Here is a 72,089-nt window from a genome sequence, read left to right on the forward strand (position 1 = left end):
CGGCACCACTAATTAAATTTTTTTATCTCTTCACAACTATTTAAAAAAAATTTGATGATGTCTGACACACTAGCATCACCCATTAAAAAATTGTTTTCTTGACATTCTGCCATTGGTGTCGCCTGACACACCGGCGACACCCATTAAAAAAAATTTTCCCTGACAACCACTAGTGCCGCCTTACATAGCGATGACATCAAATAAAGATTATTTTTTTTCTTTTTTTCACTGATAGATTCTTTTAAAATAAATTAGACCGGTGTCACCTAACAAACCGACATCACCCATTAAAAATATTTTTTTCCTTTTTTTTCTCCACCATAAATACCCGTATTTTTCATAGGTAATTCAAAAAATATATATGAGTGTTGCCTGACACAATAGTGACACCAAAAAAATTCTTTTAAAAAAATAATGATTGGGTAATGATTAGGAAGAAAAGGAGGTGGCACTTTCGGTTGATCAGACAACACTAACTCCCACTGTAATAAATTATTTTCATAATTAATTAATATTTTAAAGTTGGATCAAAATCTTTAAAATTGATCCAAAGTGTTATTATTTATGAAAATAGTACATAGCATTATGATAAGGAAATGAATTAAATATAAAAAAAATCAGTCAATATAATAAATAATTTAAAATGTTTGTAAAATAAATAGTTAAAACATTTATAAAAAAATATTATCATGCATAGATTTTGTTAAATATTAATAATTTAAAACTCTGTTATAAATCACTTTTAATCTAATATTTTTAATAATCATTTTTTATTCTCATCTATCATTATAACTACATTTAATTAATTCAAGCACTCATCTCATCACTACAATATATAATGTAATGTTATTTTTAACCTTATTATCTGCTAAGGAGAATAGCATAGCATGTGTCTTGTTTAGTCCTTTTAAATCTGACAACTACACTGATATAGAAACAAAATGAATGTTAAATGAGTTAGGTATTAAATGGAAATAGTGAGAGAAGCAACCAAAGAAAAGATGAAATTTTATTTACTGTCTTAATTGCTAGGCTATGTTACCACATGCCTTGGCTTATTAAAAAATTGTTTCAATATTTATCCTTTCATTGCTCAGGATTTGGTCTTCTTTGTAGTTGCGATGTAATGTTAATTATATTAAGAAAACATAAGCCAGCAATGTCACCCAGACAGCTGTTTTGATGAAATTATATATCTACCGTTTTGGAGACTCTATACATCTGAATCTAAAATTATAATTATTAAAAATTTAACTGGTATTTGAATTTTACACCTTCTTTTAATGTGATATTTTAATATTTGAAGATAATCTTAAATTTTAATTAATAATATTAATGATTAATTTTCATCAACTCTTCCGAATTAAATTACATTCATTTGAAAAATAAATTCATAATTAAACAAGTTCACAATTAACACTAAATTTATTCTACATGAAAGTTTCAAACCCAATAATATTAGCAATTAACCTGGATTAAATATTAAAAAGTTAACATCGTTATTTTTTAATATCAAAATATACAGCTTCTATTAAATAGAGGACAAATTAAACAAAAATAACACAAGTATCAAATTAAAAAAATGTGGTACCAAATAATATATTAAAATTAAATTATTTTCTAATTAAGTGCAACTAAAGCACATGCTAAATGTTAATAATAGGGCGTGACTTGTATAGACAATTAATTAATTATTCTTGTTAAGCAATTGTAGATGTTAGTACCTGTTGACACCATTTTTTTGTTTGAAAACGAGGTCGACTTGGGTTTTAAAAAATGAAAACGAATACGGGAGTCGCCACCAATCCTTTTTGATGAGGTGTGATCGGGTCACCTTGAAAAGATGTTGTTTTTAATAAACAATTTAGTTTTATTAAAACAACGAGTTTGGTCCACGAATTTCAGAAAAACGGATTCGGGAGTCGGTTACGTACGAGGAAGGATCAGCACCCTCGTAACGCCCAAAATTGGTACCTAGTTGATTAGTTAATGTCTTAATTTCGAAAATTAAAAAAACTTGGAAGAATTTTAAAAATGCAATCCTTATATTAAAATGTGGAAAATTTTTGAAAAAATGGGCATATTTTCACGTTATACGAGGAAAAGAATCACATCCCATAAGTTAGGACGCGATATCTAAAATTCCCGATAAGAGAAATAATGCCAGAAAATTTTATTTTGGAAGAGTTTGATTATCTCGGGTTTTAATAAAAGGATTATGTCCCGTGAGTTAGGACACAAAATTTTTATTAATCCCCGGTGAGATTTAAAACTTGGTTTGAAGTGATTCATGTATTTAAATCTTCGAGAAAATCGGAACCCCGTAAGTTAGGGTACGGTTTTCTTGAGTTTCTAAATGCAAAATGTTATTTTATTTTTGAAAATTTTCCTTTTTGAATTTTGAGTAAAAAAGGGTAGTAAAATATTTAACGAGACATAAATTTAATTTATACAAATATCATGTGAAGGCAAACAATTACTTTATATAATGTAAAGCACGATAATAACATAAGATAACTATATTTATAGAATTTTAAAGAATAAATAATAAATGATGAAATATAATAGTAATAATGACATAACATACATCATCATAAAATATACATACAACATTAAAACCAACAAATATTAGTGTCAATATATGAATAATAATAATGCAAGTAGTAATGTCACAATAGCAGTAATGAAATAACAACACTAATAAATCTAAATGTTAAAAACGCATGAAAACAACAAATAAATAATAGAATAAGGTTGCAATGATAATCGGTTAAAATTAATAAAAGGATCAAATAAAAAGATGAATAAATACCTAAGTAATATTGACCAAAAAGGAAAATAAATAAATAACGAAAGTATGTAAATAACATTAAATGAAGTGTTAAATAAAATTGCTTTGTTTCCTTCTTTTAATAAAATAAAAATGATGAATAAATAGATTAAGGACCGAATTAAAAATGGACCGCAATTTAGGGGTCAGAGTCGCAAATAAACGAAGAAGATGGCTCGGGGCTAAAATGAAATGCGCTTAGGGGATGAGGGACCAACTGGGAAATATTCCCAGCCCCCAAACACAGTGTTCTAATAATCTGGACTAAAAGAAAAGAATCGGAAAATTATATGGCCAAAATTACAAAAACCATGAAGACCTGATTGCACCACAGCTCAAAAGAGGAAGGGCCTTTTGCAAATAACCCCTTCACCGCAGAAACACGCAGATCCTAAGGGCCAACGGGTCGGGTCACGGGCATTAGGCGAAACGGCGTCGTTTTGGCCACAATACTCAGGCTCAAAACGGCGCCGTATGGTGGCCTGCATAAATAGCAAAAAAAACATTCTTATTCTATATATATATATATATATTTTTTTTAAAAACAGAGAATTCTCTCAGTTCTCTCCCTCTTTAAGTCCGACCGTCGGGCCTCCAGGCCAAAGGCCGCCGTGACTCCACCGCAGGCGGTGGTCGGCGCCTTCAAAAATCAGGTTTTTAACCCCACCTTCAAACCCCGCTAGAGATCTGTCCCCTTTAGTTTCGGAAAGAAGAAAAAAGAGGGGTCCTTCGTACCCCTCTCGGTCCGATTCCAACACCGAAAAGGAGTTCCGGCGACAGGCTTTCAAAACCGGTAGGTACCCTCTCCCCCTTTTTCTTTTCACTTTCTTTTAGTTTAAAAGAATAAAGAAAATAAGTAAACAATAATAATAATAACAGTGAAAGGAAATGCGCAAGAACAGAACTAGAAAGAAAAACTTTGGGATCAACCTTTCTATTTCTTTAATCTGCTTTTTTTGTATTGATCTCGTTGAAAAAAAAAGGAAAAATACATATGGGAAATCCGGCCTTTTATAGCCGATCCCATTCTATTTTTATGCTATTTTTATTGTATTATTTGTTGCTTGCGTGTTCTCTGTTTTGCAAGGTTGATGGGCGACGGTTGATGTGATGGTGGTGGCAGACGCGCGGTGGTGGCAGTAGAAGACCAAAGGTCTGAAGCAGGCGGTGCTTAAGGTTTCAAACACTGAAACCCTAAGTTAACTTTGGTTTTCGGGCTTGGGTATTGGTTTGGACTGAAGGGTATTGGGCCATTCGGGTTTGGGTTTTATTTGGGTTTGCTTGTAATGGGCCCCAGGTGTAATTTGGGTTTTGGGTCATGGATTGTTTATTAATTTTTTGTTTATGTAGGCTGTTTGTTTGGTGCAGGCCCGGGAAAATTTGGGCTTCTGCAGTACCCTCCCAAAACAAGAAAAACAAATACCCACCTAACAAGAAATGAATAGTGTTTTAATTCTCAGGGGATGAACCAAGGTGTTGCACTAAGTTCTATTCTATTGATTTCATACTATTTTTTTAAACAAAAATAAAATCTTTTACATTTATATAATTTTTGTTAAATTAATTATGTGTAGTACATGCATTTATTATATGTAATCAATCACCTCCTCTAATATACTTGGTCAAATCAATATTTTGACCATTAAAAAAGATGCTTCGCGACTTCACCTATAACTTTGATACAAACTCTTTGCAGTAGAACCCACATCAAGCTTACTGAATAAATAAGCATTTTTGGGTAACCTACCTTAAAAGATTCTCAACATTTCAAGTGTGAATTGTGTACCATTTCTAGCATATCAACAATTCCATATTTTCTAATTTATAGTATTATAAAATTGAATATGTGAAGGTAATGATAGTCCTTATCATGAAGGAAGCATATCGATGACCATGCCCATATATTGGACCGCTGAGGCTAAGCTATCCTGAAGCACTTGCAGTTATAGGTTAGAGTGGTGGGTGGCCCGTCCCACGTCTCTTTCTTACCTTTGGAATTGCCAATCAAAACTGTGATTTGTTTTTAAGTTTAATATTTATTCTATTATTAGAAAGTGAGGTAGCTTCCACCAACAAGGCTCAACCACCTCAAAGACAAATAGCAACCCCGTCCCCATCAAGTTTGGTCCCGCAAAGATCCAAATCGCCCATTCGCCCCTAAATAAATTGGTAACCCTACACCACACACGATAAAACCAAACTGCCCATTCCCCTGGATCTTTTTCTTTGTTATTTATGGCGGAGGACCATCCACCCTATTTAACCTCCCAACGCTGGGGGTTGTATGGCATCAATGAATTGAATCTCTTTGAGTTTGATTGTTTTCTTTTTTTTCTGAAAACGAAAATCAATATCATAGGATACCACAAATATGGCATGTGGTGAACAGTGGAACCGACCAAAAATATAGAATCTCAAAAATCATTTGTCCACCTCAACCTCCTCCCGGAAACCCTACACTATAAAACTTGTGTGTTCCAATTTAGTATAAGACACAACCACAAATATCTTTTTTCCTCAACTCTAGGACGATTTTTATTGTTACCATTTTTACAAAAGAAGATTTGGACGCGAGATAAGGATGCGTTGATGATTGAATTTAATTTTCTACGCAAATACTAAAGTCATTTTAACTAGAAATTAATTGTGGTTATAACTATGTAAACTGTAATAAAAATATGATGATAGTAAAGGTAGGAGTGTAGAAAGTGTGAAAAGGGATGATGCCTGGTATTTATAGCTAGTTTTAGGGTGCCTAATAGGCTACCTAAAGTTATTCATTGGTGGACCGTTTGTTGGTTCTACAACCTTGGTTTCTCCTTTTCGATAAGGTTGTTAACCCGAAGCAGGTGATTGGCTCTTTGCGTCACAATATTTATGAGCTTGGACTTTCTTTGAGTTTAGAGATACAAATCGAGTGTTTTGCTGGATATAAAAACATAAATATTGTAGTCGTATCGTAATAAGTAATCTCACAAAAAAACTACTACTAGTAAATGCTAATCACCAAATATTACACTAATACCTATTCAAATAAATTGATAATATAAATCAAAGAAACAAAAATAGGCAAGGCAAGTGAAAATGAAATAATCAATCAATAATAAAAATTTAGGATTACAATTTTATTTCATGTATTAGCTAATTATTCTATCTTCACCCAATCTATCTTAATAGAGTTGATTACTAACCAGGGATACTAAATTTCTCTTAAATCTTTTCCAAGCAATTGAAGAACTAAATTAATCTAATTATTGAGCTATGTTCCTATCCCAATAATTTAGACCAAATTGATTAAGAACAAACCCTAATTTTAGCTACCCAAGGTAATCAGATATATTTCTATCTTAATTATGAATCATAGATTGACCCATCTAACTTAAACCAAGAACTATTCATTTTAGACATAAAACAAAAAGTCATCTTCCAATTTCTTTAGATTTGGTCAAACTATTATCAATAAAGAAAAAAATTAATGAATAAATAATCAAATCTCTATTAAAAATAAAAAGAGATGGAAATAGAAAAATATTTAATTAAATAAACATGAAATTCATTGCAATCCTAGAAAAAAAAACTTAGTTCATTGAGAATTTGAAAAACATCTTCAAATAAAAATAAGAACTACTTATAGAAAAATGGAAACAAGAAGAAAATCTATGGAGAAACTCAATTTTCTTGATGAAATGTGTCAATTATTGATGCGTGAAGGCTTTGGCAACATCTCCTCTTTTTCTCCCCTCCTTTGAGTTTTGGACTCCTTTTTTTTTCGCTTTTTTATAACTCCTAAAAATTGCAACTCTTAAAAACTATTCAAATATGTGCGCTGCTCCAGCAAGCAATCTTTCCGTGAGAGCGAAAAGTTGTATGTCTGCTTTTGCTAGGTAGAAAAAAATTTCATTGGAGAGAAAATCTGCTTTCATTGTCTATGTCAAGCTAACCTTTCCCATGCTTTGTCAGACCTACATTAGATAAGAATACTAAAAAATGAGTCTGATTTAACACTAATAATATATAATTAACTAAAACATGAGTAAAATAAAATTCCTAAAATCTACTAAAATTAACTTATAGAATAAACTACTAAAAAATGAGTCTAATTTAACACTAATAATATATAATTAACTAAAACATAAATAAAATAAAATTCCTAAATCTACTAAAATTAACTTATAGAATAAACTAAAATAAAATACAAGTAACTCTAAGATATTAGAGTTAGCAATTAATGTGCAAATTTGTCAATATACATTAGACAAAAATTGAAAGTTGTTACTATATAATTAGTTTTGTTGATATTTAACATTATACTTTTAAACTAAAGGTAACTTTATCACTCTACTTCAACTCTATTATCAAATTTGCTACTTTTATTAAATTTTAAAACTAAAGTTTGATTTTTGATTAAATTTTACTTTCAATTTTAACTTAAATCAACTTTAAGTTAAATTTTATAAAAATATTTTAAATATACTTTAGAGAAATTGAAATCCGTCGCTCTATTTTAATTTTATTGATATTTGTCATTATACTTTTAAATAAAAGGTAAATCCACTTAACTCTATATTGAATTTTTTCACTTTCATTGAATTTTGAAACAAAAGTTTGGTTTTTTTTATTAAATTTCACTATTAAATTTTAATTTAAATTAACTTGATTTAAATTTAATAAAAATATTTTAAATAAATAATTAATTATCATAATATTAAATATTAATAAAAACCTTTATTTAAAAACCAAAATATTTTTAAAGGTATTCAAATTTTCCTTCCAATAAATAAAAAATTGAAATTAATTTAAAATATTTTTTTAATATTAACTTAGTGTTGACTATTAAGATTAAGTATTCGAAATAATATATTTTCATTGAATTTTTTTTTTCAAATCATTAAAATTAACATCTAATGGTAAAATTTTATTTAAAAATTAAAGTTAGTGTCAAAATTAATTAAACTTCAACGTTTAGTGGCTAATGTTAATCACATAAAAGTGGTAAGCTTATTCATATTCTTAAAATATAATGACTAACATTAATTAAAATAAAATATAGTGACTTTTTTTTGAGGGAATACAAATTTCAATATTCACTTATAGTGTATGGTGATAAATTTACACTACAACCCTATAATAATTTAAATGAAATATGAAAAATAAAAATAAAAAGATAAAATTTAAACCATTTTATAGAAAAAAATAATTTTTAAATAACTAAATTAAGAAGCTTTCTTTGAATTGTTAAAATAATTTGATAAAATTAAAGATTACCTATAAAACACATTTTCTGATCTAAAAAAGTGTCAACATAACCTTATTTAATTTGGTCATTTCTAATAGAAAACATGAGCAATTTCTTGTCTTCTCATTCTTTTATAGCACTATTATTTTGACTTTGAATATCAGTCTAGTAAGTGTTATATACCGTTGTGTGCAATGCTTTCTCACGCAAATACGAATAAATTCGAGTATATATATATATATATATATATCAACACCATAACTCGTTATATTATTAATGAATAAAGTATTTAAAAATTGAATAAATACTTGTAATTCTCCTTTTCGTCTAAAAAGGAAAAAAGCTTTAAGGTTTTTTAAAATCTTAAACTATTTATTGAGATTTATATGATTAGAGCTAAAATTAATTAAAATTTAAAAAATTTTGTTGACATTTCATTGTCAGAGGAGGTAATTAGTTTAAACAATTTTTTTCAAAGTTGATTGTTTTTATTTTTCAAAAAAGCTCTTTGATAATATAAATATACTCAAAGGCTCTTTTTTTTTTTAGTTAATGCTCATCAAATTTAACACTTTAAAAGAATATTAATTAACCCTCAAATATTTTAGAATATTATTTGTTCAAGTAACTGATTAAATGTGTTTAAAATAATTTATAATTTTTTCAAAATCCATAATCATATAAATTGAGTTTGACACAGTGTAATAAAATCATATTTTAAAATTTATTCTTCTAATAAAATTGAATTGCACTCATAGTGATGAAGAACAAGAGAAAGAACCATATTCATTCCATATAGATTTCTTTTTCAATATTTTAAAACCCTAAATTAAAAGTTTAGTATTGTGATTAAGAGGAAGATAAGAAATTATAATTATTTTTAAATGCATTTTAAGTATTTATTAAAATGTCCTTTAAATTTTTAAATATTTTGCTCATTAATGAAATGACGAATTGTGATATTGATGGTGCATAAAACTCAAGCATCAACAGTGCAATATTATCCCTCTTATAATGTGTAAAATATGAATGTAAAAAACTTTTTTATAAAAATACACACACATGTATATATCCATTATATTTTAAAATTTTCTATTTTATTTTTTAAAGTATTATAAAAATCATTTATCTAATTTATAGATATGAATTCTACTTGCTGTAACATCCCAAAAAGTTATAGGATTAGAATTATTAAAAACAATATGGAAAAAGCTTTAGTTTAGATGGTAGAGAACTTAGTATATTGTTTAGATAACCAAATCTCAAGTTCTACTCTTTGTATTTTTCCCTTTTAATTTTTCAGCAACTAAGGATCAAAATCAAGCTAGTATAAGTATTAAATATAGTAGAAAATAACCAATAATGAACTTGTTGGTTTAGTGGAAAGAACTTGACACAAATCCCCTTTTTCTCAAGTTCTATCCATGCTAATTCTATTTCTCTCATTTTTCTTTCTTAATTTCGGCAATAGAGGTAACCTACCAAATCAACCCTCTAAAATTTGCTTAACATAGCCATTTGGTCCTTTTCCTAATCATAATACAATTTTTGTTATCTCTTTCAACTCTATTTAGAATTTCTTTTCTCTTTTCTTTAAATACATCTTTTCTTTTATTTTCCGCATTTCCATTTCATAAAATTTTCATATTCTTTTGCTAGAAATTTATTGTTAAACCCTAAACCCGAGGTCCACCCCATTCAATCCGTTCTTCGTGTTGTTTTAACATAACACTGTCAAATTCCGTTTCTAGCGTGCCAAAATCGGTAAGAATTCTTACTTCTAATTACGTAGAACCCTAAAAATCTGGTAAAATAACGTTCTTGTCAATACTTCAATAGATTTCAAATCTTTTATGAGTTTTCTCGAAAATCTTGTTAAATTCGATAAAACTTGAACACCGATAGTAATTCTTGTGTTTTTGTCGATCGAAAGACCCGTTGTAGGTGACCCAAATCAGAATTGGACGTGAGGATTGTCATACAAGACGTCAAAAGTTACTTGTGTGTTATTTCATGAGAAAATCGAGACAAAATCAAAACCAACCCATACCACACGGCCTATGACACGGGCATGTGGCCCACTCGTTTGGACTGCATGACCTCACACCAAGCCCTGTCCCTTAAAACCTTAGGTTTTCACTTCTCAGAGGACCCAGGACCCCCACATGGCCTACCACACGGTCGTGTCTCCCTCGTAGGTTGGAATTTCAAATGTCACAAGGCCACAGTCTCTCACACGGCCTAGCCACATGGTCGTGTAACCTTTTCACATGGCCCAAGGTTTTCCACACGGTTCGGTCACACGATTGTGCGTCCTCTGAAACTAAAAAATTACAGTTTTGACCAAAATTTAATGTTTTGAGTAGATTAGTCCCTAAATAGGTTTCAAACTACTTTTAGTGAATTAAATTATGCAATTAGGTCCCTAATGATTTTAGGCATGCTAGAATCCATGAATGATCGAATTAATATAGTGTTTATTTGTGATTATGAGTGTTTGCATGAATTACGAATAGTATATGTGACCGTATATATATTTGTTGTGATCATATGAACAATGTGCCCTAATTTATTGTCAAATCGAATATATGAAAAGCATGACTTTGTTACTTAATTTCTCTGTGTTAGAACATTAAATGTTTCAATATATGAATGTGTTAAACTGGTTATATTACATTGCATAGGTTGGGTTGATATAATCGGAGGAAATAATGGTAGTATATTTGCATTTAAACGTTAGCTGTGTATTCACAGCTAGAGTAGATTCCATCTGCATCAGTTTACCATGCAATCACAACCCTTTGACAACTTTTATCTGCGAGTATGTTGTGCTTCCACGGACATTGGCAGGTTTCATCTGCAATATTTTGTTGTGTACCTACAACCAAAATAGATTCCGACTATGTCAATTTGCTGTGTGTCCATAGCCTTTGGCAGTAAAAACTGCAAACTAATGGTGGTTATTCCACAATTTGGTGTGATGGTGGTTGAAGTTCTGGGGACCCCTAATGTGGTGTGTAGCGGTGGGGTAGGATAAATCTTGTTTAAAATCGAAATTGTATGGCATCTTTGATATTATGTGTATACATGTCTAAAAGTTATATTATGTGATTTATGTGCATGTGAATGGATACATATATATAAATGTGAGGTATATCCTTTATGGTTATAATGGACAATTCTGAAAAATTGATTATTTTGAAGTCTATGATTATGAGTTCTAATGCTTAAGTAATAGTTGCATTGAAAAATCGTACTTTGACCTGAACTGATATCTATGATAACTATGTGCAATGCTATTTAATGTATCCTAACAATTGTCTGTGTTGGTTTTATTGTAAATGAACTCACACTAAGCGTCATAGCTCACCCCCTTTAATTTCCATCTTTTTATATAACCCTCAAGGTTAGGACGCTAGCACGACATCTAGAGAGACTCGGCTTAGTTTCATTTTTCTTAAATATTTTAAGTTTCATTATTATCCTTTATTTCCTTAAAAAGATTATATTAGTTATTTATGAACCCTGGCATGGGACTTAGGATTTAGTTCTAAATTTTTATTTTGCATGACATTTATTTATAAATTTAAATTAGGTTATTAGGTAATTATTATCTGATAAACCAACTTTACTAAGAACATAAGTAATTATCATATTTTTTGCTGCTAGGTAATAAATAAAACTTAAGGTATAATAAATCAAGTTCTTAACTAAGTTTTCTAAACAAAATAAACAAATGTTTTAAAAATGACAGTTTTCAAAAACTCTTATAGCTTACTGGGCCGCTTTGGTGGCTAATGTAATTTTCCGAACTCGGGTCTAACGTTTAGATTGGGTTGGGGGAGGTTACACTTGCACTAAAAGATTTTTGTTAAGTAAATTTATTGAGTTAATAAATAAAAGTGAGCTTAATTTTGCATTAATTTTGTTAATTACATCAATTGGCTTTTAATTTTTCTAAAAAAAATTATGCTAATGTGATATACTATGCATATCAAGTAGCATTCATTAATTTCAATTATTCATACAAATTAAAATTATATATTGGATACATAATTATTATCTGAAGTTTTTTCCCCTAAAGTTTTAATTTACACATTAAAATTTAGTCTCATTCATACAATATTGAAGGAGTTAGAAATGATAGAGAGTTGAAATCAAGAAATTTGGAAAAAAAAGGTTCACATAAGACTTGCATAAAGAGAGCTTAAAGGGTTTTTTAAGTTTTCCTGTCTTGTACATATGTGTTGAGGTAGACACAGCCTTCATCTTTGTGTCCAACATCATTGTGAAATTAATAGAGATATGATGTTTGTGGATGGATTTTATGGAAGGTTGTTGCTCTACAATTCCTTGTCTATCAAATTGATTCAATATATAAGCTCTAAAAGCATTCAAACATGTGCAAGAATCAATTTTGTTATAAGGGACCTTATCTACCTACTTAATCCCTTGAGGTGTGTTTGTGCGGTTATTTTTCTTTCATGAATTGGGAGGCTTAAAGGAAACAATGCTCCCCCAAGTGAACACATAAATTAGGGCCTCACTTTGCATGATCCCTATTAGAAGGTTTACCATGTCTTGGGTGGTAAAATATGTCTTAGGTTGAATCATGAAGTGGGTGGGGCATGCTTGTGTTAGAAAATTTTGGTTTGAAAACAGTCTTCAGTAACAGTTGAAAATTAAAATTTTAAAAATCGAGTCGATTTGTGATATTTATAGTAATATTTTTTCCCCGAAAAGTACTTGTGCTTTGAGCAAGACGAATCCTAGACATTCTCGACTTTAATCCGAATGACCTTCTCCGTTATTTTCATACCACGAATTACTTTGAGTGTGGGTTTGAAAAATCACAAATCAAACATAGAACTAGAAACGGTTTATTACTTTCATTAGGAAAGTAATTCTCTCAATAAAAATCGGCATAATTGCTATTCGCCAAAAATATAATTTATACTTAGAAAATAAATCTTTTTTTACTTTCTAGCAGAATAACTATATTTCAAAGTTGTGTAAAACTTATGAAAAACTTATATTAATAACTTTACCAGTGTCATTTATTTATAAGGAGAGATAGGAAAATCCTGGTTGAATTAGTAAAATAAAAATAATATTTTTTAATAGAAAAAACTAGTCTTTTAGTTGAACTAGAAGAGGGGGTGGCACGCCCTAGTTAAATGCAGTAGGGTTGTCACCCCTCATGTGTAATATGAGGGAAATTTGGGCCTCTCCTATATTGAGTCTAATTATATGTGCTTCTTAGACTTTTAACCCAACACTTTATGATTTAATCCAACCTAATATATGTTTTTCTATTTCCCAAAATAAACCAATATATGTTTTTCTATTTCTCAAAATAAACATTATTTATTAATTAATTCAATTAGATAAATTAATTTTTCTAATTAAATAATTTTCTTAACCCAATTCTAATTTTATTAAGTCATGACAACTTTACCATAAAAGGATCTATGATAAAATATATTTAATTTACATATTCAACAGATTTACAATGAGTAATTAATTTAGTTTCATTTTCGAACTTCAATTATTTAATTAAATAATAATTTGAAAAACTTAAATTAATCAAGTCATTTCTATACTCAGTAAGGAAACACATTCATTTGCGAATGTGATCCATTTCTCTAACTTTATCATTTTTGTTCATTTGATTCTACATGCAATTTATTTATGGTTTCAACAAGCTAGTGGAGGGACCGATTGGACATATGTAATTAAGGCTTAAATAACTTATAATTAAGTTTCAGCTTTTTGCCAATTAATTATAAACTTATTTAGTCACAAAGTCATTCCATTATAATATTATGATTAAGCTCTCCTTAATTACATATCATTACGAAAGCTACTCAATCAATGCTCGTCCAATAACCTTTTCATAAGTTTGTTACCTTCATAGGATATCCTTAATCTCTTTAGGATAAATCCATTCTCCCAATATGGTCCTATTTTATCTCGTGGTAACCATTACACATTCCTTCATGAAAAGTCAATTACTATCAAATAGCAATTAAGCCATTTAGCACAAAGACAAATGACTCGTGGTCACATTTACTTTTCATCTATCATGTAATGCTAATGAGAGGATATCATTTACCCATTAATTGGGCTATGAATTTCACTATTGTGAATGATGCTACATACTATAGAAGTTGCATACCCAACACACCAACTTTTGATTCTTTATCTATTTGAACTTAGGCTTTTACTTACATCAAAGTATATGAGTCACACATACATAGTCTAAATGTAATACCTCTTACCCGACCCGATCGTTAGGTCCGAGCAGCAGGATGTCACATTCATTACTAGAGCAACTACAATCAATTATATAGTAAAATGATCATTCAAACATACAAACATGTCATAAACACATTTACAAAATGATACATAATTAGATTCCAGCTTTAATCAAGTTTACGAAAGCTCATTTGTTGACCCGAGCATGAAATAGGGCCAAATTGTAAAGATTATAAAATTGAGTTAACGTCACGATGTGAGGGAGTTCTTCGTAGTGACATGACATGCTAACTTGGTCTCGTTGTGACGATGAGTTTTCTCATCACGCTGTGACCTAAAGTCTAAAGCTTGACGCGATGACCATCATCCGATGTCACGGCGTGGATTCTATTTTGGTACAAATTAGGCCATTTAGTACCTATTTCATGTTCACCTATCAAACCTTAAGTTTGGTGCAATATTGCACAATTAAACCTGCATAAAATCTAAACAACTACATGCCAAAACTTTGTTTTTAATCATTTCCAATCATTCATTCTGATATAACTTCTAATTGACACCAAAAACATACCAATCCAATTTGTTCAGTTTCAATCTATTCAACCATTCTTTTTGCCATTTAATACCATCATTTTACCTATACCATTTCATTCTCAAACATATCATTTCAAAGCCATTCACAAAGTCACAACAAGTCACCAAAACATAAATATACATGTTGGCATTAACCTTTCTAAATATCAATCATTAGATAAGGTTCAACCATATCAATTTCTAAGTAAACAAAAGCATAATGTAACACACCTTACCCGACTTGATGATTGTATCCGAGTATGATGTGCCACAACTTAAACTTAAACATTTTTAACAAAGGTATTTGAAACTCCTTTAACTTCATGATATTGGCATATTACTTGATATAAAAATGAAAAAATATTCAAAATCTTCATACACCAATAATGTAACACTTTAAGATAAAACATTTAATGAAAGTCTTATGAAACACAATAAAGTATTTCCCTTTACAAAAGTTTCAATGTACATCGTTGGCAATTAAAAAATATGTTTAAACAATTTGGTGTACACGCTTAAAATATAATATCATAATCATCTCTTGAATCAAATCACTTATATATAATACTGAAGAAAGATTTCAAATATCAGAGTATAGTAAAATTGTAAGTCGTTACATAAGATTGTTACAAAAAAATTTTCTATACGCCACTTTGCCCACAATATGCATGATATAGAACTTAGAAGAAACCTCACAATCAACAATGATCTGGCGTAGTCCCTTAACAGATTCCTTCCTTCAATCAGCACTCCTAAGATGAGAGGAGTTGATTCTTCAACAGTTTAGAGCGCTTGTTGCTGAGAAAGACCTTGGGTGGTTTGTAATTCTTGCATAAGTTTGGCATTTTACTGAGACAATTGTCTATTTTTCTTTTGCTATTGTTGCAGTTGTTTTTGCATCATCTTCATCTGCTCTTGGAGCTCAAAAGGTTGTTGGGAGTTAGAATTGAAATTAGGTGTAGTTTGGTCATCAGGTGTTGGGTAAGGTCAGATTCCTGTTGGTGGTGGGAAAACCTTTGAGCCAAAGTTATATTTTCTCTAACATAATGTTTCGTAGGTCATACAGGTCTAACAAATTGTAGGTCTAATTATCAACTTGATTCAGAGGTTGATGGTTGGCGATAGTTTTGTTAAGATTGACCATTTGATTTGAAAATTGGAAGGTCACGTAGTCTACGCTTAACGCACTAATTGTTCATGCAAAGTAGAAGGAGAGAGTTGAAACAAAAAAAAAAGTTGGAAAAAGGTTTACACAATGCTTACGTGCAGAAAGCCTAAAGGGTTATTTTAGTGCCCACCTCTCCCGATAAGGAGGAGTGTGTGTATGTGTGTGTTCCTTGGATAAGTGTAACACTTAGGAGACAAGTCAAGTGATCTTACATGCACATATGTGGGGATTTGATTTCTAAGCCACAAATCACTTCACAAAGCTCTCCCAAATTATGTGACGGTGAGACGACTTACCCAGAAATTTTAAAAAAAATTCGGTGAACTCTTTGTCATTGGTGAGTTGAAGTTTTAGTGGGATGGACATGCAGCACAGTTCCATTGAAGAGGGGTAAAGGCATGTAACATGTTTATTTAATATTCTTTTAACTAACATAAACTTTACATGTTAATTCAGTTAATCGCTTCCTAACATATTAATTTTAATTATTTATATATTTTTAATATGAGTATTATGTTAAAATAAAGAATAAATAGTTGTACATGACCAAAAACTATATTTTGTTAAATCAGTAAAATACGAACCCCAGTTTTCTATATAAATAATAGTTTTGAATTAAGAAAAAGGAAAAATCTTACTAAAGTGGGATCCCCCAAGAAGGAAAATTAAAACGACAAAGAAATTGCATAGAAGAATCACAAACTCCCATTAATTGGATTGACCAAACAGTTTAAAGTAGAAATCTTTCAGGAAAAAAAAGAGAAATACAATAATGGTTTCATGTTTTTCTTTGTATTACTTTTCTATATATATTTATCGAATTCTTTCGTCGTTCATATTTTTATTATGTTAACCAACAATGATTTTATCAGCTTAAAAATATACTTTAAAAATATAAAAAGTAAAACCAAATCATTCTCCTATATTAGATTTGACTTCATTTTTTCTTTTTACCAGAAAAAGAATTATGTGTCTGATATCACGAAATAAACGGAGGCTTAAAATAAAGAAATAAATGATAATGAGATGATTAGTGAGTGGTGGAACCCTCTCACCCTTTTCTGCCTTCCTATTTCTATGCTTATAAATTCATTCCCTTACTCATGGCTGCTTTGCCTCAAAACACTCTCATCCCCTTTTACGCCTTTCTTTTCAACGCCAACCCTTTTTCATTCTCCTCTTTTCCAGGATCTTCAAAGGTAAATCCCCCTTTCCTCACACCTCTATATACATTGCCTCCTTTCTCCTTTCTTTTTCAATTTATGTTCTTTTAGGTTTTTTTCTTTAAAAATTTAAAAAAAAAGTTCTTACCAGGTTAGAGAACCTGTTGAGACACGAACTTGGGGATTTTTTTAGTTTTTATCTTCAGATCTAACGTGTTTCAATAGTATTATTGCTAGACTGTTAGGATTTTGGATAAGAACATTCGGCTGTCTTCCCCCCCCCAACTTTACTTTCCAGGAATCTGGGTTTTCTCGTTGATAGATGATTTGTTGGTCTGCTGCCTTTTGCTTTAATTCTTTTGATTCTATGATATCATACATTTCATCTTAAGAACTCATCTGATAATTTTAGTTGTAGTTATTTTAATTTAAGTTAGGGCGGTTGGGTAGGTGAAGTCAAGATCTGGGTTTTACAAGTTAAGAGATATATAATAAGCCCCGTGAGTTGTTCGCCCCATTTGTGTATCTACCACCGCAAATAAAGTAATACCTTCTTTTTGCAACATGTTGGAGTTTTAAGTTTAGAATAATAGAAAGGAACACTTACTTCACCGCCACCACCACCACCAGCAGCAGCAGCACCACCATTATTATTATTATTATTTTATATTTCTGTTTGGCTTTGGGTGCTTCCCAGCAGTACATAAGTCACTGCTGCCGGCCTGGAAAATCACGATCAAAACAAGTTGTCTATTTGAAGACGAATCGCTGTTATATGAACTGGATATGTATTGGTTGAATTGACCTTTCTTCATTTTAATTTATATATTCAGGTGATTACTGGTTTCATCATAATGGAAGTTATTGGGGGCTAAAACTTCTGAATTTTATGGCCTTAAGAGGTATTGATTTGACAATGACCTTACAGATAAGCTATTGTTTCTTTGGTTTCCTGTCTTCATACTAATTGGTTATGGTTTTACAATCTTGCGTTTAGTTATTTGGGAAATGTGTGGGCATCGGAACGGATACAGAGGTGTGGGAAAAGCTTTGCAGAGTTCAACAGGAAAGAGGGCTTTTGGCATGGAATATGAATCAGATTGGACTAAGAATAGAGTTTCATCGGCATTTACAGCTCAAGTCATCCGTTCTGCTACATCACTTATGCCTTGGAGTTGTAAAATCCCTATAGGTGATGGATTTCATGAGTTTCTTTAATTAGTTGACTAGCATTTATATTGACGCATTCTTTTGGGAAAATATATTTGTACCGCATACGAGAACCATCTAGAAAAAAATGCCTGGTTTTGTGAGAGAAAAGAAGAGAATCACAGAACCCAATATGTGTCTCAGCTCCCCGCTTATGCAAGATCATTCAAAAGGCAATCACCGTTCACCCTCTCAGGCTACTGATGAAATAGAAAGCCTGTTGCTTCCAGGGCTACCGGATGATGTGGCCAAGTATTGCCTTGCTCTTGTTCCGCGCTCTAGCTTCCCTTCCATGGGTGGTGTATGTAAGAGGTGGAGATCATTCATTCAAAGCAAAGAATTCTTAATGGAACGAAAGATAGCTGGAATGCTTGAAGAGTGGCTTTATGTTCTAACTATGGATTCCGAAGGAAAGGAAAGCCACTGGGAGGTTTTGGATTGTTTGGGCCAGAAACATAGGCTTCTTCCACCAATGCCTGGTCCAGAAAAAGTTGGATTTGGGACAACTGTCCTCAATGGAAAGCTTCTTGTACTTGCTGGCTATTCAGTCATCAACGGAACTGCTTCTGCCTCTGCAGATGTTTATCAATATGATTCTTGCCTCAACTGGTTTGTTTTCCATTTTCACTGTTTATATGATGCTTAATATTTTGTCTTGGGACTTCTTATTGGTTTTAACACATCATCATAATTGCAGCTGGAGCAAACTAGCAAACTTAAATGTTGCTCGCTATGATTTTGCTTGTGCGGAGGTAAATGGCGTGGTTTACGTCGTTGGAGGCTATGGGGTTGAAGGCGAGAGCCTCTCCACTGCAGAGGTGTATGACCCTGACACAGATAAGTGGACACTCATTGAAAGTCTACGTCGACCTCGCTGGGGTTGTTTTGCCTGTGGATTGAATGGAAAGCTTTATGTCTTAGGTGGTAGGTCAAGCTTCACTATTGGAAACTCAAGGTTTGTTGATGTGTACAACCCTGAGAAGCAGACTTGGTGTGAGATGAAAAATGGGTGTGTGATGGTCACTGCCCATGCTGTGCTGGAGAAGAAGCTTTTCTGCATGGAGTGGAAGAACCAGCGGAAGCTGGCAATATTCAACCCAGACGACAATAGCTGGAAGATGGTTTCGGTGCCATTGACAGGGAGCACAAGTATAGGGTTCCGTTTCGGGATATTGGATGGAAAACTGCTACTATTCTCAGTGGAAGGGGACCCTGGTTACCACACACTTTTGTATGATCCAAATGCAGCCCCGGGTTCAGAATGGCGAACTTCTGAAATAAAGCCTTCTGGTCTGTGCCTATACAGTGTGACTATTAAAGCTTGAAAGAAGCATGCCCTGATAATTTAAGGATCTTCGGTGACCAATGGCCTATGTATTCTCATTTAAGTTAAATTTGATTGTGTTAAGCTGATTTGGACTGGGAACATGTCAGAACCCAAAACCTATGTTGTTGAGGTTGAACTTGTTAATTGGATTTCTGTTTTATCATTTCTTTTTTCAAAATATCCTGGGTGATAATGCTTTATATCTTTCGTCGTGTTCTTTTGGTGGTTGGGAAGTGGCGCAAAACTAAAGCTGGCTGGCTGGCTTGTTTACTTAGATTAGCGATATAAGCAGGATTGAATATGCAAATATAGCGCAGAGAGGAAGGGTGGGAAATGAGTTTAATATCAGGGATGTGGAGTGGCTGACGCATGCAATTGAAGGCAGCATCAATCAGCAGGATCAAGTTTTAGCCAACAAATTCCATATTGTCCTTGATCAAGGCTTCTTCAGAGCTCCTTACTTTGTTCATTCATTAATCATTGGTCTTCGAGGCCAATGGTATTGCCCTTCTCAGGTCCTTGCTTAATAAGTTACCATATTTCTCAATTCTCAGTTCCGCCTATAAGCTGGGTTACCCCCAACCTACAAAGCCTCAGTCTAAAAAAGGATTGGCCCACCCCTCACCATCTATTTTCTTTAAGAAACATGCTTCATGTCCCAAGTTCAAATCATGTCTAACTTAATCTTACCTGCGAATTATCTCCAAAGCTATTTTGATTTAACTTTTCAATTTATTTATCTAATTATACCTTCTAATGCTTCATCTGTTTATAATTTATACAAATACTGCTTGTAACTAAAACTAAGAGTTGTTTTGCCATAACCCCGCGCTTATTTTGCAAGAAGAAGTTTGGTAAACAATAATTGACTAATGAAAATCTATTTTTATTTTAAAAACACAAGCATTTTGAAAATTATTGAAATAAAACAAAAGGGGTAGATCTTAATTTAAGGATCAAGAATAGAGACATCCCTTTCTTGACTTGAGTACAAGTTAAAGCTAAAAAGGATCAATACATTTAAATGTAATATAATTTTTTTTATATCAATTCACAAGATAACAAAAAGATTTTGCACAACCATTCAAACAATAAAGAAATTACTTTTTTTTGTAAAGTAATTTAGTTTTTAGAAAATCATTTTTGTATAAGACTCGGACCTTAATTTCATCTTAAAACTTTGAAAAAATTTCAAAAAAATTCATCTTAAAACAGGAATACTAAAATATGTTAAATTGTACATGAAAAAGGAAAAATAAAATAAAATATGATCTAAATCCATGTAAATTTAGTACTTAATTTATCACTTTTTATTTAAAAAAATTTAATCTCTAATTTTCAATTTTAAAATATAAGTTTAATTATTGACACCGTCAAAAATTTTCTATTAAATTAAATTCATTACAATGTGGTTTTTTTTTTAAATTTCTACCAAATAAATATTATTTTAATTTTAAAATGTATTAATAGAAGATTTTTAAGATAAGGCTAACAATTAGGCTTAAAATATAGAGATTAAATTCTTGAAATAAAAACACATTTTAGAAATTAAATCTTTCAAGATTATTTAGTAATTCTAATAACATGGCAAGTTAGCAATATTCGAAGGAAATTTGAAAAACAGAAATAACCTATAAACCTTTTAATATTTTCTGTGGCAATTTAATAATTCCAATGAACATTATTACCTTTTTCATCATGCGCATAGATATTTAAATTATTAAATTCTTGTGCATACGAATACGACTGAGACTGCAAGGACTCAAGCTTCAGTCTCTACAGTAAGGAGTAGGAGCAAAATCAGGGCTAAAAGGAGCCTGGTCGAAAAAAAATTCATTTAATCCTTTAAAACTTTTAAAATTTTAAATTAGTAAAGATAAAATTACACTTTGACCCTTTAAAATAATAAAATTTTAATTTAATCCTTTAAAAATTATAAAGATAAAACTATTAAAATAGTAAAATTGTACTTTTATTATTGTAAAAGTTACAATTTAATTTCGGCCCTATTTTTGACTTCTCCCTAGCATGCATGAGCTGACCAAGCTCGATCCGTTTGACATTTCCATAGAGCTAAAAGAGCAACTGCGTTATACGTATATATTTGAAGAACTCATATAAAAGTTGGATTCAGTAATTTTCTAAGAAACTAAACTGAACTAAAGACAAGAAAACGCATATCTAAAACTAAAATAAAACTAATTTTTTGTGTTTTAGTTGGGCTCCCATAAGCATTCATATTTTTTACCTAAGATAAGAAAACTTACATCAAAATCTGCTACATTTCATTGTATGCTTCTGCCATGATTAATAGCACAAGCGATGTCCAACCAGTAAACACGCGTGCACCTTTTCCCTTACCCTGCTTTTGATCATATTGTTCCCACAAGAACCCTGTCTGGTGATAGTTTTGAACAACGTTTCTGCCACATTCCAAACAAAATTTGAATTGAACTTCAGAAGCGGCCAAGGATAGTAAATAGACCTAACCTATAATGTTTACTGTGTACCTTATCAAATTGTCTCTCAACTCCTCATAAATGGCTCTAGCTTTGTCTCTGTACGGTCCATTTTCTGTACACAATTGCTCAGTAGATCAGCAGGAACAGAGACATTGAAGCTAAAGGAAAACTATCAACTTTCTTCCCCCTTTTTTCCTTATTTTATTTTAATTTTCCTGTTTTTAATTTTGGGGTAGTAATGGGAAGAAAAGGGAAGAAGGGTGAGGCGAAAACTGTTTACCTAACGAGTAATGCCGGAGTGAAGAAAGAATCATGTAGTTCATATTCATCCAAATTGGACCTCTCCAATAAGGTGCGTCATGCTCTGTGTTGCGTTTCATGTACATGGAGCTAGGGCATGCAAGTACATGTTTAATAATATATTCAGATTGATTAAAGAAAACTAAAGGAGCAAACCTAGCATTATACCTAACAGAAAAAAACTAGTATATTGTTCAGGATTACCTAGTTTTGGCAAGCGAACGAAGTCCATAATTAGTCCACAAGATGCTCCGGTTTGAAATGAGATCTAACTGCTTTTCCAGAATCCACGATTCCTGTGCAGAAAAAGTATAAAATCAGAATTCTATGCAGAAAAGAAAGAGAAACATGACAAATCTATATGATGGATGAAAAGTTAAAAAGATAAAAGCTTCCAACTGTTTAAAAGACAACATGGTAAAAGCATCTGTTAACTGATAACATATTAATTTGGAAACTTACAGATGGAATAATTCTCGTCATAAATGGGAAAAGGCTGACATAACCAACATGAGGAACCAATTTCAGCTCTGGCCTTTCCAATACTTCCCGCACAAGCTCTCGGTTCACATAATTATTGCCTATCATATTTTCTTTCCAACTTAAACGGACCTATCATACATATCAGCAGAGAGCTTTAAAAAAAGGTAACTCAAGTCCACAACCTGAGATCTTAAGCAAATGGCACGACAACCTATTTAACAGAAGAAAATCCAGCTTCATATTATAATGTAGTAACATTTTAACATGTTGAATGTAAAAGCCTGACACACTCCATTAAAAAGAATGAACAGCACAAGAATGTCAATGCCCAATAGAGTATTGTTTGCTTAAAGTTTTGAATGTGCATTAAGTGAACCTTGTCCAAAACACCAACTAAAGAGCAGCACAAGGGACAGAAACTCTCTCTCTCTATATATACACATATATATATATCACTGACAACAGTGGAAAAAGCATGTGCAATTAATTTGTGTCTCATTAGCATATAATGCAATATAAAATGGAAAACATGTAGCACATATGATTCATTCATGAATAATATTACCAGATAAGTATACTTTATCTAAAAAATAGCAAGATGCAGGCAGCATACCTTTTCTGTATGATTCCCGAAGTCAAAATAAGCTCCTGAGGCATGGTCAAAGTGCATCTGGTAAAACATCAAGACAAATGAGACATGAAAAGGCTGAATTCTAAGAACAGTTAGTAGGACAATCTCAAGTAAATTGAAAAAACATAGTAACACTTTCAAATTTTGCTCTATGTAGAGAAAGGAGGTTGCAGGTTTGAGTGGACTTAGGCATATAATGTTCTCCTCAAATGAGTATAACTGGTTAGAGGGTTTGGACAGGTTTAAAGGGGTAGCTTAGGAAATGAACATAGTATACTATAATTTTAAAGAATTGTGCACCACTCACAAAAAGCATCAGAAAGTAATAAGAAAGCAATTTGAACAACATCATGATGAAAGACAAACCTGATTCAGAGTATCGAAGTCCGAAAGCAGATTGGATGTAGAAGCATAGTCCTGCACCAATTCATTTTCAAGATCTATTGTTAATAGTTAAATGATACATCTGAGGATCTAGTTTTCTCATTGCTGCATTTCTAACCTTTCCAGGTTTGTTTTCCTTCCAAATCAATTCTGCAACGGAATTCATGCAATCTGCTGCAAGAAGCATCCAACATCTAAGATCCAAGTGACGCTCATCTTCAGTTGGGTGTGATGCACGAGGATAATCATCCAGTCCAGAGGAAAGTGTCTGGAAATAGCCGAAACCACTCCATTTACTACAGATGTCTTCCAAAACAAACTTTATTCCTTTCTTTTTGAAAAATCCAACTTATATGATATTAGATGAAAAGGTAAATTATCTGTTCTAACCAACGATCCACAAAGAAAAGCTTAATTAAGTCGACTTGTTTCAAAAACCAGGATATAAAAAGCCTTTTAGGCCTTAGACAAGGTCAGAATCCAACGGCACCTAAAAGGCTAAAACATGAAAACAGTAGCCCCAAATCCCAATTTTTTTGGTAAACAGTTCAATTTTGCAAGCCAAGTTTCTGACGATTATGGTCAGCAATATATCCTGACAAAATTATATTGCTTGGACCTCAGTACCAAGCTCAATGAGAAAAATAAGTATTTTTCAAGAAGCACAGCTACCGTGGCATCTTCAGTATGAACATATATATCATTTACTATTGAAAAGCTTGAAAAGAAAGCAGAAGTTATGTTTTCATAGGACTATCAATCTCTTAGAAGTGCTGAAACATAGAACCTTTGGGTTTAGTTCACGAATTGTCAAATTGTCTCTCCCATGCCAGTAATAGCTACCAACATCCTTCCCTGATGTCATAACATTAAAGCAGAATTGAAGAAGGAATGTTAGAAACAGCCAAAACCATTATCTCAAGTTCTAAACAATTCAAAATGCCTACTCCAAGTATCCCTGCTGAAGGTTTCAGAAAATTAGAAAAGACTGATAACTATCTAGTAATAATTTCTATAAAATATCAGTTCAGGAAAGGTGCTTCCAAAAAGTTCAGCATATATCTGAAACAAATGTAAGAATTATAGTTGCTTATATCTGTATGATTTTGAGCTACATGCTCAATAGCATTGCTCAAAAGGCCACCATATTGTCATTTACCCTGAACTTGTTGCTTTAGGAAAGTTATGACCAGAAACAGGACACAACATACAAGGGAGCAATCCGCAAGTATGTGTTAGAATCTATGAAAGTTTCATCTGGCTCTACCTGCTTTACATTATGTCATAATGCCATAGCAGAAGAAAATAAGTAAATTGATATGACATCAATTCTTTCTGTGAACACCCTCCTAAAGATAAACTATTAGTAACATACCTAACTGGGTAGTATTGAACCACTGGAACCATGCTTCTAGCCGAACAAAAGCCTGTTGTAGGAAGGAAATGATCTCACTGCTTTCAGAGGCTGTAAACTTGTTCTTCTTTATACCATTAACAAGATCTGGAAGAGACAAGTTCATATTTCACATCATGTGTATAGAATCTTAATCCAGGAAAAACAATGAAATCAGATAAAAGAAAAGAAAACAAGATCTAATATCTGGCAATCATAACTGTATAAAAAAGAAAGACTCCTGAAAAATAAGAAACACAAGCAACATAATAATCTAATTTCATGTCCATCAGTTTACTTGCTTTTTCTAGTTGCCTGCACATTTATTGATCATAAGGGACTATAACATTTCTGCTTGTTTGGCAGGATATCTCCAACTCTTCAGACATACATTCTTCATAATCAAATTGTTTATATTCACGTTCATCTGCAAGCACTTCATCCAAATGATTTCCAGCTGTGGAGCTTAATCTAAATTAATAGCCTCACCCAAGCATGATAGTCAAATTCGCACAGAAAATCATACACTAGTAGACTGGCTTTTTAATCCACAGATCTAATCCAATCTTTTATCATATTCATGTGTGAAGTGTGCAGTCTTTCTACCAGGAATATTTAATGGTCAAAATAGTTCCTCTATCAGAAAATAATCAGTTGAATTTAGATGAAAACGTCTCCCATTTACTTAAGAACAATCATTTATAGTCATTGAACCAGTTCTGGTACATTACCCTCCAGCTATACACTGGGCTGAACAGCATAACATTGCAAGAGAACCTAGGACTAAATACTACTACATTCATGAATTATTCAAATCATTAGCATCATTGCATCGACCCTTTCCATGATACTGAAATAATCTCTTCCCTTTCATACAAGTTGTTTGACTTAAAATCACCCTCCCAACAGCATTAGAAAGCAAATTAAATTTGAAAACAACATACCACGTAAAACCAAAAATAGTGTTGGTGGATTTCCATTACTTGAATGCTGTAGAACAAATTCTGCAGGAACCTTACTGCTTAAATCATAGAAAAATTAGAGTTTTATCACCAGATATAACTTGGAACTTTGAATTTACTGCAAGTTACCTTAGTGCTTCAGCACCCAAAATTTGCTCACGAGGAATCCAGCCATCAATATTTATTAGATCTAACCAGTGTCCTACAATATCCAAGCTTATATGAAGATCCCAACGCCTGCTCAACATTTGTGGACATATGTGCAGGCACATGCCCCAAGTATGATAAGCATGATACATCCTAACCAACTATAGATTGTGTGGCACACTGAAGAAATGAACTTACAACTATCAAGAAATTTATCTCTTAGACAAATGCACAACTAACCAGATTAGTAGCTGATGAAAACCTTCATCCCAGAGAAATCCCCTCGGAAAGAATGGCCGACTTGGAACAGCGGTGTATAGCTCAGCTGGCCAATATAGAAGAAAATCATCATGACTTTTAACCTGCAAGAGATGTTAGCGCACTGTCAGACAAAGAAGTCTGTTTATGATGAGTACACGTTCTAGTAAATTTTTCTTTTTCTTAATAGAGTTAAGCATAAAGGAATAGAAGGCGGGAAACAACATACAAATAGACTTTTACAAGCAAACAACATGGACCATGTTAACAAGCAGCAAGAATCTAGATTCCAATCGCTAAATTTTCATGGTCTAGGTTATTCCCCTATAGTTACTCAAATAAGAACAGGGGATATCCTAAAGGAAGATTAGCCAAATGATATATGTCCGTATAGGACTGAATTTAAATTTATTGTTAAAGGACTTAACAGAGAAAGACATTATATGAGTGCTGCTGCTTCAGGAAGCGTTCAGAAAAAGAAACTGCTGCCAAAAGGTTGTACTTGGAGCCAAGCAAACATACATTTTCTGAGCTCTCAGAATCCCTACTCTCAGATGCTTATTGGAACAGCTGGCTCTTACAAAATTATTAAAGAACTGAAAAGTCAACTGAATAATATCCAATAATCTAAACTATATTCTTAGGGCATGAATTAGAGAGTTAGGGCAAAGCAAAACGTGAACCATGCCAAAATGAAATATAATGGCTGGAGTGATTGGCAAAAAGTAATATGTACCTAGAAAAAACCTTAGATTAATTAAACAAAAGAACAATAAAACAAATTGCAAGTTACTCACATTAGAATTTTTGGGAATCGAGATTTTTGATTGGCCATAAAAGTAGCCAATGCCACCCAACATATTTCCAATAGCAGCCTTGCCCACATGAATGGAATTAGAATCAAGCTGCAGGTGCAATGCTACAGCATCAGAGTTCCTAGTAGAGCAAATTTAACTCCACAATGTAGACAAAACAGAAAAAAGGAGGAAAAGAAAATAAGTCCTAATGGCTACTAGTATCATCTTAAATGCCAAGGAGAGGGTATCTTATCAAGCAGTTTTGAACCCTTAATAGCCATCATGACACCATGCAAAATCAACTTGTCTTCAAAAAGAGAGGATATGATAGTTTGCTTAGTTGAGTTCCAAAATGATTGCCAAAGAAAGCTATCAACTACCTAGACTTTCCTTCCCAAGTAAACCATCAAGCTTACGTACAAGGCAAAACAATGTCATTTCTAGAAAGCATAAATGATTGACACTAGAAAATTGAGTCTCCTTATTCAACAACATACATAAAAAACAATTTAGTACATGATTTAGTAACTTTGATTGAAAGCAGCTTTGATCAAGGCCAAAGATTCTAAACAAATTCATTCATAACCCAATACATGGGGAAAGAACAAAATTATATTTCTTCCCATACATTATCAAAAGTGATTAGAAGGGATACTGAACTGGCAGCAAGAAAAATTAGAAAAGAACATGATGCAGAGCTAAGAATAAGTAATAAAATGTGAAGAACCAAAGCACACGCGGAAGAATAAATTACTTCACAAAAATGTATACCTTGTCAGCAAGCTGAAAGCAACTCTCAAATTTAACATCAAATTCTCTTTGTTTCTTGTTTAGTTGATTGGTCAACGAGACACCTGCAAGATTGCTTATTCGTTCTTCTACTCTTGAATTCTCACCAGCTCCAGATACAAAAACGATATCTGTTTCCAGTGGAATCCTCCCAGAAATCTGCAAAAAAATTGAAAACCAAGGAGGAGGTAGGCAAGAAAGACAAACCAAAGTTAACTTCAAGAATGCAAATATTTCAAGAGTAGTATTATCCATTGGGTGTACATAAAATTACCTGAAAAACTAAAATGTTAGAAGAACTCTGGTAGATATCAGGTAGCTGAAGCCGATTAAATCTTATTAACTGTTAAAAGGCAAAAGAAACAAGAGTAAAGAGAAGTTATAAGGGGGGAAAGAAAAACTCGTCTAAGACTCTAACAACTGAAAAAATATATGATGCATATGAAAATCCAACAAACTTGGGATGCAAGGTTTTCTTGGACAAGATCAGACAAATTGTGGATATGAGGTGTCCTCAAACCAGAATAATGAACTTCCAGATCAGCCTACAAAATAAGAACAAAAAAAGTTAGCTCCAAATTAGTATCAATTACCAAATAAAACCATAGAAAAACAAAAACACATTTAAGTCCCGTTATTTTATTGAACAAAATCCAGATATTGAACCCTTAAAAGCAATTAGTGAGAGGTTTAGGCCGAAATTTGCAAGAAATAGTATGGAAGCATATAAGCTATTTGATGCTAACATTTAGCAAGAGGTTAGCCTAGTTGACTAATATATTTTAGATACTTTCCTGTTTGAATCCAGGATGCTCAAATTGTAACATAACTAAGAAGTGCACATGTGATTCTGTAAATATTAGTGGCCAATTTCAGTCTCCTTCCTAAATGCTAACCAGCAATAAATAGATAAATGAACATTATTTGAGTTACTTTGGTAGTGTGAATGGCAAGTAGGCCAAGAGAGCTTTCTACTATATGAACTAATTTTCCTCATCAGTATCAAATTTTCATTCAAATATAGGTATTGTAATTTCTAATTCCCATTCAATTTTCCTTTACCTTCGACTTTACATGTAGCTGCCACTCTCCAATGTCTGTTCGTGACCCTGATGCCAGGAGAGAATTCTCGTGAATGTCTAAGATATCTCCACCTAAACTTAGAGCATTTCCATCTTCCTCAGCCAAATAGAAAAAAAGGTGCACATTTTTCTGCATCTCCTCATTCCACCTAGAGGTGTAAAATGGAACATGATAAACTTGATCCCATAGGGAAATTGAATGGTGAGCCAAGTACACACTCAGAATTGAACATTTTGCTCCACATGCAAGTAAATGCATTCTATAGATATTTTCAGACACACCTTGTTATTCTAGCTTGAAAATAAACATGCAATTATGAGTGTATGGAGGAATGTAGAGAGGAAGCAATATTTCTAATAGCTATAGTTGATCAGGCTTTCCATTCACACTACTGCATAATGAATTTAAAACTCATTCTCCAAGGGGCAGGCTAGCTATATAGGAAAATATAATACCTCAATACATTAATTGACCCAAAGAATTCTACACCTAAAATTGAAACATGCATGGCACTAAAAATGTTAAGCCACAGACTTTCATAAAATTGAAATATGCATTAATTGTTCATTTACAAATGTATTCTTCAGTTATTCAATCTTTTTTCTCGGACTGTCATAAAATCAACTTCAATATTTTCCTCTGACCTATCTTCAAGAAAGCACCAGGTTAAACATATGCAATCAACAACACAAGTAAAATAACAGATCAAGCAACATACCCTTGATTTTGTACGTTAATTCGAACTGCCCAGTCTCCTCCATAGCCACTGTCATCCTCCTTATATTTCAAGAAACTTGTTGCTAGAGTCATATCCTGATCAACCAGAACTTGATGTCCAAAATCCCGTCCATTATGACTTGTCCAACCATATGTGCTCAGATCATCGGAATCTTGGCAAATGTGTCGAATAAAATACCTCCGATCCTTTACACCGAGCCACATTAATCCAGCAACTAGTGACAGAGGAGTCCTGCCAGATACAGTTTGCTAATTAACAACCTCCAATTACAATCACTTTTTAGCCAAAAAAGAATTACCATGCTATTATTCACATGAACTTTATCTCCTCGGTTCAAAATTATAAAGCTAAAGGGAAAAACATATCAAGTTCTAGGAATGTAAAAATATGATATTACCTTGCACGAATCCCAAAATAAACATGAGGACGATAAGTTCCCCAGTATAAGCTCTCCTTATGCTCGCCTTGAAACTGTCACAAATCGAGTGCTCCATTACCAAATAAGTACATATACGTATAAAAAAAATCTATACTCCAATATACTTACATTTATATTCGCGATTTAAAAACTTCTTTTAAAAAAATTTGAAGGAAAAAAGTGAGAAAGGGATAGAAATTCACATTTGGAGTACCTGAGGTAAGTCCATGATTCTGGGAGCTGGAAATGGAGTGACGACTCTAGGTCTACGAGCTTCTTCAGCTATGCTAATGAGATGATTGACTAAAAAGAATATAATTAAGGCGGCGACTATGCCGAAACCTAGAATGATTTTAAGATCAGCGTTGAGGATTCGAAGTGCGGTGCCGTGATCTTTGGTTTTAACTCTGCGGAGTTTGGAGATTGGTTTAGCTTTATTGAAAGCATCATCGTCTTCGTTGACATCGGAGGAGGGTTTGGTTCTGCTTCGAGCGCTCCTTCGACCATCTCCGGTCATTCTCAGATTGGGGTCGGAGAGTTTTTGAGATTAGGGAAATAGGCGTTTTTCTTGCACTGATCGATGGAGGAATGGAGCAACGCAGTGTGTGCGCCAAAAATGGCGGGCAGCTTAGGATTCGGCCCAGCCCATCACGGCTCCCGTCGCCTGTGACGACGACTAACGAGTAATGATTCCGTATCATAGATCACATGTTGGCACGTCACACGATCCAATAACATACGATTTAATTTTTTGAGTAAATTATCCCGGTTTCCCCTCAACTTTGGTTGAAATTACGTTTTTGTTACTGAATTTTCAAAACTTTTAAAATTGCTACTTACATTTCGGGTTTGAACAAAACGATCACCCAACCGTTATCATCTATTACACCATGTTTGGTTGGGTCTATTGGCATAGCCAATACACACCTAATCGGTGGGCCCCACTTAATCTCCCTTCAATCTGTTGTTTGGTTGGTTGTATTGCCATTACGTCCCAAATTTGTTCCTTACCTAATACACCCGGTCCCGTAATAGGTATTCCTCCCATTCAGCACCGATTAGAGAATCCTTACCCATTTCTTGTTTTCGTTTCCTTTTTCTGCCCTCATAGATTTCTGCTTCTTCTTCCATCGGCATTTTAGTTCATCCCCCCGCTCAGCTAAATTACTTCTTCTTCCCTGTTGCTTCATTCATATCCTAAATAGAAAATATTGGGAAAAGAATCCCATAAAATTTTAGGTTGTGATTGATCGCCATCGTCATGGATTCGTAAGCTTTTTTTTTTCATTTTTATTTATATGTTCAATTAATTTTCTGATGTGCGCTTTCAGTCGGCACTCTTCAATTTCCATTCATTCTTAACGGTAGTGCTATTGGGAATCTGCACCTGCACTTACTTGAAGATGCAATTTCTAGCTATCCTTGAACAGAGAACTGGGTATATCCTCTCGCTCTCTTTCTAATTTTCTTCTATTTGTTTTATTCGTTTATTGTTGAATAGTTCTCATTACTATATTTGTAGTTGATTTAAGCTTGTATTTTCATTTCAATCAGAACTGATTTTGGCAATTGAATGCTAGATTGTGTGCCTTGGCATAATTGTTTAATGTCTGCAAGTCATGCAGTTAGTTTTGTAGTGCTTTTGTAGTTATTTTAGCTTTGTAATTTGGAATAACTGTTTTTGAGCTGAAAACTTTTGAGATGGGGGATGTTGCGGCGATAAAAACTTGTGGTTTTGGAAATCTGGGTTTTCATTTTTTGGATTTACAAGAGGTTCTGTTGCATAAAAAGAGATAAATTACATTGTAGTTGTTTACTCATTGAAGTTAATTTCCTAAATTGTGTGCTGAAATTTGGAATCAGTGAAATATTTATTGGTTTGTACTGATTTTAAGCTCAAAATTTGGTTATAAAGTAAAGCAAAAAAGGAGAAAAACAACGAGTTTGGTTGCTACTTTTCTTTCTTTTTAACTTTATTTTATTAGAGGAGAATTTTGTGATATGTAGTCTCTTTGTAAATACCCCAAGATTAAGTTGTGTTATTTGATTAATTTTAATGGAGAGTTGAGCCTTCTCTTTATTAGTGTTGGAAAATAAAACTTTTTGTGAGCATGCTAAAACAGTTTTTAAATTTAACCTTTCAATTAATAGATTAAAAGACATTATAGTTTCGCATTTCAACCATAATATGTTCACTAGTTTAAGTATCTTTTTTGAAATATTGGCTTCAGGTCTCATCATTTCATTTTTTGAACAAATTACAAAACAATTTTATTCTTTATGTGATCTGCATAACTAATTGATGGTTCTGTTTCTCTTCTCTATGCTTCTAATTGATTATGTATGAAGTGGCCTACTAAGATAAGGTTTTTTATGTGATCACATTTCTTCTTTAAAATTTAATGATATAAGGTCAAAGGCTAACCAAGATTTTTCTTTGATTATCTGTCTCTGAACTGGAATAGAATGATCAAGAAGGTACTTTGCTACTTGCCAAAAGCCATCATTTCAACTTTGGTTTAGCTGGATATATACAGGAAGTTCACAAATGCATTGGCAGTAGTAGTTATTGTCTCTGTCGGTTGGATTTGCTACGAGGTAAATCAAGTCCATTATCTTTGATGCTTTCTTTAGGCTGCTTTATCAATAGACTTCAGCATATAATGTAGAAGAAAGCAAAGAACATGCTAGCAATTTAAGTGCAGTCTGGTATCTTTATGATGGGAAGTATAGGGTAGAGTAATCAAAAACTGCAACATATAGTGTGATGAAAATATAGCATTTTAGAAATGGCATCATTATCAAAAACCTGCTGCACCTTACAACTGCGAAACTCTGCCTTTTCAAATTTACTTCAAGGCAAATGATGTTTACAACGAGCAGTGGCAGAATGCTTGGATCATCCCAGCCTTCTGGAAAATCTTATCTTTCTCTCTGCTATGTGTCATTTGTGTTCTTTGGGCTCCTTCTCAGAATTCTACGCGGTAAATATCTAACTTATTGAGCCCTAAGCTTCTCTTTCTGCCTTTCCTTTTCTGCTACGGTTGTTTATGAACTGTTTTATGGACATTCAAAATGAAAGAAGAAAAAACTTCATACTCACACCCTCAATTGTTTAAGATATTTCTTGATCGTTAATAAAGGTAAAACTCAGCAACTTGAGATGTCTGTGTAGGCTTGATTACTTGTTTAATTTGTAGCTAGTTCCTTTGTGTTACGGAATTTAAAGATGTATGGCTGTTTTATATTGTGGTTGATGTTCCTGCATATTTTAGTTTCAGTGTCGATCTTTGAGAATTTTATTTCAATGTCTTTGCAGTTTCTTATAGTTCACCATTTTGTTATTCCGATCTTAATAGGTATGCTTACTCTGGTGAAGCAAATGAAGATTTTGACAAAGATGATACTAATTTGACACTCATAAAACCCTCTCCAACACCTTCAAAAGATTTTAGAACTGCACCGGAAACTAGAACGGTGCAGGGCAGTAATGGAGCATCTTCTAATGGTGATTTGGAAGAAGACAAGACAGAGTGACATAAAAACCCCACCTGTGAATCTGTAATTCTTAGAACTCGGTTCAATACTCAGATTCACTTAAATCAAGGCCTTGTTATAGTTGTAACAATGATCCCATTTTTTTTGAACTGTAATGATATCAGGGTGGCTACCATTACAACCAAACATCAGATGTTGAGCTTTATCTTTCCCTTCTTTGATTTTATATTTTATATATTTTTTTGGTTTTACCCCAAAAGTTTTCATCAGTTAATTGTTACCAGGGGAACAGAAAATCCTAGTATGCCTTTTTTTAATGTTAATATAGTTTGTGACATGTTATTTAACATGTTTTTTTGTATCGAACATTATCTACTAATGTTGCAGAACAATGGATACCATACTTAACCGGGAAAGCATGTACCATGACAATATAAAGGAGGTTCCAGCAATTGAGAATATTGGAAAGGATTGTAAATGCTGGTATTTAAAGTTTATATATCACCTCTTAAAAGGTAACTATAAATCAACTATATACTAAATTAGACTAAATTTCAGATCCATTCAGTCGTCCATGATTGCTAAATTTCAGATCAACTATTCTTTGAAATTGGGCTGATCTTTGGTTCCTAAACCGTAACATGGTTTTGTGATTGGGGAATTTGAGGAACTTTCCTGGACCAATATTTATCTGGCAGTTGTCTAATAATTATGTTAAATTATCTTTTATAGTATCATATATTATGATTTGAGTAAATTCATATAAGAATATTAATTATTAAGAATTTTATTAAATTATATATTTTAATTATAATATATTTAATAATAATTATGTTAAATTATCTTTTATAGTATCATATATTATGATTTGAGTAAATTCATATAAGAATATTAATTATTAAGAATTTTATTAAATTATATATTTTAATTATAATATATTTAATAATAATTATGTTTAAATATGATTAAATTATTTATTATTGATAATAATAATCTTATTAAAATTTAAATAACAATAACAATAATCATTTACCAAAACAAATTTATGCTAAGGGTATTCTAGTCATTTTAGTTTTTTCCATTATGCTATTACACCTCTATTCCATTCAACCAAACACAAGATTACTATTACGCCTCTATTCCATTACATTCAACCAAACAGTTGATTTGCTATTACACCTCTATTCCATTACACCTCTATTCCATTACACCTCTAATCCAATACACCTCTAATCCAATACAGCGAACCAAACGTGCCCTAGTGGGGTAACTGTTGTCTTATGTGGCACGTTAGTTTTTCATATAGGTTCCATGTGAATTGCCACATAAATTTAGGGAAATAAATTTTAATATTTTCAATAAAAAAGTTAAATATTTATATTGGAAAAAGATAAGGAATAGTTTTCTATATAAACCCTAAGCTAATTTGTGTTATACTCAGCTTTTTTTTTTTACATTCACCAACAAGGAAGATAAGAAGAAGGAAGAATAAAAAAATAGATAAATCTTAAAATTATATATGAATTTTTATTTAATGTGCAATTGTATATATGAACTTTAATTTGGTGCAATTATACACGTGAAACTTTAATTGTGGTTCAAATATATACTTGAAACTTTAATTTTGATTTAATCATACATATTTAAAGAAATAAATACATCAATTTAGTTTTATATTAGATAAATATAATTATTTATTTATGTAATAGATAAATATAAAATGATGTTATATCAATAATTGTGTTAATAATTTACAAGAATTGGATCAAATCAAAATTTAATGTATAAAATTACACAAAATCAAAATTCGTGTATACTATTGCACATTAAATCATAGTTCATGTATAGTTTTAGTATTTATCCCAATAAAAAAAGAAGGAATGGAGTAGCCTAGCTTGAATCCAATGTGCTATTATGGAAACCTAGCAAAATTAACAACTTCCCAATAATATGACAACTCATGTAGGAATTTTTTTGTTGTATGAACTATGGTAATGGAAACTAAATTTGTTGTTCTTTTTTCCTAGTATGATCCACCATTGAGAGTTCATTCAAGAATTGTTTTATTGGGGATGTTGAAAAAAGTGAGAACAATGGAGAAGGAATGAGACAATCATATGGTTAATAGTTGTGATTATTTGTATTATAATATGGACTATGAAATGAAGAAAATAATTATTGTTGAATTATGATTAGGGTTAAATGTAGGGTTTTCCATTGTTCAAGTATGAAAATGGGGTTGAAATTTGGGGAGTTTTTTTTATTGAAGGGAAAATGTTAAAAGCTTTAGTTGAGTGTAACACCCATAAAATTGTTATGTTATAAAAGTAGCATAAAGTAAAAATCGTGCATAATGGATTCCTCGGTAAAATTGAATAAGGAATATAATTAACAAAAGATAAGGTTGATGGATGCCAAAGAAAGTTTAATTAATAAGTATGTAACACTTCACGCCCGACCCATTTGCCAGATCCGAGTATGGTGCATCACAAATAGACCGGGTTCACCTATTCTTAATTATGCTAACTTAATTGCTATAAAATAGCCTAACAATAAAAGTTTCTAATAATGAAATTAAAAACAATAATTCTTACAACTAAGGCCTTGAGCCATTAAGTGTTAGGTCTCTCAAATTCAGTTTCAAATCCATCTATTTGGGTACAAAGAAACTCTTAACAATTAACTACTGTTTGCTATCTAAAATCCAGATTCGGATGATGTTATCTAGCTATTACATAATTGATTCCGAGGTGAAGCCTTCATTGGTACCCTCTTCCTATGTGCATGGCTTTAATTGCCTACGATCCTCGATCTCATCTCTATCTGGCTTGGTCTTTCCTCGAAGTCTTCGATCATCCTTCCAAGTCCTGCAAATATCAGATAAACTCTTGTAAGTTCAATTGAATTTAATGAGTTCCTTCACTAGGTCATACATAAATAAATCCTATTACACGAGGGTAAATAATGTAAGATAAATTTAAACTTAAATTAACTCCCTAGTAGCTCAAGGCGGATGTTCTTTATCAGGGTGGCAGACTCCACCCGTTTCTTTAAGCTACTCAGCTCACTATAAGACTTTCCTCTGGTCAGACTCTCCACTCAACCGTACACCAGATACCTCGCATTTCAACTAAACATATCCATACTTTCCTTCCTTTCATACACCCCACATACAGGGTGTTCGATGGCCTCTATAGTAACTATCTTGAATTCCCGCCTAAAGATCCTTAGGTCATCCCTTTCCTTGGCACACTTGCTTTGGTCGAATTAGACCTTGACGGACTCCCTCTTTGTATACCATAGTCCCAAAAGACTCATTGACATTTTCGTATTGTTCTGACCTTCAACAGACCTTACCACTCTAGTGAACTCATTCTCGTTTCTTCCTATTGGTAACAATGATGGGGTTACTTCCAGTAATCTGCCTTAGGCACAAGGCTAACCTAGGACTTTACCTGTCCCATGTGATAAGCAGTGTAACACCCCAAACCCGGCCTAGACGTTATGGCCGAATCTGGCGATGTCACATGGAAAGGGATTTAAAGACAAGATTGTCGAGTTTAATAACCGTTATAGTAAGTTAGCTTTTATTTAATTCGAAAAAACTAGTTGATTTGCTTTAAAACTTGTCTCTTAGCGGAAGTTTTTGTAACCAATTAATTTAGAGAAAATCATTTCTATTTACGAAAAACCTTAGTTTTTAGAACAAAACCCGTGTTTTGTGGAGTTGCAGTTTTAAAAAAAAATCCATAAAAAATAGTATAAAGTCCCAAATTTAAAACCAACCAGTCTATAGTCCAAAAGATACATCAAAAACCCCAAATAGGTAATAAATTCTAGGCATTAACGAAAAAAAACCTAAAATTTACGTGTGGCCACTGTCAAGTCCTCCGCTGCACCGACTCGTCAAGTCTAAGGATTACCTGTACAGATTAAACAGAGAAAGGGTGAGTTTTTGCAAGCTCAGTGTGTAATCCCCATAGAAAATATGCATACAGATAATCAATAGAATTCAGTTAGATACAGTTTGGGGCCCGTGCCCATCACAGAATCAGTTTGGGCCTTAGCTCATTCAGATACAGTCTCAGAAATACATTAGGGCCCTGACCCATATCAGATACAAAATGCAGATACAGTAAATTAGAATCCTACCCACCAGCCTATACACACCATCTCCGTCCGACCTTACACACCATGTGGGGATTAAATCAACCCACCCATCCCTACACATCATGTTGTACCAAAATGCGGCACATAATCAGAAGGTTGCAGCTGAGCTACCAGATAACAGGCTTAATAGCCTTTCAGACACTTCCTCCGAATATCATCAACCCACCCCGATGCAATGCAACATACAAAATATGTCATGCCATTATGCAATTAATAATACATACATTTAGATATCATAAGTCATGCTCGGTACAGAAATCAGACAAACAGATCAAACATATAGGGGTCTAAGTAAAGCTTACCGACCCTATAGTAGGTCCACAGTCGACTTGGGCGACCCGTGCAACCTTACAAAACTTTTCAGAAAAATGGGCTCACACACCCATGTGGCCCACTCAGCCGCAAATTGGCCTTAGCCATGCGATCTATTTTTAATGTAATCCATGCTAGTTAGTTATTCATATATATTTTCACTATTTAATTAAATGTTCCTTCAAAGCTATTTACTTGAGTCACTGTTACTAAATTATTTATATCTTAAGCTACAGAATTTCAAATTAAGATCTGCTTGATGTCTTTGAAACTAGACTCAAATACCTTTCTACCATAAAATTTTCAAAATTTTTTGGTTTAGCCAATAAGTAAAGTAAAATCTTCAAACTTACCATTGTTCTGCTATCTGATAGCTTCGTCCATTCTTTGCTAAAAAATAATTATCTCTTAGTACAAAATTTTGATGATGTTTCCATTTGTTTCTATTAAAAATAGACTCACTAATAGTTTAAACATGTAAATTTTAACCCCTAATTATTTTTCTCCAATTTTTGATGATTTTCCAAAGTCAGAACAGGGGAACCCAAATTCAATCTGACCTTGTCTTACAAAGTTTATTATATCTCACGATTTACAATTCCATTACTTACACCGTTTCTTCTATGAGAAACTAGACTCAATAAGCTTTAATTTTATATTTTGTTCATCCTCAATTAGATTTCCATAATTTATGGCGATTTTTCAAAATTATCCTACTGCTGCTGTCCAAACAGTAAGCAATTTTAGCTTGTCGCCGAATCCCTTTTTTTTTGCGTTTTGGGTACACACCTGGTTTTTTTTTATGATAAAACAGTCCTCGAGCACTCCAAATCCTATAATCAAGATACTCAACATCAATTTAATGGATTTATAAGCGAATTGACAACCAAGAACGAACAGAAACCCAACTTACCACCAATAATAACCCTCCGTTTAATTATTGTTAAGACGAGAACACCAAATTCACCAGTCCGAGCCTCCCCTTACACCCAAATCATAAAGAAAAAACATTACCACTTCAGTCGTTAAGAGATTCATGGCATAAACGAAGAGAAATACTTACCGAAACTAAGCGAGCACTAACCGTGTGTGAAAACGAAGGAAAATAAATGGATTAGGGAAAAATCAAGAAGAAGAAAAAGAAGAGAAGGATGGAAAAACTCAGAGAATTTCAGCAAGAGGAGAGGGAGAAGAATAGACGGCAGATTTTTTTTTTGGAAAAGAGAGTCACAATGGTAAAAAAATAAAATAAAATCTCGATAACCCCCAAAATCTTTTAATCTTCTCCCCTAATTCCCACTACACATCTACTACTCAAAATCCCCTTATTACACAACTCTATCCCAAATTCTGAGAAAAAAAATAATACCCTTTCCTGCATAGGGATTTGAACACAAGACCTCGACCATAAGAACACACCATTTAACCACCAAACTAGTAGGCCCATTCTGATGTAATTTACCTAACAATCAAATAAAAGCCTACTGAACAAGAGTAAGACCAAATCCATTCAAAATACCAAAATTTGCCCAAGTGAAGGCTTGAACTTGGGACCTCCCGAACACTCCCAGACACTCCCAGAACACATAACCACTAAAGCTGATAGATACTTGTGTCATATTTTCACAATAACGAAATTAGAAATTTTGGGGCATTACAAGCAGACCATCACTTATAAGACTACAAAGTCTGCTTCCCCTCTTACATTTCTATAATTAGGCCAGTTTCTACTCGATCTATCTTTCTCTATTTCTTGTCAGGTCTTCGTCCATGCCTAATCGGCTTTCACATCTACCTTTATTGCTTTTATCATTTTTGGAGGATTCATCAAAATTCGTTTGCCACCACTTGCACTTTCCTTCAACTCTTCTTCCACCTACGTGGTTTCCCATACTTGACGCACTAGCCTATACCCCTCGCTTAAGGTCTTGATAGACTTTTCGTGCTTGTATCCTAGTAGACTCTATGGGTTGTCGTAGCTGAGCTATGGTCTTATACCATTCTTCTTATTCTACTTACCTTTTAGCAGACTCCTAGCCATAACTCTTGTCGCCTTATGCAATATACCTCACCCTTATCGTTTTGACAATTTGCATTATTGGAATGTCCTGGTGGGCTACTCCGCATTTACTACTTTGACAGACTCTCACTGTTGGTTGTTACAACTGAGCTGTGGTCTTACACCCTTTTTACCTCCACGTCCTCTCGGACTTACCCCATGTTTATTGTTCCGATAGACTTACCTCATGTTTACTATCTCAGTGGGATTTATCTCTATTATGTATTTACTGTCCCAGTGGACTATATTTGTTCTGTGCTTATTGTCCTAGCGAACTATCTCTGTTCTATGTATATTGTCCTAGCAGACTATCTCTGCAGATGCTATAAAGTTTTTCATCCATGGTCTTACACCGATTTGTCATCTTGGTTCACTATCATATGATGCCATGGAGTTTTTTTATCCATGGTCTTACTTATTATACCTAGCTGCCATAGCATCTTTCATCTATGGTCTTACACCGTATACCTTCGTCACGGTGTTACCTTAAAGGACCAGTCGATACCACCGTCGTAGTAAATACCTTTCCATGATTTTATTTCTCGAATCCTCCTCCTAACCTTGATGCTCAAACACCACATTGTTCCCTCTGCAAGGCCCAGAGCTTTGTCCGAGGCAATAACTAACAGGGTCACTCCTTATTTCCCTTCCTAACTTCATCTATCCCATGCAGGTTTTTCCCACAGTCATGCAATGCATTCACATATCATCATATCTCATGTTTATGCAGACATGGCATACTCAAATAGCGTAGACCATAATACCAGGTTTGGGGTTTAGAACTCATCTAAAACCTGATCGTTTCCACAGCTTAGCTTCCTCGAACGCCAGAGCTTCCATTCTCCTAGTAGCAACTTGCTGGTTTCCCTATTATTCCAACTTAACCCTCATGAAGTTTTCTCCATGCAAAACTTTCTATGGCCTCCTCTTATTCAAAGCAACTGAAAAAGATAATGATGAAGAGGGAAAAGAAATAGAATCGGGAAGAAAATTATCCCTGGGAGCTATCTTCCAGCTATTTATTGCCTTTCCAGCGCTAATACCCACCTTATGAGAACCGTACATTATAATCATTGTGTCTCCTACTAAGGAAGCGGTTGATTTCGTTCTAATTGAACCAGGATTAGTCCTCAAATATGTTTAATTTTGTTTCTAGTTTTCCCGTTTCTTCCAATAGAGGCTGCCAACTTGTGGTCTCTTACCATTTAGTCCTCCTATTACCTAAAATTTATGGGTTATTAGGAATTTGGGTGTTACAAAGTAAGTCATGATATATATTAATTTAAGGCAGAAAGTAAACCATAAAGATGTGAAAAGTTTTGAGACTCAAGTGGGAATATTTGAGATTTGAGGGGTCGAAATATAAATACGAGAAAGTTAAAAGATCAAAAGTGAAAATAACCTAATATATTGTGACATAAAATTGGTAAGCAGGGATCAAATTGAATAAGTGGAGGAATATGAGGGACTAAATTATAATTTTAACAAATTAAGTGATGATTCATTGAATGAATTATAGAGAATGTTGAAGGGTAAAATAGTCATATCTTAATTAAGATAATTATCATGAAACATCATGATGTTATGAATATTGGTGTTAGATTTTGATTGGTTAAGATTATTTTAATATAAAATATTTTATTATTTAATTAATGGTGAAGGACATAAAAAAGAAAAGATGATGAAAATTTCTCCATCTTTTTTTCAAGCTCATGTCGACCATCTTGAAGAAAAGAAAGTTTTGCTTTCTTTATAATTTGGGGAAAAAAGAATTTTCATAGCTGCCAAAAAGGAAAAAATGATAAGAAGACTATGGTGAACATGAATATCAATTTGGATTCAAGAAAGACAGAACTGAAGGAGAGAGAAAGTCAAACTAAGGTTTGAAACCAAGAGAACAATGTATAAATATCAAGGTTCTATCATGCTTTCAAGTTTAAACTTGTTAGAAAAGTATAGAAATGATGTTAAAGTAAAGATTACTCATGAAAAGTTTTATGTTCTTGACATGTTGAAGAAATAAATTGAGAAAGTGAATCAAGTGATAAGGAGAAGGGAAAAACAAGTGATTTTAGGTTAGTGATAGATAAGTACCCTTGAATTCTCTTGTTATTTAAGGATTAAAAAGTAAACTTTGTGAAAGTTGTGGAAAATAGTAAAATAACTTTATAAAATAGAAAATGTTAAAAGAAAGCTTAATTGAAGTGAAATATGGTAATTAAATAGATATAAAATGATGTTGAAGTGAGATTATAGTAAATATTATATGTTCATGATGTTAAAGACTAAATTGTGCTCTTTGTGAAGTTTATAATTGAAAAAAAAGAAAAAAAGAATAGCATATTAATTAGATATGTGAAATATAGCATTATGAAGAATTTTTTTTATTAAAGTTTTATGTGATAGTGAATTTGAATGAAGTATTATAACAATTATTGAATTTTTATAATGTTAAGGACTAAATTGTAAGATGTTTAGAAATGACTATAAGTTTTAAAAATGTTGAAAAGAATTATTCAAGTAAAGAGTTACATGGAAGAGAACTTATTTAAAGTGTGTAAGTATTGTGTATTGAATTTTGTGGCAAAAAGGACTAAATTGAAAATTATGTGAAAGTTATATGTGTTATTATTTTACAATTGAAAAAGATGTAGAGAGTACAAAATATATGATGTATTATGGACCTAGAATTTAGAGAATAAAATATCATGATTATTGTAATTGTAATTACAATTATTCTTTAAATCGTGAAAATGAGGACTAAATTGAATAAGTAAAAAAATATAGTTAAATTGTGAAAATCATGAAATAAATACTAGTATGAATAAATATAGTGGATAGTTCTATAATGGAAATGAAAAGCTAATGTTTTTTAAAGTCTTAATTTTTAAGATTATATGTTTGTGCGATGTTAAATATTAAACTCAAATGAAAGGAATGAGAAAATGTAATGAAATCGTGAAAATTGTGGAATAAAGTATTCATGATTAATTATTGTGAATTCAGTGATATATGAATGCCCATGTAGACTAAAGTTGAACTTTATGGATATAGTTGGTATGCCATAAGAACTCGAGCGCTCCCGTGTTAATTGTGACATGCACTTTGATGCATCTGTTTTGATAAAGCACTACGATGTTCTTTGTTCTATTTTGATGTAGCACATCGGTGCTCTTGTATTTTGATTTGTTCCGAGTATCCAGCTAGTTCAAACGTGTCTAACATGGGCTAAGAAACTGAGGCAAGTGAATTCTGATAACAATTTTTATTAAATCGTGAAGTGATAATATAATGATCCAAGTATTGGTGAAATGTAGCATGATAAGTGACTTTACAAGTATGAATAAGTGTAAACATAACTGATAACAAGTGAATATCATAATTAATCGTAAGTAGATGAGAAGTGAAAATATTGTGACTAAGTGAACTTGAAAATGAATATGAAGGGATAATTGTTAAGTAAAGCTAGAAGAATGATTATAAAAAATTGATTAGTGAGCTTGAATGAAGTGTTATATAGTAGTGAATAATCTCTTGAAAATAATGACATGTTCATGAAATTATATTAGTAATATTTTCACTATTAAATAAATTAAAGAAATTTTAAGCTTTGAATTCATGGGTACTTACTAAGCATTCAAGAGCTTAACACGTCTTTTAAACGTGTAGGTGAAAGATCGAATTGAAGTTTTTGTACCAAGTGGTGACCTCGACAATATCATCACATCATCAAAGCTTGGGATAAAAGGGGCACAAAATAAATTTCATGGTATAGAGTATGACATGTATATAGGTGAATTAATGAAGTAATAAATAAAGTGTCCAGTTGTTTAATATTTAAGTTTGATGTAATTGAAACCAAAATTCACGTCGTGATATCAACTCAAAAAAAATTAAAAACTTTACAATTTAATCATTATTCGACTTTAGGTTATCAAAATAACTTTTTTAACTTGTTTAAATCTCGGATATGATTATGAAGCATGTTGTAAATGTGTAATGATTTTAATAACATGCATGAATTTTTGTATTGAAATGTAATCGTTTGTAGTTGATTTGGTAACGAATGTGAAATCCTGTAGCTCAAACCTAGTGATCGGGCTGAGTATGGGATGTTACATTGAGGGTGTAAAATTTTTGGGTTTGTAACCCCATTTTTTGTTTATGAAATGGAATGATGAAGTTAAATATGGTATGCTAAGAAACAAACATATGAAAGAGAAAAATAAAAGTATAATATTAGTTTGAAATTGATATTGCAAAATTCAACAAGTTTTAATGATTATATAGAGTGAAAATCTCCAACATTAGATTTGTATCACATTGGAGTTTGACCCCATATTATGAGAAAAAAAGAACTTGAAAAATTATACAACATTCAAGAGTAGTCAAATTATTAAAAGAAATATTGACTTAATTCTCCTTTTGGTTTAAGGTTTAACAAAATAGAAGTTGAGTTTGATGAAAAAAGCAATTAATGTTCACTTAAGGTCACATGTATGAATGAAGAAAGTTGCCTACAATTTAGGTATTTCAACTAAGTTGAATGAAGAAAGTTGCTTACAATTCAGAAAGTTGCCTACAATTCAGGTATTTCAACTAAACCACCTATGCTTAAAATTGTTTCAGAAATTAGACGCAAAACAAAATACCATATGTGATCAAATTTATCTTCACCTATACAAAATTAAACCTAAACTCATAAACCCTATCAGAAAACCATAACATATTAAGAGTTTGTACAAAATAATAACCAGCTTGCATTCAATCATAGTGTTGCCTTTGTATTACATCAGGTGTAGTAAGGTTAGAGACAAAAGATTCTTGTGAAAAGAGCCTCCATCTAATTATCTTAGGCTCCCCAACATCATTTCTCTTGAATGGCAACTTTTCCCTTGGAGGTTGGATTGCCCTTGTATCTGGGAGGTTGATTATTTGTGTCTGGCTTGAAAGTTGTTACTGACTTAGAGTTGATTGTTGGAATGGAGGCTGATATTTTAATAGAGTAGTAGTTAGTTGCTGGGTTGGGTTATGAGTTTTATTGCTTAGTTGGGAGAGGTTGATAAGTTGGCTAATAGATGTCTAGTTAGTTGTAACTCTTCTAACCTGATTTGTAGGAATTAAGTCATTAGAATTAGTTGTAGAAAGATATATAAAGTATAACTATTGTTGAAGTAAAGATTGGTCAAAAAGTACGACCTTTATTTGAGCATAGTGTATAAGCATATTAAATACCTTATAGATTATTGAATATTGGCTTCCAACTTCTTCTAAATTTTTGGACACAAGTGTCCAATGTACTTCTCAACTACTTCTATGTTTTTGACCAATCTCTGCATCTTCTTTATCCTGATTCAACAAATTCCAATTCAGAAGTCAAGTTCTTATTAACGAAAAAATTGAAAAGAAATGAAAAGTAAGAATAGATATTTAAGCTGAGGTACCTTCTGTTTGCTAGACACAAAAGTGATGTGATATGATGTGAGTTGACAATGTAAATCACCTGATAGTAGCTCCAAGAACCAACACTAAGATGCATGGTTCTCACTTTCAATTGTAGCATATACAATTGGATATTCATCATTTGCATCTATCCCAACAACTGATAAGATGTAACCTCCATAATACCCCTTCAAAAAGCACCTATCTAGACATAAAATACTTCTACATCTAACCTTATAACCATATTTAATTTTTGAAATAACCTAGCATGCAGGGAGCATATTGTTGTAATGCCAAGGTTAGTAGTCCTAAGCTCTAATAAGTAATCATATATGTTCCCGTACGTAACACCCTATACCTGAATCAATTTTTGGGTTTGAGTTACAGATGCCACATTCGTTTCTAGAGCAATTATGAAAACTTTCATCCAATCTATACTATTAAATGACTAAAATTCAACCAAAACATGCATTCAACTTGATATACAACATTTCTGTATTTATAAATGTAACCTCCCAAATTCGACCCATTCGTTGCGGCTGAATTTGAAAAGTTACATTGGCCAACGGAATAACCCAGAAAAATTTTCGTAGTTTTCAAACATACTTTTTAAACCATTTGTATGAATAGTTCAAAACTAGTGAAATCAAATATTTAACTTAATTTCGTAGAAACATGAAAATTATAGAAATCAGTGATTTCAGTATTTCATTTGTAAAAACTTGATTGCTATTCAAAACTTTCATAATTTCAATCACATTTCAAAATCATTTATCTTTTTCTTCAAAACTAGAGAACTTGATTAATCATCATTATTCGGGAAAAACATGTTAACTTCAGAAATCAAATGTCTTTAGAAATCTCCTTTGTAAACATTAGTAATTTTGAAAACTAAGTCTAACTTTATTAAAAACTTGTTTCTTAGAAAAATGTAATATTGACAGATTATAATAAAAATCACAACAATTTTTTTTGCTAAAACCATATCTTGTAAAAAATCAATATTTCATGTAAATTCGATAAAACATTTATAAACGAAGTCGTATTTTTTACTAAAACTTATTTTCTTTGTTGCAGCGGAAAAGAGAGATATTTTCAGGTTTTATTTAAAAACCAAGTTTCATGCATAATCTTATCAAAAAATAATTTATGCAGTTTTTAAAACTTAATGTCATGCAATCAAGTCATGCAATCAAGTCATGCAAACCAGAATAAAAATCCCAAAAATAATGTACCATGCCACAATCCGAAAATAATAATTAAGCAGTTCAGATACAAAAAATTAAAGTATACAACATTTATATGAAAATCGTCCGAGTACTCTTCCATCAGCCGCTTCCATGTTCTAACCTCAGGGGTTATCTGAAATGTCAAAAAATCAAAGGGGTGAACCATTTAAGCCCAGTGTGAGACTTAACTCAAGTATGAAACAAGAATTTAGTATACAAATGAAAATATTATAGATAATTTATGCAATTTAATTCCACAGAGTCTTAACTTAGGTAACAACCAATAATTTAAACACACATTTCATAAAAATAGCAGTATGTATGAGGATGTTAATGTAGAGCTTTTTTAGAAATTAGTGCAAGTTTTTCATAAACATCTCTACCCATCTCCATTACACACCAATAAATAGTTCCCTAGAACTCGTCCGTCCAATAACACTCCATGTTGTGGCCAAGCCACTCAATATCGCAGATAAGCTGGACGTTGTGGTCAAGCCACTTAATAACATTATGACCAAGCCATTCAATATTGCAGTAAAACTGCTAAATTCTTCCTCCTTTCATTCATCCCAACCTTATGCAAATGATATGACATATAAACAGTATTTTCAATGGGCATGCTTAACAGGTGCATCATATATCTCAATTTCAATATCAGTGGCATGTTTTATATATCATGCATATCATATAATGCCAACATATCACACATCATGAGTATTAGAATGTAAGCATATTCTCACAATCAACATTGAATCACATCAACATAATTATACAGTAAAAAAAAATCAGTTCGAGGTACTTACTTGAGAATCAGCCTTTTTACGGGTTTAGCATCCCTTTTTGAATACATAGTGTATTCATATTATTTCGCATTATGAAGAACTCAACAGTGTTTCCATTATTAATAAATGTAAATAATTTATTTAAAAATGAATCACATTCATTTATTTAATATTAAATTAAACCCACACCTGATCTAAGCAAATCTAATGCGAAAATCCTTCTAACGCCTACTTCCGAATTTAATTAAATCTATCTCAGACTTAAACACAAAATGAATAATCCAACATTAAAACACCCTTAATAAATATTTTATAAGAGGTTACACTTTGTCTTTTATGACAATACTTACTTTTGTGATATTTAAATCAGAGATGTGATCACTTCCAAAATTACTAACATTCCAAAACATCCGTATTTGATCATTCATCATCAAAACAATAACAAGATGTTAATTTTGAAAAAAAGTGATATCTAAAATTAATTCTATATTCGACTCTTAATAAAAAGAATGAAAAGAAGTAATGATCTATACCAAAATCATTCATACTTACATTATTCCTTAATCAAAACTTTCTTGAATCCATCAATCAAAAGGAGAGCAAGGATAAATCAAATGAATGGTTTATAGAAAAGGATCTATTTGAGATAAAAAAGAATTCCAGCATCATTCTATCAAAATAAAATGATAAATATTAAGGTGGAAGTGGCAAGTTTTTGAGAAGAGAAAAGAAGAATAGAGAAAATGGTGGTGTTGTGGTGGTGTGGCGGTGGTGAAGTGGTGGTTTGGTGGTGGAGAATGATATCAAGTGGTGGTGAAAAGAATGGAAATATGTGGTGCAAAGGAAGAGGTTTAGAGGCTAAAATAAAACAAAAAGTGAGAAAGGGAAGAGTAAGGAGGAGGAACAGCCAAAAGGGGGGGAGAAGAAAACAAAATGAAAGAAAAATGTGAATGGTGACTACCATTGGTGGGATGGACGGTTCAAGCTTGGTAAATGGGAGAAAATGGAAGCTTTGGGGAATAGTGGCATGAAAAGTGGATCATGGGGAACACGTGGAGTGAAAAAGGGGTTTATGGGGAAAAATTGACTAGTTAAAAGAGGAAAGAATCTTCCCTTGCATGATAACTAGGAAGGGATGGCAATGGAAACTTTGACCAAGGTTTTATGATCCAAACTTAAATAAAAATAATAGGGATATAAGGAATGGAAAGTGGGACCTAATGGGATTTATTTATGCTCTTAACCACTCGGTCAACTCACTTGTTTGTTAACAGCCCAACAACATTTATTTAAAAACATGGTGTGACATTTACTAAGGTTTGAAGCAAAATTGCACCAATTAGAAAATACTGTAAGGGAATGGATTTAAACTCAGGTCTTCAAGGACAGCTCCACCACTACTTAATCACTATACTTGATACTTATATATTATGAAATGCGCAAAGGTCAACTTAAAAAAATTTTGGGCATGACCACTATCGGTTATTTAACCAAATTTCTACTAACCCGATTTTTGGGATGTGACAATACAAGCTTACGAAAGCTCAATTACTAACCCGAGATCAAATAAGGATCAAATTTTAAAAATTTCAAATTACAAGATTGACATCGCAACATGAGGGAGTTCCTCATGGCGATGTGACATAATGAATTGGCCTCATCACGAGGATAAGGTTCCTCGTCGCGCCATAGCCTAGAGCCTTGATCTTGTCGAGACGACACTCGTATGATGTCGCGACACCACATATTATTTTTGCAATTTCTAGAGAACCTTGACATGCAATTTTCCATCCAACACTTCTACACATCCTTCTTAATGTCTAATTAACCTATGTAATCCTTAATACACAAATCATGACTTTTACAACCTTACTTACCCATAACCTAAAGTCTTAATATGTAACACCCCATGCCTGACCCGTCTGCCAGATCCGGGTATAGAGTGTCATAAATGGACTGGACTAACTTAACTAAAAATTTCTTTAGCTAAACTGTTATGGATTAGAATAAAATAAATCAATAGAAATTATTACATCCAAGGCCTTCAGCAACTAAATGCTTAGATCCTCAGTCTCTATTTCTAATCAGTTTATTTGTTTACAAATTAAATTTTAAAATTTGACTAAGGATTATCTCCCCTAAAAATCTAGATTTCAGAAATGCTATATGGCTTCCTTGTTATTGAACCTGAGGCGAAGCCTCCAATGATACCCTCTTCCTATGTGCATGACTCGATCTAACAACAATCCTCGATCTCCGCTTCATCTGGCTTGGTCCCTCCTCTGAGTCCTTGATCAACCTTACAATCCTACGAACAATAGCCACACCACTGTAAGTTCAAATGAATTTAGTGAGTTCCTTCATTGCATTTCATTTAAACCCCATCACACGAGGGTAACAAATGTAAGATAAACTAAACATAAATTTAACTCCCTTCTCATTCAAGGTGATCTTTCTTTGTCAGGGTGGTGGACTCCACCCAATCATCCGAGCTACATGGCTTTCTCTGTAAGACCTTCCTCTAGTCAGACTCTCCACACAGCCATATCTCAAATACTTTGCCATACAAACAAAGCCTATTCTTACATCTTAACTTTCCTTCCTTACATTTTCCCCTAACATGAGGTATTTGTTGACCTTAAAACGAACTTGGTTGTTTATCGGCTTCCTATCATGAACCATTATGATAACTTTTTTAGCTATTTGCCATAGGATTCTTAGGGCTTACATTTTTTGGCGGACTTCCATGGTGGAAATTGTTCTTAGCGAACTTCCTCTTTATATACATAAGTTCCAAAGGACTTATTGGCATTATAGTTTATGATGACCTTTAGCAAGCCTTGCCTATCTGGTGATCCATAGGTTATTAGCCATGCGGTTATACGAGCCTGCCATCTTACTTGCTCGTTTCCTCTCTACAGAGCTATCCTTATGGCAGTCTACCTACAATACACTTTCTTCCACGAGGAATAGTCTTGACAGACATTTCGTCCTCCGGACAGAATCCTTATCTCAGGAGTGTAATCTATATTCCTTCCATGAGATCTACCTCTCGTATACATCTTCTTTGAGCTACCCCTGGCAGCTCTTCATGACGGATCCTTGGTTGCAATCCTCAAATACTATTCCATAGTTAGGCCAACTCTCGCACGACTTATCTTCCTCTAATTCTTTTCGGGCCCTTGCCCATGCCTTAGTAGCATCCATGTCTATCCTCTGACAGGCCTTCCCTTTCTTACTTCGCTTCCCCTTTTTGGCAGACTCTTCGAGTTCTGCTTGCCACTCGAGGTATCATATCTCGCACTTATTGCATTGGCGGTTGGCTTCATAGGAACATCCTGGTAAACTATTCCACACTTGCTACTTTGGTGGACTCCCTATCGTGTATCGTAGCCAAGATATGGTCTTACACCATTACCTCATTTTTCTTGTCCCAATGAACTTACCTCATATTTACTATCTTAGAGGACTTACCTTGTTTTTACTGTCCCAGCGAACTTTATGTGTATTTACTATCCCAATGGACTATATATTTTGTGCTTACTATCCCTACAGACTATTTGTTTTGTGTTTACTATCCCAGCAGACTATTTATTATGTGTTTATTGTCCCAGGAGGCTATCTTTGTAGATGCCATGGAGTTTTTCATCCATAGTCTTATACCACTTCGCCATCGTGGCATACTACCTCATGATGTCGTGGAGTCTTTCATCCATGGTCTTACTTATCATACGTGGTTGTCATATCATCTTTCATCTATGGTCTTACACCTATAATTGTTACCCTGTACCATGCTGTTGTGAAGTCTTTCATCCATGGTCTTACGTTACATATCTTATACTAGACTGCCATAGTGTCTTTCATCTATGGTCTTATGCCATATATCGTCATCATAGCCAGTCAATACCACTGTCGCGGTAAATACCTTTCCATGATTTCATTTCTCGAATCCTCCTTCCAGTACCTCCTTTACACCACCTAACATTGATTCTTGAACACTGCAATTTCCCTCCGCAAGGTTGGAGCTTCACCTGAGGCGGTAAATAATAGGTTCATTCCCCATTTCCCATCCTAACTTCATCTATCCCATGAAGCTTTACCCCAAATGCAATACATGCACATATCAACATATCTCATGTTTATGCAAACATAGCATATTCAAATAGCATAGATTATACAGTAGGTTTGGAGTCTAGAACTCACCTGAAACATCATCGTTTCCACAGCTTAGCTTCCTTGAATGCTAGAGCTTCCATTCTCCTGCTAGCTAAGCATTACAACAAAAAAACTACTAGTTAAACTTGGACTTCATCTTAAAGGCTTAGACTTCCATAACATATAGAACCCTTAAAACAAATCTGAAGATCCATAACCTCTTTTCTTAAATTTTACGTACACAGAAGGGTTAAGAACCTTACCCGCTTGCTGGTTTCCCTACTTTTTCATCTTAATCCTTATGAAGTCTGCTCTATGCAGAACCTTCCATTGCCTCATTTTCTTTAAAGAAACCAAAGAAGATAATGAAAAAGTAGAATTGGGAAGAAAATCATCTATGAGAGCCATCTCCTAGCTATTTATAGCCCTTCCCGCGCTATTACCAAGCTCATGAGAACCATCCGTAGCTAATTATTATGTATCCCACTGAGGAACTGATGAGTTCCATCCTAACTGAACCATAATTGGTCCTCAACTATGTCCAATTCAGTTTCTAGTTTTCCCATTTCTTCCAATAGAGGCCACCAACTTGCAGTCTCTTGCAATTTAGTCATCCTATTATCTCAAATTTCTAGGTTATTAGGAATCTGACTATTACATAACACCTAGAAGTTACTTATTCAATATACTTCACCTAAGTCTGTTACAACCATACCAAATTCACCAAAACATTGACATTTGTAGCATTTAACACATCACAACCATTTAGTTTGCTTATAAACATATAGCAACTCAAGTAATTAATTTCACATATATCAATTTCTATTAAAAGTTCACATAGGTATAAATATAAACAAAAGTGACTTAACTAGGTACATGCCACACTAATAACAAGATCAAAATGTACAAACATTGTTGAGTCGTGATTCGATTGTTGGATCTTGAGATAACCACTCGATCTACCGAAAATCTATTGTACCTGCGCACGGAGAAAACAAAATCGTATGCTGAGTAAAATGTTCAGTGGTACATCTATAATTCAAGACAATAAGAACAAATTTATGCAATGCAAACATTTAGTTCAAAATCAATTTACAATCTAATTCATATACAAAATTTTATCGATTCCTTCCATTAACACAATTTTTATACTTGTTATACCGATTCACATTATGTTTCACAAGTTACATTATCATTTCATACCATATTTATACACGTTTACTTATTCAATATCCTATCACAATATTAAACATATCTTTAATCAATTAATACATAAATTATATGCATAATTACTCAATTTCTTTTCATTTCTTTCAATCATTTTCGAGCTTATTAGCTCATTTACTCATTTGGCCTTTCAGGGCTCATTTTCAGCTCATTTCGTATGTTGTCGTATTTCACACTTCAATCACATTTCATTTCATTCATTTACCATTTAGCCAATTCACAAAATCTTAATCCTATTAACTTGACACAGACTTAGAGCGGATATGCAGACCCATCACCCCAGGTGTCCCGGCAACGATGATGCTATACAAGTACATACTACCACCTCGGATTGCTTGGCAACGATGGTTTTCTCAATCAGAGTAAATTGTTACCCCAATTTTCCCGACAACAATGACTCAAAGTATATAATTTATCACCTCGGGTTGTCAAGCAATAATGGTTTTTAATTAATATCTTGACCCTATGACATGCCAACTATATTCGATTCGACCCATATAGCTAATATGGTAACCAATTTCTGATTTATTACAATTGTATCATTTCACATCCTTTCGATTCCCAATTTATCACTAATCATCAATTTATTATATAGCACAATATAATTCAATGCAATTTCATAGCAATTTTTAGATATCATTCAGTCATGACATTTTAATTCTATTCAATTTAGTCCCTACCTCAATAATCAATCTAAACCACATCAGTTAAGCTCAAGAAATCATCAAAACTCACCTCAAACTCCATACAATGCATAATGATATAAACATGCAAAAAATAAAGGGTTACTGAATCCTAGAAATACAAATCAAAATTCTGAGCTACTTGGCAACGACTTTGGATTTTCTTTTCTCTCTTAAGAATCTAGATCGACGTTAGCTACAGATTGAAATGAAACATATATCAGTATCATTTATTAATAAATTATGAATCAATTATCAATTCTTACAAGTTTTATAATTTATTCAATTTAGCCCCTAAAATCGGGGCTAACATATCTTCAAATTTAAAGCTCCAGATTGAAATCTGATTTCACTATTACTCATTAGGGGCCTCCTTTTTCTTAATCCTATTGTAAATTTGGTCCCCAATATATAAAACTATGATTAAAGCTTTACAATTTAGTCTTTTCTTAAACTAAGCTTAAATTCTATTAATTTAACACCTAAAACTTCAAGAAATCAACAATGAGATCTCATCAAAACTTTAATAGTCTTACAAATTGGTACATGGGTTAGATAAATCAAGCTCTCATGACCTTAAAAACATAAAAATTACAAAAAAAGGACTTAATTGAACTCACCAAATAAGTATTGAATCTTTGAAACCCTTGGGATGGTTTTCTTTGTTTCTTCACTCGGACACTCGGGCATGGGAAAGATGAAAAAGATGAATCTTCTCTTTCTTTCCACCAAATTTTTGTTTATAAACTATAATCAAATGATTAATTAACATAATTAATCTTAATTTACTTACTACTCCTTATTATTAAATTATTAATCCCATAATCTTACTGTCCACTAACTTAAGATCTGACACGGTATATTTGTGTTTTAAGCCTTGGCTTAATTGAAATTTAAGTCTTCAAGTCATTCTCTAATTAAAAATCTATAGCGATTAGAATTTACAATTTAATCTCTAATTTGACTAAATTACTTATCCAAAATTCAATTAACCTATATAATAACTCCATAAATATCTTTATTTAATATTTACGGACTCGATTTATAGAAATGGGGTTTAGAAACAACAATTTTTGGTACCACGAAAACCTGGTCGCTACAGCATATTTCTTTTATGACCCCTTGGAATGACGGAAATGTGCAAGTGTACACAATCGCAACAAGTAATAAAGTGACAAGTAAATGTCGAGTTATCGTACCCATAGGGACTGTGAACAAAAATACTTTGTTTGAAGAGGGTGACTAAAAATTAAGATTTTAAACTAAGTAAACTAAATAAATAAATCTCAAATGACCAATTTAAAAATACAATTTTAATCAAGATGACATAATTGTGTTAGATTAATTACATTACTTAACTTAGAATTATTAAACTCATGTTTATATTGTTACGAATAAGTTCACGACAACTCGGTAATCTGCTAACTTATGAACATACTCACCTACCAAAATCCATTTATCTCTTGACTATATCCCTATGTCAATTCAACCGATTAAAAAAATCTTAATAGACAAATATGTTATTGCACATACATACTTATTAAATAGAAATAATCCATTGTACATATCCCTATGTCAATTCAAACAATTAACTCGATTTAATAAGCACATAAAAGACTATGTGAGGTAACAAAATATCCTTACCTTAAAACAGTTTAATCACAATAATCTTGCAAGTTATGCAAGGCAAATGTATCGTCAGATACTGTTGCTAATCTAACCCTCAGCTACCTTAGATGATTAAACATGCACTGATTAAATTCTGTGTCCATTACTTACAATTTCAATCCGTTTAAATAATTAATTCATTAGTTACCTAATGATTGTAATGCAAGAATAACTTAGTCGTGATTTTACTTAATCAAGCATCTTACCGAGGCCTATAACAACATAAACACAATTTAAATAATTTTAACAAACGAAATGCAATCAACCTAACACGAATTAAATTCAAGCTAAATTGATTAAATTAACCATTCCAACAACATAAATATTCATAGATATGTTCAGCATAACAATAGCAAAAATTAAAGAGATATGGAACAAGAATCAAATCCGGTGTTTTTCCGTGGCTTGACTAGTTGCTTCGTTCTTCCTTCTCCGTTGTCCTCGTCAACCAATGCTACTATGAACACTTAATTGGTGCTCCAAATAGCTGATGAATGCCCCTTTCCTAAGAGGAGAAATCAACAATAGAGCAAGGGAATTTTGGAATGGAAAAGAAGAGAGAAAGTGGAGAGAAGAGAGGAAAGATGTGAATGCTTGAGGTGTGTTTTTCAAATGACCAGCCTAAGGGGGTTTTTATAGCTGAGGAGGGCTACTAAAAATAGCTAAAATTATCAGCCAAATAGCCCTCCCTTGGCCGGCCACACATGTGGTAAGGTTGATAGTTTCAACTTTGCTAATTTAGGCTTGGGGCAAATCTATAAAACCACCAATTGTGGAGGGGTTTGAATGCAACTTGATCAAGTCTTCAAAGGCCACTTGGCAAGCTTAAATAATCAGCTAATAATCTAATTTGGGTCAGCTCTTGGGACGATTTTTGGGCTGTCCATTTCTTGGTCGGTTCAGTTAACTCGGTTCAGTTCAACTGGACCACTTTTTCATAATTAATTAATAATAATTTATTAACCCAAATTAAATTGGATCTAATTTAAAATTAATTATATTATGAATTAATACATATAGTTTTGGACCGTCTTAGGCTGAAATTTAGTTCACCTTGATACTTCTAATTGCTTCTCGGTGTTGCGCTTCTAGCAGTGTCTACCGAGCCATTTTTCGCCCTTTGTGCAAATCTGTCGAAAATAACCAAAATTCATCAAAATTAATTATAAAATTAACTAAAATTCAACATTTTCATATTTTAAGTGCACTTTAATTATTTTGTAAGAATTAATTATTTTTTCGACAAGAATTTTATCGAAACTGTATGAGTTTAAGTTAAAAAGGGTTTGTAAAAATGTGTAAATTTTCGTGTTTCCACACCCCAAACTTAATTCATTGCTCGTCCCGAGTAATACACAAATTAAAAATAATTACTCAGAAAATACCTTTGAAAAAGTCCTTCAGAATAAAATTCTTCCCAGAATTATGAATGTAATATACTTAGGCTCAAAAACAAGAAATTTGATAGTTATGCTACTTAAATATACATATTGTTCAAATTAATCTCAACAACTATTATGATAGCACAATTAGACTAAATGCTTCCTTAACAAGACATGTTAACCCTTACCAATTTGATTTTATTTCCTTATTCAAGATTACGCTGCAATCATTATGTTTAACTTATGCCTTCATATCTTGAACATAGCAGTTTCTCTCCACTAATGTAGGTAGCATAGAAAACTTGAATCAATAGGTCTTTAAAAAGGTTGTAACGTAGCTAGGCTAGAGGTAGGTAAAAGATAGATAAATTTAGGCTTTTAAACCCTAGATTCAGCTTCAATCGAACCTTTGGAATAATTTCTCTCAATACACCAACTTACTTTGCTTTCACATGCTCCTTTGTACATCTATTTTCGTTCAAGTACATGTGCTCATTTTTTTAACAAGCATTTTACTGTATGTACTATAATTTTGAAACCATTTGATACTTCTTTCAACTCCCCCAAACTTATTTTCAAAGAATATTCTAAATAGTACCGAGTCTAGTGTTTGGGATAATTTAAAGATAATTAAGAGAGAAGTTATGTTTAAATATTGCAAGGGTTCAAATAAAATTAGGCCATATAGTCTCAAAAGTTGGGTTTCAAAGGATAAAATTTCATCAAGGTTGGCTTGAAAGGCTCAAACGGTCCAAACAAGAGTTGCCTAAATCATTTTCAACATTCCATGCTTCCTAGGATTTCGCCTTAAGAAACTACTAAGTCAATTCTAGAGACTTAAACTTTCATGCATGCCTACCTTTCTTAAGGAACTAAAAATTTTATGGTACGATTTGCATGCTTTATTAAAAATACATTTATATCATCATTCAGCTAACATAACAATTTATTGAAGTAATGGAACTTTATTTATACTGAAGTTTAGCATACTTAACAAAATTTAAAATTATTGAACAAAATATATCCTAATCATAATTAAAAGAACTATTTATTCTGAGTGGAAATAATTTCAATTTTTTGGTCCCCCTACTTAAAATGAACAATATTCTCATTGTTTAAAGTGAATAGATACTATACACCAGGTAGGATTCTAGAAAAAAGAAGGTGATTCAATTTGACTGTTTAAGTACCAAGCTATTTCTAAATCCAATCTTAGATATGTATATATCTATTGTCACACTTTATACTTCGCGAATTGTTCAATTTTATTAATGATTTCCATCTCTTGTTTTATTATGCAAAAATTCCTAATTAACTTTATTCTAAAATAACATAAGAACATAAACAAAATAAAGTTAAGGTCCCCCTTTATTTATTTGCAGATCCTTCCGAATTTGACTCATCTTTTGCTCCATCATTATTGTCTTTGCATGAATCGCTTCGCTCATTTTTCAATAATGGGTCCATGGTTCAAATATGTAATCTAGAAACTCGAGCACAAAAATAAATGGTTCATTGTAAATTTTCATAAGAGCACTTCTCATCGAGTCATCCCTTATTTTTGAGTATTTCCAGTAAACTTGTTGCTACCACTACATATGTTGCACTATGTCCATCAAATTTGACAGCTCATCTCGAAGATCTGAGTGAGGCAGTTGAGCTCTGAACATTGAAGTCTTGATATCAAGTTCAGCTTCTGGTTCTATTGTTTCCACCTTATCAGTGACTTCATCCGATTGTACTGGCTCGATCTCTGTGGGATCTTTTTCTTCTTCTTTTTTGGGATCCTCACTTTCTTCAACTCGTTGCAGTACAACAGAGTCTTCAGCTATTCGATAGAGGTCCCAATCTGTGATTGTTCCCTGGCTATAGCCTGTCTTCTTTACGTTTGCAAGAATTTTAGCTTTCAAGCACATAATTGTTATCGTAAAGGGAAAGTAAGCTGGGCCAAAACTTGAATGTCTAATGGCACAATTCCATATTTCCCTCAGGATGATTTTTCCCACATTAATGGTCTTCCCAGTTAGAATCGAGTATAATAAGATCATTCGCTTTAATGAGATTGTAGTCCCATGTGAGCTAGGCATAAGGCTGAATCGGATGAAGTGGAATCATACCTTTGCGAGTGGTTTCAAATATTCTCTTCGACAAGTGTGGATTCCTTGCTTTGACACAGTCCACTTAGAATAAAGAACTGTAAGTTCCTCGAGAATTTCTTACAAATTTTCAGGATCTATATTGCTCATTAAGGAGGAATATTCGTCGTTTTCGAAATTAGGTAATTCAAAGAACTTATTAATAGCGTTTGAAGTTATTGGTACCTTGATTCCGCGAACTGGAACTTCTGTCAACTCGCTTGACGTTAGATTTCCATAGAATTCGCGCACTAACTCCTCATCCACACTAGGTCTCTTCTCACAAAACAATTCCCAATTAAGAGTTTCAGCAACCTGACGAATACGCGCCATAAAACCAATATAGTTGCTTTCTTTCAATGTGAAACCTTTCTCTGGATGCATCTTTTGATTCTTGAAGATACTCTCATATCTTGCTTTGGCTTCTTCATAGTGGAACTTGTTTTGTGATTCGTCAATTTGGGCAGATGCACGAGTTCTGTTGCGAGGCATGATTAACCTGATCATAAGATGGTAACAATTATTTTCTCAAAAAATTAATTAATATAAAATATTAATAATTCAATAAATTGAAAAATTAGATAATAAAATTAAAATTTAGGAGAAAAATTGGTCTTACCACATTTTTTCTAAAAATTAAGAGCTCTTAAGAAAAATAATTTTGAATCAAAAGATGGAAAATTAAAATAGGCTAAGGGGTTTTTGGCTACGGATGGGTGAAAGGGTGATGTGCCGCTCGGGTATGCAAGACAGCAGCGCGCAGTAGGGGATGGATGTGAGCAGCGTGCGAATCGTTGAGCAGGCTAGGTGTGGGCGCGCGCGGGGTGCTGCTGACCGATTAGCTAGGCAATGCTGTGGCTAGGGAATCGTTAGGAGGTTTCGACACTTAAGGGTTTTGGTGTTTTTGGAGGGAATGGTGTATGAATGAAAAAAAATAATAGATGGGTGGAATTTATAGTGAAAGGAGTAGGAGCTAGGGTAGAATTCTTAAAAATTCTAAGTTCTAATTCTACTCACAGTAAATAACAACTAATAATTAATATAATGCATATTAAATTATTATTTGCTATTAATTTATTAAGATAAAAACTTATCGAATAAAATATGATTAAATTAAAACTAATCCTAACTCTAAATAAAACTGATAATAATTAATATATATTATAATGGATATAATAATATATTAATAATTACCATCTTTTCTTTTTTTTTTATTGAACTAAAAAAATTTATTCTAAATGCTTTTTGAAAATATTTACAAAAAATGGCATCTAATTTTTAATATTTACAAAAAGAACAACCAAATTTTTAAAATTAATTCAATGAAGTTTCTAGAATTAATGAAAATTCAAAATTGAGTTGCAACATAAAACTTGGATCAAAATTGACCCTTTTATTTGAAAAACTAAAAATTTATTTTGTCATTTAGGGAATAATTTCTTGAGAAATTATGTTAAAATCAATTCCAAGGAAAGATTGGAGAGGTCACAAGCGGTCCCGCTTAAGTTCCAATCTCCTAGGCAGAATTTATTTAAACATACTAATTCCAAAAATATGCCCTAAATCATTTATTCAAATAGAAGAACAAGAAAAATTAAATATCTGATAAAATGAACAAGATTTGATTCTATTCAATTTTATCTCCCCAATAATGTTTCAAGCGTTGAGCATTAACTCAAAAATTACCTCTCTTACCTTGAAGTTCAACAACTCTGTATGGATAGACTCGATGAATGGACTAACATGATTTTAACTTACCTGGAAAGAACCTTTATCTGGAATTGAATAACAAGACTTGCTGACCTGCTTCAAATTCTCGAACTCGAATGTGCTTGTCATGCTATTTCTTGAGTCTCTCCTTAAGTAATTTGGCATTCTCGTATGAAGACATTCGGGATTCTTCTAACTCGTTAAGTTGAAGCATCCATTTCTCTTTGGCACTTTTAAGATCCAAGTTGAGTCGTTGGAGAGCCCAGTAAGCTTTGTGTTCTAACTCCAAGGGTAGATGGTAGGCTTTCCCAAAGGCTAACCTATAGGGTGACATCCCTAAAGGTGTCTTGTATGCTGTCCTGTAAGCCCATAAAGCATCATTCAATCTTTTGGACCAATCTCGTCAATTCAGGCAAACTACCTTCTCAAGTATGCCTTTGATCTCCTTGTTTGCCAGTTCAGCTTGCCCATTCGTCTGTAGATGGTAAGCTGTAACGACCTTGTGTTTCACTTCATGTTTATCTAATAACCATTTCAACCACTTGTTCACAAAATGGGACCCTTCATCACTGATGATGGCTCTTGGGGTTCCAAACGTTGTGAACACATGTTTTTGCAAAAACTTCATTACAACCTTAGCATCGTTTGTCGGATATGCCTCTGCCTCAATCCACTTAGACACATAGTCTACTGCTACTAATATGTACTTTTGACCAAAAGACGGAGGGAAAGGATCGAGAAAGTCAATACCCCAAACATCGAATAATTCTACCTCAATGATGTTTGTTCGAGGCATCTCATTTCTGTTGGTGGCATTTCTGACCCTTTGACATCAATCACAACTCTTTACGTAAGCATATGCATCTTTGAATAGTATTAGCCAAAAGAATCCGGCTTGCAATACCTTGGCTGCAGTACGTGTACCTCTGAAGTGTCCCCCACTTGGAGCTAAGTGACAATGGTATAAAATCTTATGTACTTCATCTTCTGCCACGTATCTCTTGATCATTTGATCTGCACACTTTTTAAACAAATACGATTCTTCCCATAAATAGTACTTCACATCGTGAAGAAACTTTTTCTTTTGATGATACGCCTTATCAATCGGCATAAAAAAACAAGCTAAAAAGTTAGCAATATCAGCAAACTAAGGGGTATTATGGACATGATTTACCTTCAGTATGTGTTCATCTGGAAACGTCTCTCGAATTGGAATAAGAGGAGAGTTCCCTTCTTGCGGCTCTAATCTGGATAAGTGGTCTGCTACTTGGTTTTCCACTCCCTTTCGATCTTGAATTTCTAGATCGAACTCTTGAAGTAGAAGTACCCATCCGATCAGTCTCAGCTTAGCGTCTTTCTTGGCAAGTAAATACTTAATTACCGAGTGGTCCGTATAAACAATTACTTTGGTACCTACAAGATAAGATCGAAACTTGTCAAAATCAAACACAATAGCAAATAAATCTTTTTCTATTACCGTGTAATTCAGTTGAGCTTCTGTCAGAGCCTGAATCGAATAGTAGATGGGATGAAAAACTTTGTTCCTTCGCTGACCCATGACAGCTCTGATCGTGAAGTCACTTGCGTCACACATCAATTCAAATGGCAAATCCTAGTCTAGTGTGGCTATTATGGGTGCCGAGACTAATCGACTCTTCAAATCGTTGAAAGCTCTTAAGCACTCCTCATCAAATTTAAACGCCATGTCTTTCTCCAATAATTTGCATAAGGGTTTAGCAACTTTGGAGAAGTCCTTGATGAATCTTCGATAGAAACTGACGTGGCCGAAAAAGCTCCTAACACCCTTTATAGATATTAGAGGTTGGAGTTTCTCAATAACATCTACCTTTGCTTTATCTACCTCAATTCCATGTCTTGTTATCCGATGCCCTAGAACAATACCTTCTCGTACCATGAAATGACACTTTTCCCAGTTAAGTACAAGGTTTGTTTCTTCACATCGCCTTAGTACCTTGGCTAGATTGGCTAGGCAATCATCATATGTATCTCCAAATACTGAAAAATCATCCATAAAAACTTCCAAATATTTCTCAACTATGTTAGTAAAAATAAACATCTTACATCTTTGAAATGTAGCAGGTGCATTACATAAACCATATGGCATGTGCCTCAATGCAAATGTACCGTACGAGCAGGTGAATGTTGTCTTGTGCTGATCTTCTAGTGCTACTGTAATCTGATTATAACCCCAGTATCCATCGAGAAAATAATAATAGTCTCGACCTGCGAGTCTATCTAGCATCTGGTCTAAAAACTGCAAAGGAAAGTGATCTTTCCTAGTTGCCTTGTTCAGCTTCCGGTAATTGATGCAAATTCTCCATCTCGTAACCGTTCTAGTCTGTGATACCTCCTTTCTTTGGCACGCACTGGACTAGACTTACCCATGAACTATCTGAGATGGGGTAAATTATACCCACATCTAACCACTTGATAATTTCTTTCTTGACTACGTCCTTCATGATGGGGTTCAGTCTTCGTTGTCCATCAATTGTCCCTTTTTTGCCATCTTCTAAGATAATCTTGTTCATGCATACTGATGGACTAATCCCGTGAATATCAGCTATGGTCCATCTGATAGCCTTCTTGAATTGTTTCAACGCCAGGATGAGTTTCTCTTATTGCTCAGTAGTTAATTCTGCTGAAATAATCACAGGTAGAGTAGAAGAGTTACCTAAATAAACATATTTCAAATGTGAGGGAAGTACCTTCAGTTCTAATTAAGGTGGCTCTTCGATTGACGCTTTTCGTTTGACATAATCCCTTTTCTCTAACTCCAAAGACTTAAAGCAGGATTGCGGATTAAATCCCCTTTGATTAGTTTCTAACAAAGCTAGTACTCATCTTCCTCTTCATCATTTGGAGGATCTGATGTCAAAATTTGTTCCAATGGGTCCTCAACATAATTGAGTTCCTTTTCCACGATTAAATCCTCTAAATCTGACACTGCAGAATAATCATCAACTGTGTCAGAAAATCGCATGGACTTAAAAATGTTAAATGTTACCTGATCATCCTGAACACGCATAATAAGCTCTCCCTTCTGCGCATCAATAAGGGTCCTTCTAGTTGCTAAGAATGGTCTTCCTAGGATGATTGGCACCTCTTTGTCTGTTTTAGAGTCTAGAATCACAAAGTCAGTAGGAAAGATAAATTTGTCTACACGTACCAATACGTCCTTGATTTTTCCTTCTGGATGTGCTAAGGATCAATCTGCTAATTGAAGTGTAACCGTAGTAGGTCTAAGTTCACCTATCCCTAACTTTCTAAATATTGACACGGGCATCAAGTTGATACTCGCACCCAAGTCACATAGTGCCTTACCATAATATGTTGCTCCAATATTGCAAGGTATGATAAAACATCCAGGATCCTTCAATTTTGGGGTAGTTTGTCTTGAAGATATGCACTGTATTCCTTCGTTAGGGCTACCATCTCAAATTCTCCAAGCCTTCGTTTTTTAGACAGGATATCCTTCATGAATTTGACGTAGTTCGGCATTTGTTCAAGTGCTTCAACCAACGGGATGTTGATATGAAGTTGCTTGAGTACGTCTAGGAACTTCTTGAATTGAATTTCCTGCTTTTGCTTCTGAAGTTTTTGAGGGTAGGGTGGTGGAGGTTTCTTTACTGAAACTGGTTGATTCATTTTCTGTGGCAATTCTGCATCTAACGGAGTTATTAGTTGATCAGAATTAGCTGGTTCAGAAGTTACCTTGTCAGATTTTGCAGATTCAATTTTCGGTGAAACTGGAATTTCAACACTTGGTTGAACTTCCTTTAAGTCTTGAGCATCAACTGGCTCCTTCTCAACTTCGACGGAATTAGGCTCTAAAGTCTTTCCTCTCCTCAATGTTAATGCTTTACAATGCTCCTTCCCTGGATTCCTCGAATTCTCCGTATCACTAGGTAAAGCACCATGTGGTTGATTTCTGAGTTCAGTTGCAAGCTGGCCCACATGATTCTCCAAATTCCTCAGAGAGACATCATTTTTTGCCATGTATGCCTTCAATAGATTCTCTAGGCTATTGGATGGTTCAGCTTAGGTTGGTTTTTGAGCTTGTTGGGAAAAACTAGGTGGCTGGGTCGTTCTAGGTTGGACATAATTGTTACTGGTTCCTGCCCCTTGGTTACTCTAGGAAAAATTCGGGTGGTTTCGCTATGATGGGTTATAGAAATTGGATTGCAGCCCTTGCCTTCCTCGATTTTGGTTATGGTTACCCATGTAATACATAGATTCTGGGTTCGATGGACATTCTTCGAACAAATGTCCTTCCCCTTAATAAACACAGGCTACATTTTCAAATTGATTCAGTGGTTGTGCTGCAAAACTATTACACCCATTAGTAGTAAGATTTTTTAACATTGAGGATATTGATGATACTTGAGATACGAGTGAAGTAAAGTGTCTACTTCATGTATTCTAGCGACTCGTCTTCCTAACGCTGTTCGATTGGTTGGCCATTGATAATTGTTGTTGGCAATCCTCTCAATGATTTCATAAGCCTCATTATATGACTTAGAAAGGAGAGCACCATTAGCAGAAGCATCCACTACCATCCTCGTGTGAGCATTGAGACCATTATAAAATGTCTCAAGTTGTATGCAATGTGGGATTCCATGATGAGGGCACATCCGTAATAATTCTTTGTACCTTTCCCATGCCTCATACAATGACTCATCATCCATTTGTTGGAAAGCAGTGATCTCATTCCTCAACGTAGCATTCTTGCTAGGCGGGAAATACTTCATAAGAAAATTTTCTACTAACTCTTGCCATGTTGAAATTGAATTTGGTAATAATGAGTTCAACCAAGCTCGAGCTCTGTCCCTTAGTGAATATGGGAACAACTTTAATCGTAATGCATCTTCAGGTACTCCAGCTAACTTGAAAGAATTGCTCACCTCCATAAACAGTCTTAAGTGTAGGTGAAGATCTTCGATAGGCATTCCACTGAATTGGCCCACTGTCTGAAGCATCTGGAACATGATTGCCTTCAACTCAAACTATTATGCTTCAATTTAGGGTCTCCTAATACCCAGATTAAGATCATGAAATACTGTCACAACATACTGTCTCAAAGCTCTATCCCTATCATTAGAAATAAGGATAGAATTTTGAGTAAAGTTTGCTCCGTTTCCTTGATTCTGATTTTCGAAGTTCACTCTTCAGTCATTCCCTGACTTGCTTGTCTTCTTTGCTGTCTAAAAGTTTGTTCAATCTCAGTCTTCAGGGAGTAAATTGATGATTCGGTCAATACTTACAAACACTTGAAATAATCATAGAAAAATTAACTAAGTTAAAATTTGAATAGAAAAATAAACCAAAATGCAAAACTAACAACTTCACAAATAATGACTTTTTTTAAAAATACAGTCCCCGAAAACGGCGCCAAAAACTTGGAACGACGGAAATGTGCAAGTGTACACAATCGCAACAAGTAATAAAGTGACAAGTAAATGTCGAGTTATTGTAACTGTGAAAAGAATTACTTATGAATGCTATTTAAAACACTTTGGTGAAGAAAAATATTTTGTTTGAAGAGGGTGATTAAAAACTAAGATTTTAAACTAAGTACACTAAATAAATAAATCATAAATGCATGATTTCAAAATACGATTTTAATCAAGATGACATAATTGTGTTAGATTAATTACATTTGTTAACTTAGAATTATTAAAATCATGTTTATATTGTTACGAATAAGTTCACGGCAACTCAGTAATTTGCTAACTTATGAACATACTCACCTACAAAAATCCATTTATCTCTTGACTATATCCCTATGTCAATTCAACCGATTAAACAAATCTTAATAGGCAAATATGTTATTACACATACATACTTATTAAATCGAAATAATCTCTTATACATATCCCTATGTCAATTCAAACAATTAACTCGATTTAATAAGCACATAAAAGACTATGTGAGGTAACAAAATATCCTTACCTTAAAACAGTTTAATCACAATAATCTTGCAAGTTATGCAAGGCAAATGTATCGTCAGATACTGTTGCTAATCTAACCCTCAGCTACCTTAGATGATTAAACATGCACTGATTAAGTTCTGTGTCCATTACTTACAATTTCAATCCATTTAAATAATTAATTCATTAGTTACCTAACGATTGTAATGCAAGAATAACTTAGTCATGATTTTACTTAATCAAGCATCTTACCGAGGCTTATAACAACATAAACACAATTTCAATAATTTTAACAAACGAAATGCAATCAACCTAACACGAATTAAATTCAAGCTAAATTGATTAAATTAACCATTCCAACAACATAAATATTCATAGATATGTTCAGCATAACAACAAAAATTAAAGAGATAGGGAACAAGAATCAAATCCGGTGTTTTTCCGTGGCTTGACTAGTTGCTCCATTCTTCCTTCTCTGTTGTCCTCGTCGACCAAGGCTGCTATGAACATTTAATTGCTGCTCCAAATAGCTGATAAATGCCGCTTTTTCAAGAGGAGAAATCGACAAGAGAGAAAGGAAATTTTGGAATGGAAAAGAAGAGAGAAAATGGAGAGAAGAGAGGAAATATGTGAATGCTTGAGGTGTGTTTTTCGAATTACCAGCATAAGGGGGTTTTTATAACTGAGGAGGGCTACTAAAAATAACTAAAATTATCAACCAAAGAGCCCTCCCTTGGCCGGCCACACATGTGGTAAGGTTGATAGTTTCAACTTTGCTAATTTAGGCTTGGGGCAAATCTATAAAGCCACCAATTGTGGAGGGGTTTGAATGCAACTTGAACAAGTCTTCAAGGGCCTCTTTGCAAGCTTAAATAATCAGATAATAAGCTGATTTGGGTCAGCTCTTGGGACGGTTTTTGAGCTGTCCATTTCTTGGTCGGTTCGGTTCACGAGGTTCAGTTCAATTGGACCACTTTTTCATAATTAATTAATAATAATTTATTAAACCAAATTAAATTGGATATAAATTAAAATTAATTATACTATGAATTAATATATATAATTTTGGACCGTCTTAGGTTGAAATTTGGTTCGACTCTATACTTCAAATTGCTTCTCGGTGTTGCGCTTCTAGCAGTGTTTGCCGAGCCAGTTTTCGCCCTTTGTGCAAATCTATCTAAAATAAATAAAATTCATCAAAATTAATTATAAAATTAAATAAAATTCAAAATTTTCATATTTTAAGTGCACTTTAATTATTTTGTAAAAATTAATTATTTTTTCGACAAAAATTTTATCGAAACGGTATGATTTTAAGTTAAAAAGGGTATGTAAAAATGTGTAAATTTTCGTGTTTCCACCCCCAAGCATTTCTAGTGCCCTAATCTTAGCCCTAAGATATTTGGTAAGTGAGAAAATTGTATTAAAGTCCCTTTTTACATATTGTTGCGAACATATCAAGGCATAATTAGGGTTAACATTGAACTTATCTTTTATAATATTTTTCCAACCATTTTGCTATTATTTTTTTTATAAACCTTCGGGCAAAGGTATTTATTTGCTATGTCTGGTTAACAAGGTCATTAGGGTAGAATTTTGAGGCCCATAAGTACCATGCGCACTAGGCCTTAGAAACAACCTTCAGCCTCCTATTATCATATTTTGAGAACTTAATGAAATACTTATTAACCCTACCATACTACCTAACAACCTCTTTGATAATTCCTTTGTTAGGAAATATTAAACCCTTTTCAAGTTTGGGATTTACCATGTGTTTAATGTTAAATTCAGGCCAACTTTGGCCATCTAAGCCCGAGTCATGTGCATAATGTAAATCCTTAGATTCATTACTGTCAAACAATTGATCTATAGTAATATCATCCATGTTCATGCCATCTAAGTTCCTACTAACCCATTCACATACATTCATCCCAGATGTGTCCTCTTCATCATCACTAACTTCAAATTCACTTCCTACAAACTTTAATTCAAAAGTATCATAAGAAGAAGCTTCAATGTGAAAAGTTACTTTAGTTTCTCCATCACCTTCAAACTGAACATCTACCTCATCATTATTAACAACTTCTTCATCAACTTTAGGTTGATCTTCACCTTCCCCTACATTTTCTAACCAATCATAACATAAAAAATGGGGTATAAAGTTTATTTATTAACTAATTTGTCCACATACATTAATGGTAGACAACATTAAAGTGATAAAAATAAAATATAAAGCATAATGGTCCAATTTAAAATAATAAGTATCACTTAATATGAACCCAAAGTCTAATTAAGTGATATTATATGTAACATTAATAATGAAAATTCTTAATAAAATAAATACAATTAATATTATTTTATGTTTTATGTAGAAACACTATTAATAAAATAATTACAATTATAGTTATTTTATATTAATAATCTTTTATCGTTTTATTTGAAAAGAAACATGAACTAAAAAATTGCATCCATGATTAGATTACTTTTGTAATAATTAATCATATATGTAATATATGTAGTTTATCTTAGGGAGTTTTTATTATTTTAATTTATCTAATTATATTCAATGAACTTATAGTTAATTAATTTTATTTTTATTTTTATCACATAATAATTAGTAATATATGAATAAATTATTATAATACCAATTTAGTATGAACAATAAATGGTGTTATTATCATTAGTTTAAAAGTTTCTCAAACTCGTGTTTATATATATATATACACATATATTATAGAAAAACTTGTCTATGATTTCTTTTTCTTTTTCTTTTTGGTAGGAACCAACATTATATTAAGAAAAAATAATCAATAGTTTGGTACAAACAAACCCCTTAGTATTTTGTAGTAGGGAAATAAAATCTTTGGAGGTGTGCTACAAATACAAAATAAAACACTAGAACATAACTAGTGAGGAATCTAAAAAATTGCTTCTTAATCGTACTAAAACATCTATGCATCTATTTCCTTTTTTGAAGGTGTGCTTGATAGACTTAACTCCGCATTAGTCAAGCATAGTTTGCATTCATCAATCAAAGTGGATAATACAATATTAGAGTTGAAATTGTTAGTCATGAAATTTGTCACTATAGTAGCATCAACTTCAATCTCAGTGTTAGTAATGTTCAATCTTTTTTCAAAGTTTTGGCTAGTTCAAGTCCATCCTTTATAGCCCATTACTCAACTTCCACACTTGTTGCTTTTGGAATATGTCTATATGAATTGATAACCCAATTTTTATGATGATTATTAATGATGATACCAATTCTTTCACTACCTAAGTTTCCTATTGATGATTTGTCTGTTTTGAGTTTAAAGCTTTCGTGTCTTAAGGCTTTCCAAGAGAATAGTAAAAAGGAGCATATAGGCTGTCTTCTAAGGGTGGTCAAGTGTAAAGAATTTTCCAAACCTTGCCAATTATCTTTAGAATATAATATTCTATTGAAGATTCTTTAAAAAAAACAATGAAATTGCGATGAAGCCAAATCTCCCAAGCTAAGGGTTTTTGGGTTTAAGAAGCCAATCCATGGAAGAAAGATTGGCATATAGTGAATTACTATGGTCAGTATTTGTAGCCAAAGAGTGTTTGAAAATCGTCTAGAAAATCTTCTAAATTTGGTGAAGCGAAAATTTAGAAATATTCTAAAATGGACCTTTGTTGCGACATCTAAAATAAATAAATTTCATCAAATAATTATATGTAATGTCATGTCCTGGTTTATTTTTATCTTTGCACGTTAGTTAATAAAATGAGTATTTTGGTTTGATGGTTAAGAGTTAGTGAATTTGTCCTTGGAACTGAAGTTCAATTTCCTTCCCTCGTGTAATTTTTCTTTTTCGTATTTTTTCTTTTTACCCTAGCTGTTGCCGCCCATGCTGTAGCCTTAGGTATATATTGTATTTTATTTTCTATTCATCCTTTTTTTCTATTTTCTTCTTCACCTTGTTGTCCCTCTCTTCCTTCTCCTCTCATTCTCTCAATTTTTCTTCCATCTTCTTCATTGTGCCACGCCCTTAAACCCTAGTTTTGACTATTTTTGTGCCATCCCTCTCTTCCTTCTTCATCCACTTGTGGCCTCCACACCACTATTTCCTCCTTCTCCTCTCACTATTTTATTTTAGTTTACTTCTTTTCTTATTGTTTTCTTATTATTTTGGCTGAATACTTGCTGGCATATTTTTCACCATCGTCTCCCCTTGAAACCTTGTATTCTCTCTTCCATTGCCATCGCCCTAGTGACCAGCCACCACTGTTGTTGTCACCCATTTGTTTCTCCTCTTATTATCCCTCTATTTTTCTTTTTCTTCTCATTGTTTTGCTATTGAAACCATTATTTATCTTTGGCCGAATCTTCTTTGGCCCTTTGCAAGTGATCATTTGGTTTTTGATTGTCTGTTATCACAAATCTGAGATCCGGGAAGTGTAAGTTGTTTATTAGTTAGATTTGATCACATATTTCTTTTCTATTTCCTCTACAATGGCTGAATCTATCAAGAGTCCATGGCCGATTCTCACACATGTTCTTTTTGTGTTTTTTTATTAAAAGTTCAAATCCGAATCGCTCGGATCACTAGTGACATTAGAAGTTATACGCATCTTCGTATTAAGCTGAAATAGTATAAGTAGTAACACCAAATATCATATTTGAATTGCCATTATTTCTCTCTTATCAATCCAAACCTATGTGGTGATCTAAAGGTTAATTTTTTACTTGTGTTTTGTGTATGTTATGTAGAGATCTAATTGAGATCTTGTCAAATTTAAATATAGAAGTTGCAGATCTAAGTTTAGTGCTTCAAAATTTCATTATATAGGTGTGGGTCCTAACTTTGTATGTTTAGTGATTGCTGAAAGCATGTATGTACTTTATTGTCTTTGGCCGAATGTTCTAGGGCCTTAAAGAATAATTAACCAAATCTGTAAGTGCTACAAGGGTTAACCCATTGTCTGCCCATTGTTATTGATTAATTGGCTAATTGTATGTTATTACATGTCTTGTGCTGTTAAGTATGTTGATTGTTACTGTATAATTGATTGCATGTATTGCATGCCACTGATTATTACATTATTTATTACTTG

General features: G+C 32.9%; 2 protein-coding genes, 1 long non-coding RNA gene and 1 other non-coding gene across 6 annotated transcripts; 3 read left to right on the forward strand and 1 right to left on the reverse strand.

Annotated features, from left to right (window-relative positions):
* The first annotated feature begins 16,829 nt into the window (after positions 1–16,829).
* Positions 16,830–19,927, forward strand: LOC107922241 (F-box/kelch-repeat protein At1g67480). Its single transcript, XM_016852161.2, has 4 exons — positions 16,830–17,264; positions 18,062–18,130; positions 18,226–19,046; positions 19,135–19,927. The coding sequence occupies exons 3-4, from the start codon at positions 18,526–18,528 to the stop codon at positions 19,760–19,762; spliced, it is 1,149 nt and encodes a 382-aa protein (XP_016707650.1). The 5' UTR covers positions 16,830–17,264; positions 18,062–18,130; positions 18,226–18,525; the 3' UTR covers positions 19,763–19,927.
* Positions 19,928–21,291: 1,364 nt separating this feature from the next.
* LOC107922345 (mannosyl-oligosaccharide glucosidase GCS1) lies at positions 21,292–31,318 on the reverse strand. 3 transcript variants are annotated; one of them, XM_041087422.1, is made up of 22 exons: positions 30,825–31,318; positions 30,590–30,663; positions 30,172–30,423; positions 29,433–29,601; positions 28,829–28,915; positions 28,645–28,713; positions 28,353–28,529; positions 27,582–27,689; positions 26,767–26,888; positions 26,509–26,616; positions 26,362–26,435; positions 25,400–25,525; positions 24,812–24,879; positions 24,143–24,292; positions 24,007–24,057; positions 23,623–23,679; positions 22,989–23,138; positions 22,731–22,822; positions 22,507–22,616; positions 22,275–22,338; positions 22,032–22,187; positions 21,292–21,581 (listed from the first exon to the last, which is right to left on the reverse strand). In XM_041087422.1, the coding sequence occupies exons 1-21, from the start codon at positions 31,125–31,127 to the stop codon at positions 22,043–22,045; spliced, it is 2,556 nt and encodes an 851-aa protein (XP_040943356.1). In that variant the 5' UTR covers positions 31,128–31,318; the 3' UTR covers positions 21,292–21,581; positions 22,032–22,042. The 3 variants fall into 3 exon arrangements, with proteins under 3 accessions (XP_040943356.1, XP_016707830.1, XP_016707829.1); XM_016852341.2 differs by lacking the exon at positions 21,292–21,581 and adding an exon at positions 21,721–21,837; XM_016852340.2 differs by lacking the exon at positions 21,292–21,581 and adding an exon at positions 21,721–21,849.
* Positions 31,319–33,463: 2,145 nt separating this feature from the next.
* On the forward strand, positions 33,464–34,313 carry LOC107921837 (uncharacterized). The gene is made up of 2 exons (XR_001691109.2): positions 33,464–33,594; positions 33,970–34,313. It is a non-coding gene; the product is annotated as an uncharacterized lncRNA (long non-coding RNA).
* A 31,381-nt stretch (positions 34,314–65,694) lies between these two features.
* On the forward strand, positions 65,695–65,801 carry LOC121214133 (small nucleolar RNA R71). Its single transcript, XR_005909720.1, has one exon. It is a non-coding gene; the product is annotated as a small nucleolar RNA R71 (small nucleolar RNA).
* The last annotated feature ends 6,288 nt before the right edge of the window (positions 65,802–72,089 follow it).

This window comes from Gossypium hirsutum, chromosome D01 (assembly GCF_007990345.1).
Source record: "Gossypium hirsutum isolate 1008001.06 chromosome D01, Gossypium_hirsutum_v2.1, whole genome shotgun sequence".
NCBI lineage: Eukaryota > Viridiplantae > Streptophyta > Magnoliopsida > Malvales > Malvaceae > Gossypium > Gossypium hirsutum.

Coding starts and splice junctions, on each gene's coding strand:
- LOC107922241 (XM_016852161.2), top strand. CDS start 18,526: ATGCCTGGTTTTGTGAGAGAAAAGAAGAGAATCACAGAACCCAATATG. Junction 19,047..19,134: donor TATGATTCTTGCCTCAACTG/GTTTGTTTTCCA, acceptor TCATAATTGCAG/CTGGAGCAAACTAGCAAACT.
- LOC107922345 (XM_041087422.1), bottom strand. CDS start 31,127: ATGACCGGAGATGGTCGAAGGAGCGCTCGAAGCAGAACCAAACCCTCC. Junction 28,916..29,432: donor AGCTACATGTAAAGTCGAAG/GTAAAGGAAAAT, acceptor CTTATTTTGTAG/GCTGATCTGGAAGTTCATTA. Junction 23,680..24,006: donor ACTTCGATACTCTGAATCAG/GTTTGTCTTTCA, acceptor ATGTTTTACCAG/ATGCACTTTGACCATGCCTC.